Genomic DNA, 60948 nt, shown 5'->3' on the forward strand with positions numbered 1-60948 from the left:
ATACACTCACTGGCCACTTTATTAGGTACATCTGTCCAACTGCTCGTTAACACTTAATTTCTAAGCAGCCAATCACATGGCGGCAACTCAGTGCATTTAGGCATGTAGACATGGTCAAGACAATCTCCTGCAGTTCAAAGCGAGCATCAGTATGGGGAAGAAAGGTGATTTGAGTGACTTTGAACGTGGCATGATTGTTGGTGCCAGAAGGGCTGGTCTGAGTATTTCAGAAACTGCTGATCTACTGGGATTTTCACGCACAACCATCTCTAGGGTTTACAGAGAATGGTCCGAAAAAGAAAAAACATCCAGTGAGCGGCAGTTCTGTGGGCGGAAATGCCTTGTTGATGCCAGAGGTCAGAGGAGAATGGCCAGACTGGTTGGAGCTGATAGAAGGGCAACAGTGACTCAAATAACCACCCGTTACAACCAAGGTGGGCAGAAGAGCATCTCTGAACGCACAGTACGTCGAACTTTGAGGCAGATGGGCTACAGCAGCAGAAGACCACACCGGGTGCCACTCCTTTCAGCTAAGAACAGGAAACTGAGGCTACAATTTGCACAAGCTCATGGAAATTGGACAATAGAAGATTGGGAAAAACGTTGCCTGGTCTGATGAGTCTCGATTTCTGCTGCGACATTCGGTAGGGTCAGAATTTGGCGTCTACAACATGAAAGCATGGATCCATCCTGCCTTGTATCAACGGTTCAGGCTGGTGGTGGTGGTGTCATGGTGTGCGGAATATTTTCTTGGCACTCTTTGGGCCCCTTGGAACCAATTGAGCATCGTTGCAACGCCACAGCCTACCTGAGTATTGTTGCTGACCATGTCCATCCCTTTATGACCACAATGTACCCAACTTCTGATGGCTACTTTCAGCAGGATAATGCGCCACGTCATAAAGCTGGAATCATCTCAGACTGGTTTCTTGAACATGACAATGAGTTCACTGTACTCAAATGGCCTCCACAGTCACCAGATCTCAATCCAATAGAGCATCTTTGGGATGTGGTGGAACGGGAGATTCGCATCATGGATGTGCAGCCGACAAATCTGCGGCAACTGTGTGATGCCATCATGTCAATATGGACCAAACTCCCTGAGGAATGCTTCCAGCACCTTGTTGAATCTATGCCACCAAGAATTGAGGCAGTTCTGTAGGCAAAAGGGGGTCCAACCCGTTACTAGCATGGGGTACCTAATAAAGTGGCCGGTGAGTGTGTGTGTGTGTATATATAAATATATATATATATATATATATATCTGTAGACTGAGAAAAAAGGTCTGACTAGGGCAAGCACAAACATTTATACCTTACAAATCCCAACACACTCTCTCGCACAGTGGCTCTGGATGTTTCCACTCCAGACTCTGTCCACTGCTTCAGGTCCCCCAAGGTCTGGAATCGGCCCTTCTCCACAATTTTCCTCAGGGTCCAGTCTCGTCTTCTCATTGTGCAGCGTTTTCTGCCAATTTTTCCTTCCCCCTGAGGTGCCTTGATACAGCAGCACTCTGGGAACAGCCTCATGCTTGAGGGGGTCAATGATGGCTTTCTGGACAGCAGGCAGGTCGGCAGTCTGACCCATGATTGGGGTTCTGTGTGATGAACCAGGCTGGGAGTTTTAAAGGCCTCAGGAATCTTTTGCAGGTGTTTAGAGGTAATTTATTGATTCAGATGATTAAGGTCATAGCTCGTTTAGAGACCTTTATCATGATATGCTAATTTTGTGAAATAGGAATTTTGGTTTTCATGAGCATCCGTATTAAGACAATAAAAGACCTGAAATATTTCAGTTAGTGTGCAATGAATCTAAAATATATGAATGTTCAAGTTTGATCAATACATTATGGAAAATAATGAACTTCATCACAATATGCTAATATTTTAAGAACCTGTATACTCTCCCTGTGCAGTTCTTCATGGCTGGTTGCTCATCTTATCCTGGCTCCTCATGCATATTTTCCATGATGTCTTCAATTTAATTCTATTCAGTTTATTTCTATAGCTCCAATTCACATCATGTCATCTCAGGTCACTTTCCAGTTCACCAGATCATCCAGTCAGATTGATTCAAAGTTTTCTATCTAAGGAAAACCAGCTGATTGCATCGACTCATTGACTCTTCAGCAATCCCTCACACTAAGCATGCTTGTAGTGACAGTGGAGAGGAAAAACTCCCTTTGAACAGGAAGAAACCTCCAGCAGAACCAGGCTCAGTGTGAGCGGCCATCTGCTGAGGCCCACTGGGGTTCAAGGAGACAGAAGCAGACATAGAAAAAGAAGCATAGATACAAAAGGCAACTGTCAACCAGCTCCACAGGCGGCCCCGTCCAGGAAACACACAGCCAGGCAGACGAGCTCCGAGCCAGCTCCCATGTCAGAGGATGAAGAGAGCACATCCAGTTAGTCACAGTCAGAGAAACAGGACTACACTGGAAAACAGGCCAAGCTCCAACATCTAGAAACAAAGGTGTTGATGGCAGCAGCACATTGAAAAAACTAGAACCTTCAAGGTTTTAGTTTTTTATGCATTTGACATGTTACAAAACTCACCTCTGCATTTGGGTCCTCAAACCCTCAACCCACCCATGTCAATATTTACATTGTTTTTTTTATTTATTTTATTTTTTGCCCAAGAATTACATTCTCAAGTTAATAGATTAAGTAAAATAGTCTTTATTTTATTTTACAATCAGTTATTGTACGTTTCACTTTTGAAAAAATCATCAATATTTTTGACTAAGTAGGGAACTCATGGTAAGACAAAATGCCCAAAGGGCAACAAAAGTCAAAAAAAGTTGGAGAAAAATGACTTGATTCAAAAAAAGATCTTTGGTGTGACTTGATGATCGCTGTTCACCATCCAACATGAAAAAGCTGGAGCAGTTTAGCCTTCAGGAATTGGCTAAAGTTTCAGCGGCAAGATGTGGCAAGCTCAGAGAAACGTTGATCTGGAATTACCAGAATAGGAGGTTCTGTCTTATAGTAGTTATCTTGTTTGTTTCAAAACAAACTAATTAATACATCTTCAAAGAACCTGCAAACTCTCAAAGAATCCATTTTAATTCCAGGTTTTACATTTTAAAAGGACCAAAAGGGATGAATACGTTTGCATAACACTGTGGCTGATATAAACAGTCAGTTGATCACGTCGACTTAATGAAATAATCTTCTTGCTCTGAATGATGTGATGCAGCATAAAACACATCAAACACAGCTCATCCACAAAGCCCTCCCTTTGTGTGGATGGTGATATTACTCAGCGGTAGACGGCCTCTGATTTGAGGACCTGCAGTTTTGCATTATTCAAATGTTTTCCACCTCTGAACAAAATTGCAATGATTAAATATTCCCTGCTTTACTGAATCAGGAATAAAAGTTCTCTGGTGAGTCTGAGGGTATCGAAACATGAGTTTAGTACTTTGCAAGGCAAATAAAGCCAGGATGGGAAAAGCTGATGGACGTTTTGCTGTTTTTGCAGCCTCCCTGCAGCGATCCATCCTATCAAAATCTAGAAAAGTTATTTTTTCTTAAAATAAGTGCATTTTTTCTCAGATTGAGGAGATAAAAGAGACATTTTGCCAATAGACCAAGACAATTTACACTTAAAATAAGAAAACACAATTGCATTGTCTTATTCTAAGTGCATATTATCTAATTATCTTATTTTAAGAGTAAAACTACTCATTCCATTGGCAAACTATTTCATTTACCCACTCTAATTAAGTGTTTAAACACTTAATTTAGGAAGTTTTTACTTATTTCTAGATCATTTTTCCAGTGGCTGTTGCCATTATTGAGTCAATAAAGTTATATATTCCATAATATGTGCAAGTAAGGAGGTAAATGTGTTTAAAAACAGTTTCTGCTGCATTACGCTCATTAAAAGTCAGGGTTTCGGCATTAATCTATTGTAATTCTAAATGTTTTCCAGCAGCTCTGATGAAATGTACTGGAAAAGAAGCCCACAATGCAAAAAACTGAAGAGATTTTCTCCTTAAAATCAGTGCATTTGTTCTTGGATTCAGGAGGTAAACAATTTACATTTAAAATAAGAAAAAAAAACTATTGCATTGTCTTATTTCAAGTGCATTTTATCTAATTATCTTATTTTAAGAGTAAATATACTCATTCCATTGGCAAATAATTGTATTAATCTACTCAAATTAAGGTAAAATACACCAAATTTAAGAAATTTTTACTTATTTCTATCTCGTTTTTGCAGAGCAGATGTCAAAGTGCTGATATATTCATTAAAAAAATGATTGTATCAGCCTGATTTTCCGCGAAATGGTGACGCCGCATGTGAAATACACGGCTGAGAACCCTTCTAACCCCCTTTCTGTAAAATAAAGGTTATTTCACTGATTCCACTTCTCCTGAGAGTCCTTCCAGTATGAAGATTAGAGAAAACCTCTCTGCTTTCAAAACCTTTCCAAAGTTTTTTTGTATGCTTTGCATTTGTTTCCTTTACATTTCCATTTAATAGACACGCTATTTGTTAGCAACAGTAAAAGAGCAAAATTTACTCCTTCATTGAAGGAAGCCATCTATGTTAAGAAAGCAAAACCAACCTTAATCAGAGGGGGGGGGGGGGGGGGGGGGGACTCAGATTTCAGCTTTCAAAAACCTGCAATGCAGCAGTAGAGTTGATTCCTTCCTGCCAACCCCTTTACAGAAGAACAGATGACCTCGCCTTTTCAGCCCTAGCCTCCGGCTCCAGGCTGCACGTGATCCAAATGAGCCAATGAGCTGTCAGTCTGGGTTGCTGCTGCTGCTACTTTTAGACACAGCAGGCAAACCTGTAGCAAGCCGGGCGATGGGAAAGAAGGAGAAGACCATGAGAAAAAGAGAGCAGAGAAAGTGTGGACTGCTGGAAGAACTGCGGTGAACTGGTGAAAGAAAAGTGAAATGGCGTGCAAAAAAAAAAAAATTCAATGTATAACATTGATGCATAAATAACTGCATTTTATTTCAGTATTGAATTCTTTTTAAAGTAACAGATTATAATTAAAAATGTCTCCTGACCTTTACTGGTTGATCATTTTTTAATCTGGACCCCGCTGATTTTTAATTGGTTACCCCTGGTATAAAACCTGGAACTCAACGCTATTTCTGACATTTTGAATTGAAAAAGCTTCCTGGATGGAAGAGAAACGTCTTCAAATTTGGAAACAAAGTGGATTGTTTTTAACTTTTTTTGGAATGACTCTGACCTGGATGAGAATCCTCATCAGCATATTCACTCCATAATATTTGAACAGATACACATTGTTTTGCTACATAGAAAAACCCAACAAACATCAATACTGCTAACATTTCCTCCATAGAATCAATGGCCATACAGTATCCTGAGGGGAAGGAAGGAATATCCAAATGACATGGAAATCAATCCCACCCGTCTGGTAAAGATACTACAGAACATCTTTATCCTCCTGATCCCGGGATACTATGGAGGGATAACATTAATTCACATCTCCTCAATATGAGCAAGAGGTGGAGTCCAAACGAGCATTTCACAGAATATTCACTCATAATCATATTTTAAATGCTTGCATATGGATGTTTATATGTCTATGCAAATCATCTCTAACTGTAACCTCTGGTACCACGAACCTTTTCACTTATATACCATCGAGATCTTTCTGCCCTGTAAAATATTCAAAATAAAAAACAAGAGGCAAAAATAAAAAATAATCCGATCTCAAGGAGACAGAAAGCGAACAGGTTCCAGCTAAGAGGTGGAAAACAATCCAATTTCAATTCAGTTTATTTCTATAGCTCCAATTCACATCATGTCATCTCAGGTCTCTTTCCAGTTCACCAGATCATCCAGTCAGATTGATTCAAAGTTTTCTATCTAAGGAAAACCAGCTGATTGCATCGACTCGTTGACTCTTCAGCAATCCCTCACTCTAAGCATGCTTGTAGCGACGGTGGAGAGGAAAAACTCCCTTTGAACAGGAAGAAACCTCCAGCAGAACCAGGCTCAGTGTGAGCAAAAATGAGCATCAATGATATTTAGACTCCAGACTTTAAAGGAAAAGTCCGGTCAGCAAGGAATGATCAATAGTGAATTATTTATACCTAAAACTAATTTAATGAATTTAGCGTTAATTGGTAAAAAAATTAAAACAATTTTCATTGCGATCACTGAGTCGAGGGCGGCCATTTTTGGCCAAATATAGTAGCCCCTCCCTCCTGCCATCTTCCAGCAGTGACGTCACGGTGCGGTAAGCCTAGCGCCATTCTCCCCGCTTTACAAGCTAAATCAATGGGAACTACTAGACACATCTGCAATCAACAACAATTATTGAAGATTTCCAGAGGACTTCACCATTGAAATTCACCAGAGCTATAGTGAAACTGACAATGCCCACGTGCATGGCAGCTGGATGCTGGAATACATCGGGTAAAAGTGGAAAAAAAGAGTTATTCCACTTTTCTGATTCCTGATCCTCCACGGACGGGTCGGTCGTTGGATCGCCAACTTGAAGAGGGAGGATTTGCCATCGAACTTCTGGCCAGAGAAAAAACCCGTAATATGTAGCCAACATTTGGAAGAAGAATGTTTTCAAGATGACTTGGATAATAGCGCGTTGTGACAAACACCAGATACAGCACTGGGACTTGATCAACAGCCGATACCGCATCGTGACAATGTCACTAACCAGTAGGTGGCAGTAGTGTTCTTTGACAAACATGGATGCCTCCAGTAAAGCACATTCACATGAAAATTACTCTGAATTAAAAACACTGATCATTTATTGAACAGGATGGACTTTTTACTTTAAAGATTTTGCTATCTGAAGAGGTCTAGCCATGTGTTTTTTCATGCAGACCAGATGTGGTCTCCTGAATCATGATGATCTGACCTCACAGAGGGGGAATCTTGTTCTCCCCAAAAGTTTGTTCGTTCAGGTTTAGCTCAGTCATATTTTGTAAAAGCACAGCTGTCTAAACCAGAGGTAGAGGCAAAGAAGCAGCATTGAGACAGAGGCTGATAACATGAAGTTCCTGCAGAGGCTGATTACAATCTGAGGAAGTGATGATGAAAGAAGAGGACCGGACATTGGGTCACAAAATGAAATAGCAACTTCAAAAAGAAAATAAGACTAGATAGTTTTTTGCTTTGTTTTTTAAACACACTTACCAAACTCAACACCAACAATCAACAAGCCCACACCATAATGTTCCCTCCACCAAACTCTACATCCAACACAGATGAACATTTATGATGAGGGGGGTTGCCTCTCTCTTTATGGACAAGTTGCTGCCGTTACCGATTGCTTCTACAGTTGGTACGTTGCATCTAACCAGTCACTGTAGGATAGTGGGAAAGTTTACGCTACACTCTGAAAACCAATCCGTGCCGAGCTTGGATCATTTAACCGTGCTGAGCTCGGTTCCTTACGACCGTTTACAAACCACTCTAGCGCGGTTCCTCGCCTCCTAGTGGCGATCTACGGTACTACTGCTCCCTAGAGGTAAGCAATTTTTCTTCAATATTCTTTAAAACAAACCATGCTAATGTGTTAAGTGCCGATTGTTTTAGAGCCAGTGGCGGATATAAGAAATTCTGTGAATAAGGCGAGGCCAGCCATGGGGCCTTCGGAAAAAAACAAAACCACTGGTCAATCATAGAAAAGCAGACAATTTAACAGAATACGCGCGTAATATTTGCGTGTCTGGAGGCCCAGACATCCGTCTCTCCAGCGACTTGGGCCAGCTTCTCCAGGGGAATCCCATGGCATTCCCAGGCCAGTCGAGGAAAAAATTTGCACAATTTACACTACCTCTCTGAAAACCGGAAATTCGGAGCCTGGATCAGTTATCCTCGCCTCCTAGTGGCGATCTACGGTATTACCGCTCTGTAGAGGGAAACATGCAAACCAACATGGCGGCGTCCGTTCCATTCAGGAAGTTTTAAGGAGAGTCAGGTGAAGAAGGCAGCCTTTGGTAAATGTACTTGACAGACTCGGCTTTTGGGAAGTGGATACGACAAACGATAATCTAATCAGGGCTTCCAGATGCAGGAAACAATGACAGACATTGAGGTTCATCACGCTGCTAAGCAGAATCATCACTGGAAATGTTTTTATGAATGTCTGAAATGTCCTGATTACAGAGGCCTACTGTAAGGAGTTGACGTAGTCTGCTCATGCGCTCTTTGTTATCTGAGAACTGAGCCAGAAATGAACCAAGCTGAGCCCTACTGATGAACTAGTACCATGTTAGTGCGGTTCGGTTGTGCGTGTCATTTACACTCAACAGTTATCTCGGTTACAGATCTCGGCAAGGTTTCAAAAGGCTAGTGGAAATGGGTTCCGGCGTGTTTCAGTTCAGGCTTGGACAGCGTCGTCTCCTATTTACGGTCAGCTTCCAGTAGTTGGCGGTAATGCACATCAGTAAGTTGCTCGCCAGCTTCCGAAGAATAAGAACAACTGTAAACAACAATTGAAATTATCTCAACACTACTTTTTTTAAAGTGGCTTCCAAAGAGCGTGGTGCGACCTGGGATGATGCAGAGACTGAGGCTATTATTGCAATTTGGGCGGAGGACGATATCAAGGCGACGTTGGACGGAACAATACATAATAAAGTTTTCCTACTACAGGGCTGTAGTACTGTAGATCGTCACTAGGAGGCGAGGAACCGCGTTAGCGTGGTGTGTAAAGGAAACGAGCTCGGCGTGTTTAAGTGATCCAAGCTCAGTCTGAGGGTAGTGAAAATGGGGCTAATGATGATCCTCCAAACAGACTCATCTGCTGTGGTGTTCAAAACCACCTGAACATGAAATTACTTAAAACTGTGGAGATGGGGTGAATTTTGTTCCATCATTGTTGCAATCAAAAAATTTTATAAATAAAAATATATATATAAAAAAAAAAATAATTAAAAAAAGGCTCTAAGAGGATCTTTCCTGTGTTTCAGTCATTCTCTTTATTCTGTTTTCAAATTTGATCAATTCAAACTATATTTTTGTAAAAATAGTTTTTAAAGATTTAAAATTTTAGTTTTTCAAATTTCTCTTTTCAGATTAAATTTTACAAATTGCCTTCTTTTTTAGTTGTATTTTACGGGATCACATGCGCTCTACTTCAAGCACAATAAGAAGGCTAACTGTTGACCAGTAAACATGTTATTGCTAATATCCGGCGAACCAATAGAAATGCGTTTTCACCCCTCAGTCCAGAGTGAACCCCCCCCCCCCCCACAGGTGAAGAGAACGTGATCTTTAAAAAGAGTGAGATTCATAAAACTCAATGTGGAAAAGAGAAATTTGAAGAAAATAATTCAAGTTATGAATCTATGATTTTTTTAATGTAAAATAAAAATGTAAAAAAAAAAATTAAATATATTTTTTTTTTATCCAGAGAAAACAAAATTACTCTCAACATGTTTTGATTTAGAGGTTTTTATCTTTCCCGGATGGCATTTTTTTTTTCCAAATTTCCATCTACAAATGATTCACTCCATACCTGGTAGACTATTCATGTGTTTTCTTCTTTGACACCGTCCCAGTATAGCTTTCCTTGGCAGGTCGTGCACCCTGAAACCTTTTCATGCATTGCATGACAGAGACTTGATGACTCTGACTGAATGGGACTAGTAATCCACCATTTAACCCCTGAGAAGCTTGCACGCATGAATCTGCTGTTACGCAAACATTAACTATGATTGCACAGAGGGAACAAAAGAATACAGCAACTAACACACAAAAATGACACAATGACTACTGTGGAATGGTATTTTTATTTGGCCTGTTTATAAGTGATGTTAAAGTCTGTTTTTTCTCTTTTCCTGAATAAAAGTGATTACTTAGAAGCCTGGCTGAGATGAAAGGAAAAGGAAGGACGTTTGAAAGGAAGTTTCCCCCTAGGTTAGATACAGTGTTGGGCACATTACTTTGAAAAAGTAATTAGTTATAGTTACTAGTTACTTCTCCCAAAAAGTAACTGAGTTACTTCACAATAAAAGTAACTAGTTACTAGTAAAAGTAACTATTGTGTTACTTTTGCGTTTCTCGCCCCCGTAACCCTCCCCACCCAGCCCCCACCTTCTCGCCGTGTGTTTCAAAGCCAGCTGAATAGAGCGGACGACAAAGACAAGAACCTGCAGAGAGTTTAGCATTTATTGCAACTCAACGTAAATGACATCAGGGGGGAACGCCATGGGAAGTTTTTTAACAGGGCATTCAGATCTGGTGAGTTTATGAAATTAATAACTGGGGATGTCTAATTCTGAAAGCCTTTAGCTAGCATGCGTGTTTCCTGTCGCTTGCGCGGTGAATCGTGCCGCCTGCGCGGAGATGCAGGGGAAACCATATCTGATGGGGAAACGCAGCTCGACGTAACACCGGTATTTCCATCTGGAAAGCGCCGTTTTGCTGCGGGAGTCCTCCTCACTCTCCATCTCTCTGTGTGTGCTGTACGTTAACACCCGCCAGCAGAAACACCCACCTACCCAACTGACAGACGGAATCTCACTATACGTCAGCCATTCTCATCCTCCCCTCTCTCATGACAAGACGCGCACGAGTCCTATCATGAAAAAAGGTTCATTGTGCGACCTGAGTAACGCGCAGTAACGGGATGTCTGCAATGGTAACTGCGTTATAGTTACAGTCAAAGTAATTAGTTAGATTACTCGTTACTAAAACAAGGTAACGGAGTTAGTAACGTTGTTCTCCTCTGCAGAGTAAAATAAAACCTTTTCTTCCTTGGATATCAACTCTCAGTGCTCATATTTTTTTTTAACTCCACACTACTATAAAGCTTCAAACAACAACAAAACATCCAAATATTTTAAAGGAAGGTGTCTCTTATGGCTATAAAAAAAAAGGCGTTTAACTTTTTTTTAAATTTAATTCAATTCATTCTATTTCTAGAGCTTCAAGTCACATCATGTCATTTCAAGTCACTTTATAGAGAAAATTCAACCAGATTATCCAGATTAGTTCAAAGGAAAACCAGCTGGTTGCATCAAATCATAATTCACAAACTTTCAAGGATTTCAAGAACTTTTGGGAACCCGTCGACTTTTCTGTGATTGTTCAGCATCAGTTAGAGATTTTAGTGGCAAGTTTAACATTTGGCAGCCAGAAGGTACTTTATTCTTTTAAGGCTACCACAATAGAAGAACAGATTACTCTTTTCCTGCGGAGAACAACCAGGAAACAACCTTCCGGAAAATACTTGAATCTCGTAGTTTCTTGTTTTGTTCGTTTTATTAGTCATGCAGTGTGAGCAGCAGATTGTTTAAAGATAGGCATAGTTTCATGGTAATTCTTCTTCTGAAGAGCTAAATATAACATGCATCTTTTAGTATTTAGGGGCGGAGCTGAATATTTAACTTTTCTGCAGTAATTTTTACCTTTCTTAATCAACTGCAACATAAAAACTATTCATATTTGTTTCTGTTCTCTTTGACTGTAATGTTTCTACGGATGGCATTGCTTTAAATGGGCTTTACTAGTATGCCTGGCTCACATCTAGCATAGTGGGTCATGATGTTTGTGGGCTGATAGGGAGGACGTTTCAGTGAGAATACAGAGCAGTGCTATTGCACGCCATTCACCACCGTCTAAACCACATCCTTCTTTTTTATACTTGCTCAGCTAGAAGAATAAAAAAAACAAGAACAGAAAGCCAGCCAGATGTTTGTCTTGAACTATAAATAATTAATGCAAATAAAGGTTAGAGTTATTAGCCATAGAGCCTCAGAAAGATCTGCTGTCATTTAGCATCTTTGCATCTTGATGGTACAAAACAAAGAGCTACGTCTCCCATTAGAGAAGCGGTTTAGGTTTCAACCCGTCAATAAGAGAGATATATTCTGGTCGGCGTATGTTTGATGGAAACGTTAGAGAGGAAACCACTAAGGCTGCCGGAGCCTCGAACATTTTCTATGGTTTAGTATGTCACCTGAATTATTAAAAAATGCAGCAATAACCAGAGATGGGAAGTAACGAAGTACAAATACTTCGTTACTGTACTCAAGTAGATTTTTCTGATATTTTTACTTTATTTTACTACTTATTTTCATGGCGACTTTTTACTTCTACTCCTTACATTTTTACACAAATATCTGTACTTTCTACTCCTTACATTTTTAAAAATTGGCTCGTTACTTTAGTTTTGAATCATTTCAATGGAGTTATTGTTATTATTTTTCACGTCATCAATACCAAATTCAATCTAATTGGATGGGAATCTACGTTGCATTTGACGCACCACTACAAGATGAATCGACAGATTCGGCGGTATTCATTGGCGGCAAATCATTGCAGCTTGGTGGCGGTGGCGTTAGCATAGTAGCATGGACGACGAGATGATTGAAAATGAACACAACGGAGATCTAGTCCTATTGGCAGACATCCATTTAAAATGTAGGCAACGGCATGAAAAAAGTGGTTTCTACTTTTACTTTTATACTTTAAGTAAATTTAAAAGCCTGTACTTTGTTACTTTTACTTGAGTAAAGAAGTTTAATCAGTACTTCCACTTTTACCAGAGTATTTTTTAACACAAGTATCTGTACTTTTACTCAAGTACGGAAAGTGAGTACTTTTGCCATCTCTGGCAATCATGATCTGCATTTTTAAGACCTTAGGAACGTATCCAAAGTGGAATCCCATCTGTAACATCCCAACATTAAAGGAATAGTACACCCAAAACATTTCCTAAAAGCGCGTTCACGAGTCTACGGAAACCGCGGCAGACCAAACCAGATGAAAGTGCGCATTCAGCTCGGCAAAGAACTCATGCTCTTCCTCAACACTGAAGTCCTCAGACATTTTTCTTTCGTTGTTTCTTTCTTTGCACAGGTAAACAGCACAATTCTTCTTCTACGCTTGCATTATCGGCAGAGCAGACACTGAATGCGCACTTTCATCTGGTTTGGTCTGCCGCGGTTTCCGTAGACTCGTGAACGCGCTTTTAGGAAATCCTATACACTACTGTTTATGCTCTAAAAACATTCTAAATGACTTTGTTTCGAGTAAATTCTGGACGCTACCCACTCAGGACACTTGGAATACATTGGACGAGCAGTATGGAGGAATATTGACACGTTTTTTGTGGACTTTTATGGACCTTTCTGCCTCGGGCGCCATAGACCTCCATTATTTGAATGTCAGCAGACAGCAAGAAGCCTCCCAGATCTCCAGATGCATTTGAGATATCCAAAAAGTACTCCAGAGTGTTGTTCAGCATGGGGGTGAGTAGAAAATGAAGGCTAATCATGTTTTGGGTGTACTATTCCTTGAAAGTTGTAGGGAAATCATATTTTAATGTAAAATCATTCTGGCCTAAAGATGTACAGTCATGGCCTAAAGTTTTGAGAATGATTCAAATGTTAACATTTACAAAGTCTACTGCTTCATCTTTTATAATGGTAATTTGCATATTCTAAAGAGTTATCAGCATAATGGCAATTAATTGCAAAGTCAATATTTGCTTAGAAAATGAACTTTATCCCCCAAAACACATTTCAGAGTCATTGCAGCCCTGCTTTAAAGGAGCAGCTAACATGGTTTCAGTGATTGGTCCATTATCACAGGTGTGGGTGGTGATGAGGACAGGGATGGAGATCAATCTGTCAGGATTCAGTCAGAATGACACCACTGGACACTTTAAAAAGAGGCTGGTGCTTGGCATCATTGTTTCTCTTCTGTGAACCATGGTTATCTCTAAAGAAACACCTGCAGTCATCATTGCACTGCACAAAAATGGCCGAACAGGAAAGAGAATCGCAGCTAGAGAGATTGCACCTCAGTCAGCAATCTATGGCATCATCAACAACTTCAAGGAGGGAGGTTCCATTGTTGCCAAAAAGGCTCCAGGGCGCCAAGAAAGACCAGCAAGCAGGACCGTCTCTGAAAAGTGTTTCAGCTGCGGGATCAGGCTACCAGCGGTGCAGAGCTTGCTCAGGAATGGCAGCAGGCAGGTGTGAGTGCATCTGCACGAGACTCTTGGAGCAAGGCTTGGTCTCAAGGAGGGCAGCAAAGAAGCCACTTCTCTCCAGGAAAACCATCAGGGACAGACTGATATTCTGCTAAAGGTCCAGGGAGGGGACTGCTGAGGACTGGGGGAAAGTCATTTTCTCTCATCAATCCCCTTTCCCATTGTTTGGGACATCTGGAAAACAGCTTGTTGGGAGAAGACCAGGTGAGCGCTACCAGCAGTCTGGTCTCATGCCGACTGTAAAGCATCCTGAAACCATTCATGTGTGGTGTTGCTTCTCAGCCAATGGAGTCGGCTCTCTCACAGTCTGACCTAAAAACAGCCATGAATAAAGAATGGAACCAGAATGTCCTCCGAGGGCAACTTCTCCCAACCGTCCAAGAGCAGTTTGGTGATGAACAAGGCCTTCTCCAGCATGATGGAGCACCTTCCATAAAGCAAAGGTGATATCTAACTGGCTCAGGGAACAAAACAGAGAGATGATGGCTCCATGGCCTGGAAACTCCCCTGATCTTAATCCCGTTGAAAACTTGTGGTCAATCATTAAGAGACGGCGGACAAACGAAAACCTAGGAATTCTGACCAAATGCAAGCATTGATTGTGCAAGAATGGACGCTATCAGTCAGGATTTGGTCCAGAAGTTGATTGAGAGCAGCCAGGGAGAATTGTCCTGAAGAAGAGGGATCAACACTGCAAATATTGACTTGCTGCATTAACTCATAACTCTCATTAAAAGCTTCTGTTACTCAGAATATGATTGCAATTGTATTTCTGTATGTGATGACAACATCTGACATGAAAACCAGAGGGCAGCAGATCATGTGAAAATATAATATTTGTGTCATTCTCAACACTTTTGCCAATGACTGTTTATAAATGTACTCTTTATCAGATGATATTGTCCGAAAATTTAGAAAATTTCTATTTAAAAATATAATCCTGTCTTAAAATATGTGGCGTTTTTGTTATCTTCTGCAGGCCAGTTAGTTCTACGTCGGCCAATCATACATCACGGTCATCTGTCAATCAAATGTTTTCAGTCATAGCATCTTGATTCATATGTAGCAGCTAATATACGCAACGGTTGAAATCAGAATCCTTTCCTTTCCCATTGAGTTGCGTCCCAGTGTTCACGGGGATGGACGTCTGTGTCTTCGGCAGGCGTAGAGCTAACAGAACTGGCAGCGTTGCGAGGCAAGGGCTCAAACATGTACGGCTGGAAGCCTTCTACACCAAACCAAGGTTCTGCCGCCCTGGCGTCCTCTTCCACAACATCTTCGTCCCCCCTTTCCTCCTCTAAATAAAAAATGGATGACGGAGGAGACTCATCCACGACCTCCGACACTAAACTCTCCTCCTCTTGCATGTTTCTGCCGTCCATAGCGTTTCTAAGTCAATTCGGAAATGCAACGGTTGGAACAGCCGCTTCAACTTTAGAGAAAAATGACTTTAAAGAAAAACAGACTCATTACTTTACTGATCTCCTCACTGAAGCATTAAAACAGTCCAACTGAAAAATGCTCTACAAAGGATTCGAACATCAAAAGGCCACTCCGATCATATACTTCTTCCCTGATATGAAAATAAAGTTTTGTTCGTCCACATTAAGGTCAGACGTCCAGTTAAGTGAGTCCAGATGCTTCAGCTGCTCCTGTGTTCAATGCCAGAGAGCAGCTTTGCTATATTAGCTGTGATCAGCGGGTAGAAAGTAGTTAGAATCTATGTTGAAGTGAGAAAGTCCTCCTGAAAACATGGTCTGTGCAGTCAGTTCATCCAGATTACCATCCTGCCTTCAAAGATTATTTCTCTGTGGGAGCCGCTCAGTCCATTTTCCAGGACAGGTGTGCTGTATCCTCCGTAGTCTTGGGTATCCCAGGATTCATTGCAAATCCAAGCAAGCCGGCTGCTAGGTGCTCAGACAAAGAAGGGAAATGGCGTTGTAGCAGCCTGGCTGGCCGGGCTAATCAGTTACATTTATCATTTGTTTATTGCTTTTAACTTTACCTGAATTTCCACATCTGTTACATTTTGGTCTGTCATATTATATTGTTTTAAATAGTAAATCGGATGTCATGATAATTCAGGAGCTTTTTTACCAAATGTTTGTTTATTCTTATTTTCTGTGATGGTGACTTTGAAACTTTTAACCACTAGGGGCACTAGACCTTACACAGACTTACAACCCCTCAACTTAATCCACTACTTATACCTTGACGTCAAAATATATTGTTTATATATATATATATATATATATATATATATATATATATATATATATATATATATATATACATATATATATATATACATACACACACACTAGGGATGCACGATATTGGGATTTTGGCCGATATCCGATATGCCGATATTTTAAAACTCATGTAGCCGATAACCGATATCGATACCGATGTTAAAGCTGGAGAAAAATAAGTAGTCATTGAAAATAGCAGTTTTGTTATCCATTTCTGACACTTTGAAAAATAATATACTCAAATATATTTTCATATGCTGATATCAAATAGATTTTTAAAAACGCGGTATCGATCTATTTTACATTCAAAATCTGGGGAAATTTCATCGTTCTGTTACAAACTCTCGTGATATTTTGCAAATTCTTGTGAGATTTTGTTAGTAAAATAGATCGATACCGCGTCAATATATCAACATATAAAAATATGGCAACATTTCGTGAATTTTGGGGGGATTTCGTAGCATAACGATGACATATAGCAATATTTCATTAGTAAAAGAGATTGATATGGTGTTTTTAAATGGCAATATATCAGCATATGAAGATATTGGGATATTTTAATGTATCAATATTTTTCCCTCGTCTTTAGAAGTTTTTAAGTCTGTAAAAAAAGAAGTTTTTGAGGAAGAAGAAGTATTTTTATTTTTATTTTTTTTAGACTTTAGAAACTCAGAAGCTGATCAAATATCGGGTTAAATATCGGTGGGGTGGCCGATGTCCGATATTCAGTTTTAAGGCCGATACCGATAGGGGGCCGATTATATCGTGCATCCCTAATATATATATATATATATATATATATATATATATATATATATATATATATATATATATATATATATATATATATATATATATATATATATATATATAGACATCAATTTGCAACAATGGTGAATACGGAGATCAATTAAGCAAAAAGCCCAGTTAAGATATTAGCAATCCTCTACTCTATAACCGCAGCTCCTCCATATTTACATTCACAGGAGCCGTTCAGATTCAATATGCATCTAATTGCCAGATAAAATAGAGCATAAAGCATGAAAACAAAATATATCACACTTACCAGAGATGCTAAGTTGTGAATGTAGGTTAGCGTTTTGAAGGCCCTCACAGCCCACCGCTGAATCTAATTTAATTTATCCATCAGCAGAGGCTGTGTGCCAAACATTCCTGCCTGTGGCTCTGATGACGCTCCTCCAGATTCCCACTCAGAGAGCATGGGAAGCTCCCAGGGATTTTTATAGAAACAGATCATCCAGGCTGATTTAGTGGAAGAACTCTTTAATTTAGAAAATCCAACAAGAAAACAGTCATTAATATCAGTGGAGGAAACATCGAAATAAAACAGGGAAATGCTACATTCTGCTCAACTACAGTTTATCTTTTACAGACGGCAGAAAAAGGGGTTTAAAATTGTAGCTTCCATTACTGCCAATGGATACTTCATGGAAAAATACTCCTAAATACAGGAATAAATAACACATATACATAAACTGAGTAGAAACTTGGCACGGCTCCCATGGAAACGGCTCCCTGAAAAAAAGACAAAGAAAGAGAAGATTCAACTTTAGACCCTAAAATACATTCTATAAAGTGAAGGAATTTATCTTTAGGTAAATTTTTTTTTTTTTGGTTGGTTCTTTATGGATCGCATCTTTCAAAGTTAAAGGAAAAAAACGGTCAGCAAGGAATAAACAATGGATCATTATTTATACCTAAAACTAATAACATTGCAGTGATTTAATGAATTTAGCTTTAATCAGTTATTAAAATAATAAAGAGTCTGGGAGCGGCCATTTTAGCCCAAATATAGTAACCCCTCCCTCCCGCCATCTTCCAGTAGTGACGTCACGGTGCGGTAAGCCTAGCGCCATTCTCCCCGCTTTACAAGCTAAATCAATGGGAACTACCGTATTTTCACGACTATAAGGCGCACTTAAACGTCTTTTTTTCCCTCAAAATGTGCGGTGCGCCCTATGTGTGTTGTAACTGCGACTTTTGAGACCACCTCATTGAGGAGATGATGAAAGAGTGGCTGAATGTAAGGAGACCAGGTGTTTTTTTCCACTCATCACCATCGCTGTTAATCTGTAACTCCATGCGTGCCCATCTCACAGCTGATGTGAAAAACATGGGGAAACAAATTAACGCTGTGCTCGCTGTTCAACCGCTCGACATCGGTGTGAACCGGACGCAGCAGGTGCAGCAGAAGCAGCGAGTTTACATGCAAAGTCAATGGTTGACGCGCGTATAGGTGCAGTAAAAGGTCCCGCAGCGCGTTTTGAGCAGCAGGCGCAGCGCGTCGGGAGCGTTTAAGCATCTGATGCTCTTGATGCGCCGCCAACGCGCTCCTGCTGCTCAAGATGGAAAAATTGAAGTTTTGTATGGGAGAATTATCCTGCCATAATGCAACAGCACATAATTTCAATTTGAGAAAAGAATTTCATCTTCTTGCACTCAAAACTTATAATGCTCACACTCCAAACATGCGCTCTCTCTCAAATATTTTCTCTTCTCTCTCAAATCTTTGTTTCTTCTCTCAGATTTAATGCTTCTTGCACAGATATATTCTCCTCTCGCTTGCCTCCTTCTCTTCGCGCACAAACCGCGCTCCGCTAGAGTCTCAGATACGCTCGCAAACCCGTAGGCTCTGCTTGCGGATTTTTGTTGCTCTCTCTCGGATTGCACTTGGGTCGTCGCCTAGCAACCATTCCAGCCAATAGAACGACAGCCTGGGAAAGGGTGCGCTTGTTTAACCCTACTGAGTGTGCCTGTGCTACTACGCCACTTATAAGAGCGTCAGCTGAAAGTGCTATTTACAGGAGTTTTGTGGCTCGATTCAGCAAAGTTCAGTACTTATGGATAACCCCAAAAAATTCTGAATTAAGTAATTTTAAACAATTAGTGGTTTGTTATGTACAAAAGCAAAGAACCAACATATTAAATTATCTTGAAATAGAGCTATAGTGAAACTGACAATGCCCACGTGCATGGCAGCTGGATGCTGGAATACCTCGGGTAAAAGTGGAAAAAAAAGTTATTCCACCTTTCTGATTCCTGATCCTCCACGGACGGGTTGGTCGTTGGATCGCCAACTTAAAGAGGGAGGATTCGCCTCATATTTAGTTATGCTATTTATCCAGTGAAAATGTTTTTTGTTTCACCTGCAAGGCTGAGAAAGTGGTGGTTTTAGACAAAACTTACTTATTCGCACGACACGCGAAATTGTTTCTCAAGGTTTGGTAAAATGTGTGTACCGTATTTTCCCGACCATAAGGCGCACCGTACTAAAAGGCGCAGTCTCAGTTATGTGTGCCATTACTGTATTTAACACACACATAAGGCGCACCGGATTATAGGGCGTGGGTTTTATATACACCGGTACATATCCTCTACTACGTTTAAATACCTCTACTGCGTATTTAAAAATAGAGCGGGAATGATTGTGCTTTATTTATGTATTTATTACAATACAGGAAAAGGCCACATTTTCTAAACAGAAATAAAAACAAAACATTAGGGTTAGTCCAGATGTGAAACTAAAATCTTTTTCACATTGTATTTGTTCTAGGGCTGCAACTAACGATTATTTTAAAAATCGATGAATCGGCCGATTATTTTTTCGATTAATCGATGAATCGGACAAAAAATATTTTTTATATTAACCTCTTTATTCCAAAATAAACATTTTAGACAGAACAAACAAGCACACAAGTACAGGTTGCTCATTAACTGTACTGGTGCAATATGAAAAATAAATGTTTGTGTTAAAACTACGCAAACTTACATGAGAAATGTAGCTGTACATCCACAAAATATAGGCTACTTTGTTTCATAAAGCGCAAAAAAAGACATTTTTGTTTTTAAAGCCCCTAAGGGGTTCAAACAATAGCCCCCCCCATTTCAACAAATGAGTTTTTTTAGACTAGAAGAGTTCTGCCTTTTAAGACAGGAAAGTATAGCAGTTAAAGTTGCTACTTGAGAAAATACTGAACCATAGAGATAAAAATAGCCCTGTGATTCAAATTATAAATTGTATTTGGAATAAAAATGAGAGAACTAGGGGTGCTAAAAAACACATCCTCCAAAGACATATTTACATGGGAATGTGGCAGATAATTAATTGACATATTACTGATCTTGCTGGATTTTATTCTGCTTTACTTCCATAAATTGCAGGATCTTCTTTACTTTATCTTTGCCAGAAAATTTAAACTTTAAAAGCCTTGCCCTCATAATTTGCAAGTTAATTTATTTATAAAGAAAATATAAACGCTGCTTAAGCTAATTCAAATGATATAAAAGTAAAATAAGTAGCCAACCTTATCACTGTCTGTAACCTACTAACACGGTAAGGAAAGCATCAGATGAGCTACCTGAGAAACTAACGTTACGTTTCCCCACTTTAAAACCAAACAAACATGGCCGCTCACCCTGCTGATCAGCTCTCTTCACTGCCATCGAAGGCTCCAACCTGTTTCCTTTTCAGGTGCTGCGTCATAACAGTGGTGCTTCCGCGCCATGTTCATTTGTTTTTACAAAAGTTGCATGTTAAGACTTTTTTCGCTTTACAAAGCGCAGGCTGTCTGCAAATTGAGACGCAGCTTGCGTTTGCGGTATCGGTCATTAGAACAGTTGATGTTTATGCCTTTTGAAAACAGCCTTTGCTCACCTGCGGCGCTGGCTCGCTCCGCCGTATTTTTTTTTTCTTCCCGCGTTTCAATCAAGCGGTGGATGACGCATTAATCGCGCGACACAACTAATCGATGATGACACTCGTTGCCAACGCATTTAAAAGTCGATTTTTATCGATTTTATTGGTTGTTGCAGTCCTAATTTGTTCAAATATAGTGTCTCCAAAGTTTCTTTTATGCAGCTTTTTTCTAACTTTCTTTTAAATTCCTATTTTTCAGTCTGAGTTTTACTAATTTATTTATTAAAGGTGACATCTGGCCTGATCCTGAAGCTTTTAAAGGATGAAATGTTTGTTTCAGTCTGCAGCTGATCAGACATTCTCTTCAAGCTGCACGCCACAGATCATCATCATCCTCACTTTCAGCCCAGTAACGCTCGTCTCCACCAATCAAAATCCCGCCGCTAACGTCCAGCAGACCAAAACTTTTGCTGTTTTGGAATTGTATTTCTTTCAAATATTTTAAAAACAGGATTTGACCGGCTCCTTTGCTGTCACTATTTTGCATTTCATGCTTTAATGAAGGATTTATTAATGTTTTGACTGAGGATGTTTTTACCTGCAGTGCAGCTGATGTCAGCTCTGCGTCTTTGTTCCAGAGCTCCACACAGAAGGATCCTCCTGCAGGGCTAACGTCTGATGAACAAACTTCAGCATTCCTGTCAGCGAGCCCATATCCTCCTCCTCCTCCTGTCCCACCAAAGTGCTCTCAGACTCCCTCCTGGACTCGCTCTGCTGCACGTCGTCTCGGTCCACCATGTAGGTGAGCGGGTTGAAGGAGCTGTCAGAGGACGCCGAGGCCTCGGCAGCGCTGAGCCCCTGCCAGCTGAGGTCGGCGGTCTCTGGGAAGGAAGCAGACGGTGAGGAAGACTCCCACGGCGGCTTGATCAGGGTGGCCTTCAGGCTGGGAGGAAGGTCCACAGAGGAGCCGGTGCTGCTGGTCTGAAGCAGGTCACTGGATGGGAGGTATGAGGGAGCGTTAGTCAGGGACGGCGCCGGACGGTCCGTCAACGTCTGCAGGGCAGGAAGGGAGGCGGCGTGACCGAACAGAATCTGCCGCTCCGCAGATCTTCCCATACTGGAGATCCGGGCCTGGAGGCGAGTCACCTCAGACTCCTGCAGGAGGTAAGGAGACAAATGAAAGGGAAGGACTTTAAAAAGAAAAGAGGTGAAGCTGGGATCCTGGAGCAAAGCGTACCTTTAAGAGCAGCGAATCGGTCGACCTCTCCAGAGACTCTTGGGAGGTACGGAGCCGAGTTTGGAGCTGAGAAACCTGCTTCCTGCTCTGCTGCAGCTGCGCAGAGAGCAGCTCCAGCTGTGCAGTCAGACGGCCGTTCTCCACCCTGGTTTGTTCCCCCAGCGTCCTGCTCTCCTCCAGCTCCGCTTCTCTCTGCAACAGCTGCACCTGAAGGTGGCTGGCTCGGCCGTGGCTGTGATCCAGCTCGGTCTGGGCCCGGTCCAGCTGGCTTTCCACCCGGCCGCAGCGCTCCTTTGCTTCCTCCAGCTGCTTCTGGCTCTGCTGGAGCTTCAGGGTGAGCTGCTCCTGGGAGGAGCGCATGCTGGTGGAGATCTGCTCTGAGACTTTGAGGAGCTGGCCTCGAGTGTGCTGCAGAGACTCCAGCTGCCAGAGGACGGAGAGCGACAGAGTTCAGAACACAGAGCTTCACAACAAGATTCAACCAGGCCTCAACTGCTGCAATGCATTTTAAAGAGGTAGAACAGGAAGGCAGCGTTCATCACCTGCAGAAGGCAGGAGGATGAAACAACCTCACATCTGCTAAGATGCAGCCAAAAACCAAGCCTGTTATGAAGCAGGGTGGAGGTAGCATAATGCTGAGGGAACAGTTGCATGGTCAGAGCTGAAGGGAGGACTGATGGAGGTTAACAGAATGGCCTAGTTAAAGCCCAGACCTAACGATCCAGCTGAAAAACACAGAGGAAAAGTGGAAGAGTTAGAGGCGGATCTACCTGATGACTTTTCTCATTACACTGTCAGAAGTAGAGAGCAACGAATTTCACTCTCTGCATTTAACCTGCGGGAGCAGTGGGCTGCCATTGTGCGCCGCCCACGGAGCCGTGTGGGGAATTAAGGGTCTTGCTCAGGGACCCAGAGCTACAGCTTTATGATGTAAAACAGAGGTCACTGTTTAGCGGAGCGCGGTCCGGATCCAGATCCACCTGCTGGCTAATCCGGACCCAACCTGATTTAAAAAATTTATAAATTACCGCATGTTTTCTGACAGCAGAGTCTAATTTAACTTGCGCCTCTTCTCCTGTTAACACGGTAAAGCTCTGGGGAGCGTCCGGCTCCAGGCTGCACGTGATCCAAATGAGCCAATGAGCTGTCAGTCTGGGTTGCTGCTGCTGCTACTTTTAGACACAGCAGGCAAACCTGTTAGCCTCGTGAGACCATCCTGATCTTGCGAGCTTTCAAGGTTTCACTCGCAGATCAGTCTGGAGACTCTCCGTTAAAGAAAATTTGGAGCCGTTCACCAAACGAACGTCCAATCAGCGTTGGCTTTGAGGCGGGTTGAGGTGTGACGCAACGAGAAGCGCGACAGTTCAGTCTAAAGAACATGGCGGCTTCAGCCGATGAAACTAGCGTTAGCGTGGCTATCGAGCAAGTTTTATGGGAATTACAGAGTATTTCTTCACTGAAAGAAGAGCAAAACACTGCTCTGGAGGCTTTTCTCAGAGGAAAAGATGTTTTTGCTCTTCTCCCGACTGGTTTCGGCAAGAGTTTGATCTATCAATTGGCTCCTCTTCGTCGTCGCTCTGTTAGTACGTCATATGCTTCGTTGATCTGATTGGTTTATTTGGCCCGTCTATCACCAACATAGGCCAATCAGCTAACCAGTATTTTCGCCCCTTCCCAAAATTACTTCAACGGAAGGTTTCCAGATGGATATGCGCAGCAAATCCATCTGGCGGAGTCAGGTTACAAACCTGTGGCAAGCCGGGCGATGGGAAAGAAGGAGAAGACCATGAGAAAAAGAGAGCAGAGAAAGTGTGGACTGCTGGAAGAACTGCGGTGAACTGGTGAAAGAAAAGTGAAATGGCGTGCTCAAAGATGACCCTGCACATTTAGAGGATGTTTGGCTCAACCTGCTGCTGTGAAGCAGGATTCTCCACCATGAACAGAATCAACAATAAATCTGGATCCAGGCTCAAAATGAGCTCCTTGATATGTGCTTGAGAATGGCTTAGTCTCCGGTTAAACCCAGGTTTAAAGCCTTGCAGGGCAGCCTAAAGCCCACTGCCAACATTAAGACAGGAAAAAGGTGTTTTATAAAATGTGAATCAGGTAATTGTCTATATACCAAACTGAAAGATTGTTCTGTACTTAAAAAAAAACACTTTAGATGGTTTTAAAATGGAAACATTTTCAATTTTTTTATTTAAAAATTCAATGTATAACATGGAAGCATAAAAACCTCCTTTAATTTCTGTGTTAAATTCTGTTTAATGTAACAGATAATAATTAAAAATGTCTCCGGACCTTTACTGGTTGATGATTTTTAACCCCTGATCTAAATGATGCAGAGTGGAAAACTTTATTGATAAATAAAAACTACTTCATGACACTCAGATCCACAGCTCTGGTACTGCTGGATTAATAACAATTACATATTTACACGGATAAAAAAAAGATTAAACTATAATTCATACATATAGACATAAGAATGTAGACATTAGGGCTGAAACTAACAATTCTTTGCAAAGCAAAATGATCCTTAAAGGAGATTTTTTGCAGGTGAGTTCTGCTCAGAGCATGTTAACGGACACATTTCAAAATATTATTTAATATCTACTTTTTATTAAAATTGTAGTAGTGTTTATATTCCCATTTTTAGTGTATTTCTAATTTTGATTCGTTGCAGTGATGGTTTAAATTTTTCTTCTTCGGGTAAAAATTATATTCTGTCATTTATTGACTCAGAAAAGGAGAATCTAAACAAATAACCTGAATTATTTTCCTTTTTATTTCACCATTGAGAAAACCTGAGCATTGGCCAAACAAATAAAATACAGTATATATATATTTTTATAATGGTTAAAAAGTTTAAAAATAAGGTTTCTCTGGGGAAATAAGATCAAAAATGGGAAAAGAACAAAAACAGAAGACAGAACGAGGAACAGCAGTGACCTCTGCAGTGTGTCACAGTGTGACATGTGTGAGGAGGAGGATGGATCCCTGAGCTGCAGCTTCAGGAGGAACCGTACCCAGGGTTCCTACAGAATAAGGCAAGTTAAATTCAAGAAGTAAGATGATTTTGTAAGACCAAAATCACAAGAAACAAAAGAAAAACCTGCTTGCTCCAACTTAACCCAAAGGTTTATTTTAACATAAACCACTGCACTAATGTTTCAAATGTTGAAAAGCTTCCCATACAGGAAGAAAGCTAAAAACACACAAATGACAGATATATTTGAACAATTATTTAACTGAATTCACAAACTTTGTTTTAGCAGGGAACAAAACAAATCAGTTTTAAAGCCCCAACATAACCAGCGCTAAGTCTTTTTAGCAGCTATTTTTCTTTGTATGGTTTTCTTAGTATGTTTGATTTGGTGATAAGTGGAGGCGTTGCAGAGACAAGGGTGGAACTAAACTGAGAAATACCGGCTGTTTCTCTGTAACTCCATTTTGACGCTTTGTGTTTCGCGCTTTGCATGTGCGACTCCACTGCCTTAATTCCCATCGTTCTGAGCTTGAATGACTTCTAGCATAAATCCACTGAGCCTCATGTATGTTCCCTGGTTTTAGCCATGGAGGAAACTCTTGGCTGGAGACTATTTTGGTTACATTTACACTTGCTCAGATTTTCCAGACAAAAAGTTAATGGAGCATCTCCCAAATGTCCCCCCAGCAACAATGCTTTATTGGTTCCGCTATCGGGACGGAACCAATAATGGAGAACCATTATTTATTTATTTTTTTATAAAAAGAAAAACAAAAAAATCGTCAATTTTAAATTTTTATTTAGATTACAAAATAAATCGTAATAAAAATAATCCTATTTATGATGGTTTAAAAATTAAGACCAATGAAAGACTGATTTAAGACATTTTAATACCAATTAAGGCCTTAGTTTTATTTTGAAGAATTCAATGCCTTTTAAGACTTTTTAAGGACCCGCGGGAACCCTGGTACCTCTTTGCTGTGCTGCTCCTTTTCCAGCTCCAGCTCCTCCTCCAAAGCGCTGACCGTGCTCTGCAGACGGGCCTCCTCCTGCAGCCAGCGGGCCTCCTTCAGCGTGAGCTCCTCCTCTACGCCACACAGCCGGGCCTCCTGCACAAACGTGCGGTTAGATCACATGCATCACACGGCTGCAGCTATGGAGTGAATGTTGTTCCGTTATTTCTGCAAAGACACACGTCTGGTAAATGGAAAAAAAAAAAAAAAAGGCTATCAAGAAATGAAACTTTAAACTTTAAAAGAACTTTTCAATCAAGAAGAGTTCTTTTAAATCAAGAAAAATCAAGATTCCTATAGCAATATTGCAATTTTTTCTGATTTCCTTTAATTTTTAAAAAAAATATTTTGCAGATTTTATATTTTTTTATTTGTTCAAATAAATAAAACACAATTTGAAAAAATCATCTAAAACAATTTGTATAAATAAAGCTTTAAAAACGTAAAAAAAAAAAAAAAAAAATTATCCTCAAACCCTTTTATTAATATACAAAATTTGCAGAAATAAAGCATAAAAATTCCCTCCATATCAAACTATTAAAGCTTTGACGTCACCGTCTCCCTGATCTGCAGCTTGGCGGCGTCCAGCTCTCGGCTCAGAGCATCACGGTGGCGCCGACAGGCTTCAAGTTCTTCCAGCACTTTCTGAAGCCTTTGCTGATTCTCTAGACGCTGTCGGTTGGACTCCTCTGACTCCTAAAAGCACAAAAACATGGACCTTCAGGAAGCTCCATCAGTTCAGTGACTGGATAAATTACCTAGGGATGCACAATATAATCGGCCCCCTATCGGTATCGGCCTTAAAACTGAATATCGGACATCGGCCACCCCACCGATATTTAACCCGATATTTGATCAGCTTCTGAGTTTCTAAAGTCTAAAAAGAAATAAAAAATACTAATTCTTCTTCTTCCTCAAAAACTTCTTTTTTTACAGACTTAAAAACTTCTAAAAACGAGGGAAAAAATATTGATGCATTAAAATATCCCAATATCTTCATATGCTGATATATTGCCATTTAAAAACACCATATCAATCTCTTTTACTAATGAAATATTGCTATATGTCATCGTTATGCTACGAAATCCCCCGAAAATTCACCAAATGTTGCCATATTTTTATATGTTGATATATTGACGCGGTATCGATCTATTTTACTAACAAAATCTCACAAGAATTTGCAAAATATCACGAGAGTTTGTAACAGAACGATGAAATTTCACGAGATTTTGAAAGTAAAATAGATCGATACCGCGTTTTTAAAAATCTATTTGATATCAGCATATGAAAATATATTTGAGTTTATTATTTTTCAAAGTGTCAGAAATGGATAACAAAACTGCTATTTTCAATGACTTCTTGTTTTTGTCCAGCTTTAACATCGGTATCGATATCGGTTATCGGCTACATGAGTTTTAAAATATCGGCATATCGGATATCGGCCAAAATCCAAATATCGTGCATCCTTAAAATGACCTTCATGAATTCAACGCTTCAAAAAGCAAACCTGCGTTTATCAAACATCATGTTTCTAACAGATTTGCACATCTGACAGAAATGTTTGCCGTTTTTTTTTTTTTTTGGTAAAATAGCTCAGATTCAAAAAATTGCAACTAAAAAAAAAGTCATTTACCAGATTTTGACTGGGCCATCCTGAGTAGGCAACAGACATGTTCACAAGTCATTTTTTGCAAGTCCAAGTCAAGTCTCAAGTCTAGAGTAGGCCTGTTGCAATATTAAATTAATCGCACAATAAATTCTAATCACATGATTAATAAAAATAAGTTCAATAATTTGCGTGCTTGCTTGTTTCTCCTTGTGTTTTCATCTCCTTCACTGAGACGGTATAACTTAAAGGTCGCTATTATATCTATGGAATGATCATTATCTTTAACTGGTAAGTGAAAAACACATGCCTATATGTCACGTAGCGTTGCATCAGTGCTACATGACTGTTTGACAGCCCCTCTGCCGTTTTTTTTATTCAGTCAAGTTAGTAAAACAAAAAACACTTAAAAAAAACAAAATACTGTTCACAAGTAAGAAATCGCGAGTCTCGGTCGAGACTAAAGTCCTTCAAATGCAAGTCTAAGTCGAGTCTGAAGTCATTAAATATGCGACTTAAGTGCGACTCGAGTACGAGTCACAAACTCGAGTCCCCACCTCTGGTAGGCAATAAAAAGTTCTACTGGATTCTCTTTGTTTTAGTCTTTTTCCTGCTTCACAAAGGAAGGCAGCAGCTTGACATGAAGCCATGATGGTGATTATTTTACATCCAGGTAGTATGAAGTTCTTCAGATACACACACATCAATTTCAAACAGATGGTATCGGTACCAGCTGATACTGCACAACCAGGTATCGGGGCCAAAAAATTGGTATCGGCGCAACAATAGTTTTAATACCAAATCAGGATTTTGGAGCTTTTAATTGTGATATAGTCTTATTACTTCATAAAATTCCTATTCCAAGTGGTATTCTGCCTAATTTATGCTCAGTAAACAACACACTCACTTTATTATCTGATCAGAAAGCAGTGATACGAGGCAGCGTGCCATCAGATTTAGTGTTCTCAGCAGATGAGCCTGGTTCTGCTGGAGGTTTCTTCCTGTTCAAAGGGAGTTTTTCCCCTCCACTGTCGCTACAAGCATGCTTAGTGTGAGGGATTGCTGAAGAGTCAATGAGTCGATGCAATCAGCTGGTTTTCCTTAGATCAGTGGTCCCCAAACTACGGCCCGCGGGCCGGATCAGGCCCACCTCCACATTTGGTCCGGCCCCCTGAACAATACCAGAAAGTATTTTTTTTTTTTGTATTTGATAATAAAGTTGGACATTTGCAATAAAATGTTCATTAATTATGAAGTTTTTTAATTATTAACTATTAGTAACTATTTCATACACCCATATAACGCAACAATGTTCCACCCTTTTGGGGTCTGTGCCCCTATCTGAAAACCACCAGCAAAAAATCTTACACCCGCCCCTCTCAAAGAGATACGGAAGAGGATTAGGGCCATTCAAAAAAATAATAGTCTATTCAATTCTGACTTTTTTCTCAGAATTCTGACAAATAAAAAGTCCGAATTAAATAGTCTTTTTCTTTATTCTTTTGAATGGCCCTAAACACAAAAGGCTCTTCTGTAAAGAGAGAACGGAATAATGGCGAAAAGATTAGGTAAGAGAAAAATTGATTCAGACTGCAGGGCATTTAACCTGAATTGGACAAACGATTTATTTATTTTTTTGTTCAAAGCAAAGAAAAGGCTATCTGTCTCATCTATCAAGAGACGGTGGCGGTATTCAAAGAATATAACCTGCGGAGACAATATGAATCCCGTCATACAGACATAAATCCCGTCATATATTTAGGCACTCTTGCAATCGTCACAATTTCTCTGTTACAAACTGACCCCGGCTCCTAATCAGAGAAGGGAAAAGTTATGTGGCCCTCACAGGAAAAAGTTTGGGGACCCCTGCCTTAGATAGAAAACTTTGGTGAACTGGAAAGTGCCTTGAGATGACATGATGTGAATTGGAGCTATAGAAATAAACTGAATTGAATTGAAATTTTAGCAGCTAATCTGCACGGTGACAGCAACTGTTTTTTTTAAATAGGGTTGTCAAAAAATATTGACACTCCAATTAAAAAAAAAAAGAATCAACACTAAAACTTTCCTGATAAAACCATAATCTGGAATGTGTTTGAAAAAATTATTTAACATTCTTCTTAAGCCTGATTTATACTCAGAAACCAGGTTGTCTGCATGTATGTCGCAGTGAACACAGATATGTCCCGCCCCCTCCTCAGACACTCTGCTGCACATCTCTGAAATTGCAGGTGACCGCAGACAGGAGGCCTCTGATTGGTCAATCTACCTTCTATATTTCCTGTTTGGTTCCTTACCGGCTTGTTTTGTTTGTCTGACCGCCATTGAGAAAACAACTGGTGAAGATGGAGCAGCTAGCAGAGCGAGGTGCGCCAGAACACTGGGACCCTTTTCCCACCTGGATCCCCGCTCTTTTTGGCCCTCATTTCCCTCTGTTGTCACACAAACTTGACCCCACTTCCTCACCGCCTCGGCTGTATCTAGACCCACAGCTAGTTCCTAATTGGCCCTCTGGCGTTGTGGTGTTGAATAACATAGCATCGTGCTTCGGGGACGGATCGGATCGGGTAGTGACAGGTCTTTCATCGTGTGCAAAGGGCACAGAATCACATGATATTGATATTGATGTGGTATTGGTCATAACAGACTGTGACTAACTGGATGTGCTCTCTTCAGCCTCTGACATGGGAGCTGGCTCGGAGCTCGTCTGCCTGGCTGTGTGTTTCCTGGACGGGGCCGCCTGTGGAGCTGGTTGACAGTTGCCTTTTGTATCTATGCTTCTTTTTCTATGTCTGCTTCTGTCTCCTTGAACCCCAGTGGGCCTCAGCAGATGGCTGCTCACACTGAGCCTGGTTCTGCTGGAGGTTTCCTCCTGTTCAAAGGGAGTTTTTCCTCTCCACTGTCGCTACAAGCATGCTTAGTGTGAGGGAATTGCTGAAGAGTCAATGAGTCGATGATTTTTGAGTAGATGCGATCAACTGGTTTTCCTTAGACAGAAAACTTTGAATAAATTAGACTGGATGATCTGCCCAGGTTTTCATATCGCTGCCTCGCCTCTAGTTGTGGACGGAGGGTGGCCCCTGGGGGCCTGCAGGTATGATCTACTGATCACCAACTAACTGGTTAACTCTACCCACCCAGAATCAACCTGAGTTGTGATTACACATAGGATTCTTTCTTTATTAACCATCTTTTTTTTCTTATTACCTACATGTTTTTCTCCCTGCTAAAATCTTTGTCAAACTTCCGGCTCTCAGACCTTTGCATGTCTCTCTGTGAGCTCCTTCTCCTGGGCTTCCAGGCTCTGCTGCAGCAGCTCCACCTTCCTCTCCATCTCCAGCTTGTGATCTCTGATGGCGGTGTCCAGCTGGCCGAGCTGGGGGGGAGAGCGCAGAGAAGGTTAGAGGCTTTCCGTGGCAGCAGAGCGGCTAAAACATAAAAAGAGGAGCTTTTACCAGCTTGGCTCTCTGCTGCAGCTCCCCCTGTCGCTCCTTCAGTGCATTGTCCATGTCCAGGACCTCAAGAGTTCGCTCCTCCAGCTCCCTCTGAGTGTCTCTGTGGATTCACACATCAGCACCTGTTGGTGTTAATCCTAGGAAGCCTAAACCTTCACCCAGAGTACGGAGGGAGTTTTTTTATATCATTGATAAATGGAAATTATTAAAAAAACATCAAACAAACGAAACAAAAAGAAACATACTTTGCAAATTGATGTAGGAAAAGAAATTAAATCCATAAAAGAAAGAAATTATTTCTATGATTTAATTTTTTTAACCTAATGAATTGGTTAGGAAACACTGATTCGCTCCATTTGATATCAGAGATCTGATTGTTCCTTATGTTCCTAACAGAGCACTTCGCTCTCAATCTGCAGGTTTACTAGTGGTTCCTAGAATTTCTAAAAGTAGAATGGGAGGCAGATCTTTTAGTTATCAGGCTCCTCTCCTGTGGAACCAACTATCAGTTTTAGTCCGTGAGGCAGACACCCTGTCTACTTTTAAGGCTAGGCTTAAAGGAATAGTACACCCAAAACATGATTAGCCTTCATTGTCTACTCACCCACATGCTGAACAACACTCTGGAGTACTTTTTTGATATCTCAAATGCATCTGGAGATCTGGGAGGCTTCTTGCTGTCTGCTGACATTCAAATAATGGAGGTCTATGGCGCCCGAGGCAGAAAGGTCCATAAAAGTCCACAAAAAACGTGTCAATATTCCTCCATACTGCTCGTCCAATGTATTCCAAGTGTCCTGAGTGGGTAGCGTCCATAATTTACTCGAAACGAAGTCATTTAGAATGTTTTTAGAGCATAAACAGTAGTGTATAGGATTTCCTGAAAGCGCGTTCATGAGTCTACGGAAACCGCGGCAGACCAAACCAGATGAAAGTGCGCATTCAGCTCGGCAAAGAACTCATCCTCTTCCTCAACACTGAAGTCCTCAGACATTTTTCTTTCGTTGTTTCTTTCTTTGCACAGGTAAACAGCACATTTCTTCTGCTACGCTTGCATTATCGGCAGAGCAGACGCTGAATGCGCACTTTCATCTGGTTTGGTCTGCCGCGGTTTCCGTAGACTCGTGAACGCGCTTTCAGGAAATCCTATACACTACTGTTTATGCTCTAAAAACATTCTAAATGACTTTGTTTCGAGTAAATTATGGACGCTACCCACTCAGGACACTTGGAATACATTGGACGAGCAGTATGGAGGAATATTGACACGTTTTTTGTGGACTTTTATGGACCTTTCTGCCTCGGGCGCCATAGACCTCCATTATTTGAATGTCAGCAGACAGCAAGAAGCCTCCCAGATCTCCAGATGCATTTGAGATATCAAAAAAGTACTCCAGAGTGTTGTTCAGCATGGGGGTGAGTAGAAAATGAAGGCTAATCATGTTTTGGGTGTACTATTCCTTTAAAACTTTCCTTTTTGATAAAGCTTCTAGTTAGAGTGGCTCAGGTTATCCTGATCTATCTCTATAGTTCTGCTGCTATAGGCTTAGACTGCTGGAGGACATAGGGACCCCTTTTTCATCATTCTGCTTCATTCTATCTCTATTCTCCCACTCTGCAGAATCTGTTAGTTCAATCTCTAACCTTCTGCTCTCTCTGCTTTTTCTCATAGTAGCTTCATCTGGTCTGTTCCTGTTTGGCTGTGACTCCATCCTGGAGAGAAATATCAGCTGTGCTGCTGCCATCAACACCTTTGTTTCTAGATGTTGGAGCTTGGCCTGTTTTCCAGTGTAGTCCTGTTTCTCTGACTGTGACTAACTGGATGTGCTCTCTTTCAGAATCAGACATACTTTAATAATCCCAGAGGGAAATTACATCCTCTGACATGTGAATAATCTACCATTCTGGATCAGTCGCCCCTACTCTCATTGACCGATCTAAATATGTATGTGAATGGAGGGCAGAGATGGGAAGTAACGAAGTACAAATACTTCGTTACTGTACTCAAGTAGATTTTTCTGATATTTTTACTTTACTACTTATTTTTATGGCGACTTTTTACTTCTACTCCTTACATTTTTACACAAATATCTGTACTTTCTACTCCTTACATTTTAAAAAATTGGCTCGTTACTTTAGTTTTGAATCATTTCAATGGAGTTACCGTTATTATTTTTCACGTCATCAATACCAAATTCAATCTAATTGGATGGGAATCTACGTTGCATTTGACGCACCACTACAAGATGGATCGACAGATTCGGCGGTATTCATTGGCGGCAAATCATTGCAGCTTGGTGGCGGTGGCGTTAGCATAGTAGCATGGACGACGAGATGATTGAAAATGAACACAACGGAGATCTAGTCCTATTGGCAGACATCCATTTAAAATGTAGGCAACGGCATGAAAAAAGTGGTTTCTACTTTTACTTTTATTCTTTAAGTAAATTTACAAGCCTGTACTTTGTTACTTTTACTTGAGTAAAGAAGTTTAATCAGTACTTCCACTTTTACCAGAGTATTTTTTAACACAAGTATTTGTACTTTTACTCAAGTACGGAAAGTGAGTACTTTTGCCATCTGTGATGGCTGCAACTACAGCCACCCAAATGTGGTAACATTCAATCACAACACACACTAAGTCAGCAAGTCTCATTTCATTTATATTGGGATTTCTTTACATTTAGGATTTAATTTACAGAATTTTTGTAAGTCATAACACTGTATTCTAGAATAAGTGCGCACATTTTAGTTTACACTGTTATGTTCTGCTTGATTTAATCTTTGTTTTTGTTTTTTTGAGTCACCTCGGTGCTGGCTGCTCCAGTCCTTCAGGAGAACAGAGGTGGAGAAGGGGTGGAGCCAGCCCATTGAAGCTGCAAATTGGTTTACACCACTTCTCATCAGCAAGAGGGGGGGAATGGGATTTTCCTCTGTTAATTTCAGTTAGGTTTTTGTGTGTTTCCCCCTTTGTATCTTCTATGTGGCCGGATCAGCCAGTATTTAAGTTTTCCCTTTGTCTCATGTAGCAGGTCTGTTTGCTTCAGTAGGTCTTTTGTTAGCCTGAGTTAATTTCTGTTACTTTGACCTCTTTTATGGGCCCAACTTTGTGATTTGTTTTTTGTTGACCCAAGTTCTTTGTTTTGGGTTCAATAAAAAGAAGACTTTTTGGATCTAAACCTGTGCCTGATCTTCCTTTGACTGCTCAGACCATCACACCATCTCTGATGGAGGGATATTTCCCGCTTGTCCTCACCTCAGCCGAGCATTCAGTTCGTCCACCTGGGCTTTCTGTTCGTCACACGCTGCCTGGGTTCTCTGCAGCTCCTCCCTGAGCTCCTGCTGTCGTCCCAAGCTGTCGGTCAGCTCCCCCTGCACGGAGCGCAGCCGTCCCTCGAGGTCCTGGACTCGCTGAGCGCTGCTCTGCTGCTCTGCCTCACAGCGACGGAGCTTCTCTTCAAGATCTTCAACTGGAGGAAGACAAGGGGAGGAGCAAGATGGGGACAGCCTGCAGCCAAGCTGCTATAAAACCTAAAATGTTGAGCGGAGCTCATCCTGAAGGTCTCACTCATGGAGGTCTTGGACGTGATCTGCTCTGCCTTTGTGGCAGCTTGGCTCCTCAGATGCTCCAGCTGCGCTTCTTTGGAAAGCATTTCAGAACGACATTTTTCCATCTCTGATGCGATACGGCTGCCCAGAAAAAAAAAGTAGAAAAAAAAGCAGAAATTAGATTTTTTGGTGGTAAAATATATCAATCTCCTATTAATTCCCTTTGACATTTATTTATGTAAGTATGTATATATATAAAGATTTATGAGTTCTGAGTTTTATTCATTAAGTCTCTGAGCTCCAAGGCCACAAGTTTGGTTGTGGCCGGTTTGTAGGAAGCATCTTGCTAACCAGTTAGCAACTTAGTGCTAGCAGGTTCCCAATGGGAAATTCCATTGGGACCAAGTAGCACTAAATTGGTGACTTAGAAACGACGCTGTCAAGGAACGCTATGGACAGCGGAAACATGCAAGAGGAGGAGAGTTTAGTGTCGGAGGTCGTGGATGAGTCTCCTCCGTCATCCATTTTTTATTTAGAGGAGGAAAGCGGGGACGAAGATGTTGTGGAAGAGGACGCCAGGGCGGCAGAAGCTTGGTTTGGTGTAGAAGGCTTCCAGCCGTACATGTTTGAGTCTTTGCCTCGCAACGCTGCCAGTTCTGTTAGCTCTACGCCTGCCGAAGACACAGACGTCCATCCCCGTGAACACTGGGACGCAACTCAATGGGAAAGGAAAGGATTCTGGTTTCTGATTTTCTAAATTTTCTCATTTTTGATAGAGTACATTTATAAACACGTTTAAGCCAGAGTGATTTGACATTTAAATATGACTTCCCGACGACTTTAATTTTACAGATGCCTCTTTTAAGAGAAATGTAAGTTTTTGCCATTATTGAATCTTTAAATCAGATATAAATCCCTAATGAGCCATCATGGCGATTCGATTCAGTATCGATTTCCTGACCCAACGATTCGATTATTTTCGATACTCAAGAATACGCCACGATACGATTCGATTCATCGGTTATTTTATTTATTTATTTTTTTTACACCTTACAGGCTAAACAAAGTTTCAAGTTTGAAATAAATCAATGAAAGCTGTAACATCGTTATGTATTTTTTAAAGAAACAACAGCAAATAACAGAAGTAGAAAAGTTGCATCAAAAAATACTGCAGATAATCAGTGCAATTCAATACCTCGGCTCCAGACGTCCCGCCCCCTCCACAGACGCTCCGCTGCTCCTCTCCCTAATTGTAGCTGATCGCAGACAGTGCCGCAGACAGGAGGCCGGCTTGTTTTGTTTTTATGACCGAAATTGCGGAAAACAACTCGTGAAGTTTGACCCGCTAGCAGAGCGAGGTGCGCGAGAACGCTGGGACCCTTTTTCCACCTGGATCTCTGCTCTTTTTGGCCCTCATGTCCCTCCGTCGTCGGAATAAACTCGCCCCCACTTCCTCGCCGCCTCGGCCGTATCTAGACCCACAGCGTGTAGCACAGACCACGCGAAATATTGAGCATAATTTAAAAATGTCTGCATCAAGCTCACTGCAACACACTGCTGTAAGAGTATAACCAGGAAGCGAGGTAGGAGGGCAAAATAGGTTTAGCGCCACCGCAGCACGGGAGGGAGAATTACGCCCAGGAGCAAATGGATAAAAATAGACCGGAGGAAAAAAAGAACATGAATCGATTCTCTTGCGGACGTGTCGATGCATCGGATCGTCGGCTGTTGGATCGATGCATCGATACAAAACGATTATTATTTACACACCTAATATTACCTAATGTAGACATCAGGATGTGATTTTTTAATACGATGGCGAGTTGTGGGGACAGATTTCATCATTAAAAACAGGCTGTTTTACTGAGTTTTCTTTAATCCTGTTTTCAAAGCGGTTCTGCACAGAGTTTTGTACCTGATGGATCTGGACAGTTGCTCGTTCTGTCGGCTCGTCTCCTGTAGGTTCTCTTCAGCAGCCTGCGCCTTCAGCTCTCTACTTCTGATGTCATCCTGCAGAGAAGCCCGAGTCCGTTCCAGCTGGAGCTCCAAACTGGAAACCTGTGACGGACGGTAGAGAATCGGCTGATGTTGGAAAAGGACCAGGAAACTACAAACCAGAGAAGGCCACAGTTTGGCCTCTGGAAAATTCTGCTACGCCGAAGTAATCCTGAAGGACTCATTGGCGGAGAGGGGGCCCAGTTCTTTAGCTCCTAAACAAGCCCGTATCGTTACCCCTCTGCCACCATCTCAGCCTTGGCCGTTGTTTCAAAAGTCCTGCCCTTGATTCAGATGATTTTTTTCCAGTGTGAAAAGCAGCTTTAGAAATACTCCCAACACTAAAGTGATTCCGAATCGATTGACGATCTTCCCTCTGTGCGTCTAACTCACCTGTCTTTGCAGTCGGCTCTGGCTCTCCTCCAGCTCAGAAACCCGAGCCGTGCTCTCGGTCAGCATGGTCTGCTGCTGCTGCAGAGACAGCTGCAGCTGCAGGTTCTGCTCCGTGGAGCTCTGACAAACCAGGCTGGCGCTCTGAAGCTTCTGCTGCAGAGACGACAACTGAAACACAAGCAAGGAGAGAAGACTGTTAGCTTTGACAGAACCTCGACGAGCAAACCGAGATTTATTTACAGTCATGCACCTTTTCGTTCTTCCTCTGCAGCTCGGCCTCATAGTTCTTCTTCACCTCCTCCATCTGCTGCAGGTAGATGTTCAGCTCTTCTCTGCACGCCGACAGGCATGACTGCAGCTCTGATATCTGATGGAGACACGCAGCATCTTTGTAGCCATAAAATGTTCTCTTTGTAAATAAAAAATGAAAAACGAGAAACGCGTTGAATTAATTCACAGGATTCTCAGGACTTTTCGACTCTTATCTGTCTTGGAATCAAACATTTTTTCATCAAACTGGATCATGGACTTTTTAGCTGGAAGGTGCTAACCTGCCTAGCCTACTGATCTCTATTTATTCACTGGATTGCTGAAAAAAGCGAAGCCACCATCCGCCATATTGGTACTCCCCACTCCCACAGAGACGCGCAGTAAAAATGCCTCCCTGTGCAGCATCTGGCTGCAGAAACCAGCAGTTTTCTGTCTGCAGGAAGACCTTCCACAGGTCATTTCCCAGTCAGTGGATGAACTAACCAATAAATCCATCTATAGCCGATGGATCCTATAGTTTAGTCTGTAGACTAACATTAGTCTGGCTATCTCAGACTGACTGGAAGACATTGACTGAGTTAGCCCCTGATATTGGGTCTAACGTTAGAAAATAGAAAGCAGATTAAATAGAAATTAATAACTGTGAAATGTTAATGTAGTCATTCTTAAAGCTACAGTGTGTAACTTTTAGCGACATCTAGCGGTCAGACTGCAGCAACATGAACATCTCCCCCCCCACCGCTTCTCCCCCCCAACAGTACGGCGAGCGTTACGGGACAAAATGTCTTCCACGACGTCCGCATCACCTACCTTCTCAAGTGATGAGGTTTGTTTACATAGATAATTTTACAGATAGTATTTCATTAGTCGGTGTAGGGTATAGATTTCATGTAGACTTAAGATAATAAATATACCCGTTATTTTTTCTACATCGTTGTGACATTTTGGCGATCTCGCAATCGCTAGTTTGTTGGCTCTGCGCTGCCGTAGCGCAAAGATGTCAGCCTCCATGGCTGCGAGACCCGCTCCTATGTAATTATAAATAACGAATTCTAAGGCAACGCAAATATTAAGGTTAAGAGGCTGAGCTCGTAGATGATGATAAATAACATAGTTATGTATAATATATTACATTTCTGACTGTATATCCCTGAAATTATTACACACTGTAGCTTTAATTAACTGGATGATGATGTCGTTTTTGTTGTATTTCTTATTTGAAAAAGTTATGTGCTGAAATATATGGCATGATTAAAAAAAAAAAAAAACATCAAACATTTTTAAAGGCTAATGCACAGATACAGCATAAAGTATATGCCATCATGCATGCACAATTTCCAAATAGACCTGTACTTGTTATTTAGTCTTGATGTAAAATTTTGAAATTCTATGTAATGTGTTAAAACAACAATAATATCATCAATACATGTACCGTAAATCCTCTAATATTGGCCTGTATTCCATTAGTGGCCGGGTCTCTAATAATGGCCAGACTCTTCTACAGGCTGTAATTAGAACCAACGATGTTTCTGGGCAGTCCTCAACAACTTTTGATAGTAACATACAAGTACCACAGGGGGGCAGTGTTTGCTAACGAATCCAAGCCATTAGAATGGGAAGTCCCATCCTTACACAATCGTTCTGATCTGAAAGACATGTGATTACGGTAGGTCTGGTGGTAAAACGTAGGGGTGTGGGAAATAATCGTTTTGGCGATATATCGTGATATTCGGCTGCCCAATATAATATCGATCTTTCACTTCTTAGTATCGATTTTCCCAAAAAAAAAAAAAAATTGTTACATAAAACATTGATGGGAAAATGGGCTACCTCTGCACCCCCACTCTAGCAGAAAGCGCTGTGGAGCCCTTTAACTGTGCGTGCAGCACCAAATCTGTATTTGAGGCAGTCACAGTGGAAGAAAACCCCAAACAACATGGATAATAATACCTAATCAATATTTTCTGATGAAAATATCCAGCACTTGCTGTTTTATCTCATCATTTGATTTTGATAGCTGAGGAAAATATGGCAATATATAGTGATACTGCAATATCGTGATAATATCGTATCGTGACCCAAGTATCGCCACATGTATCGAATCGCAACACTCATGCCAATACTCACCTCTAGTAAAATGACAGAATGTCGTTTGCTTCGTTGTTCTGAATTTCCCTTGAAACATACAATACTGCTAGCCTACTTCCACTTAGCCTGCCTCAAATAAAATTTGGCTGTGATGAACCGTTTCCATCACCTTTTTTTTTTTTCCATTCTGGGTCTTTTTTTGTTTTTTCATTTTGCCGTGCAGAAAAATTGCAGCTACTGGAAGATGTCTGAATAATGTTCCGTATATCGTTACGGTAACTGTACTTTTTCAATAAATTATCCTAGTATTTTATAGCTTCAAAGAGACACAAAATCTGTTTTTTATTCATTCCACTGGTAATCTGTTTTGATCAAATAGAAATAAAAGCCTGCATCTAATTCTGGCCTCCTTCCAATAAAGGCCAGGACCAAGATGTACCAGAGTGAAATAAAGGCCCCGCCCTATATTAGAGGATTTACGGTATATTATATGTACATCATCATATTTATGGAGCTATTGGTCTCAATTTTCTCGATTCATACATGCACAGTACAAGCTCAACACACTCACAGCACGATTTACTCGATCATACAAGATCCACACATGCACAGCACCTGATTCGCCAAGTATTTATGGTCTATAAACAATCAGAAATTAAATGACAAAGTATTAGTGCTCTTTTAAACTTCAGTGCATTTGTGTGTGGATTTTTGAGACTTCCAATTTGCCTCGATACACAAATGCATTTTTTTTTAAACGGGATGGTTTGCAAACAATCACAGAGCTCCCTTGTATAAGCCAATCACAAGAAAGTAATCCACGTGGGATGACTATTTCCTCCGCTGTGGTCTGGTTTTCCTGTCAGTACAGCATACCCCATCAGGCCAGCATACCTTTAGTAATAGGCATTACATAGTTTCCTCTGTCTCCGCTCTCCTTACAGCCAAGAATGCCGTTTTATTTCGAGATTTAGTCAGGTTTTTGTCGTAGTTTGTGCATAAAATAACAAAAATCATTCGCTAGGTCCGTTACACACATTAGGTTTAAAAACATACATTGCATGTCCGTTAGATGCGGATAAAGAATGATCGGCATTATTTCACAGAGAATTCAATATTTAAAGGGAGAATGTGCAGAATCGTACCTTAGAAAAGTTTTATCTACTAATTTAGCAAAAACGAAACCTAAAAATAAATAAAAGTAAGCTAATCCGACATTCCGCTCCCAATAGAAACGTTAACGTGAAATAATACGATGCAGATTCAATGCCCTGGATCTAAAAAATAAAAATATATACAAAATTAAAAAAAAAAAAATTTAAAAATAGGAAAAAAAATCTGAGAAAACAACAAAGTTACTCTCAGGTTTTTCAAACTATATATATTTTTTTCAAAATGTCCATGTTTTTTGGAAGGTCTAAATAAATAAATGTTTAAAGAGGGTTTACGGACGTCTCCCAAACCTTGGTGGAAGACTGGGAGGCCTGGTCCTGGAAGCTCTCCAACATCTCCTGGTTGCGTCTGACCTCAGCTTGCTTCTCCTGAAATGATGTGAAATAATAATTCATCAGTTGATTATTGCCTCTGTCCTGTCAGCCCCCCCCCCCCCCCCCCCCCCCCCCACCTGTGTGAGCTGATCTACAGAGGTCTGCAGCAGGCGAGCTGCTTTCTGCGCCTCCTCTCGCTCCTTTTCAACAGAACCCAGCTGCTTCTCCACCTCCAGCATCTGAATGCGGGTCTCCTCCAGAGTCCGCTGGAGCTGCAGGGGAGCCAGAAAAAACGGTCAGTCCAGCTGGCCTTGCTGCTAAATAAGCTGCGCTGGGAGTTTAGAGCACCATGTCTGTCCTCTGCTGTTGCTCAGCCAGCTGGTTATGGTGGGACTGTTTCCACTGCTCCAGAGACTGCTGGTACTCTCTCTGCTTCTTGGACATCAGGGCTTGGTACTGCTGGACGCTGCTGCTCTTCTCCTGTAATCACAGACAAGAGTTGGTCTCAGCAGGTGGTCTGACAAAGTTCCCAAAAATTAAATAAAAAAATATGCAAAAGCTCTAAAAGAATTTAAAAAAAAGTAAATTTGAAAAATTATTAGCGTAATTTTCGGACTATAAGCCGCAACTTTTTCCCCATTTTTCAACCTTGCGGCTTATATAACAACGCGGCTTATCTATGGACTTTTACACAGGGTTCCCACGGGTCCTTAAAAAGTCTTAAAGGAATAGTACACCCAAAACATGATTAGCCTTCATTTTCTACTCACCCCCATGCTGAACAACACTCTGGAGTACTTTTTTGATATCTCAAATGCATCTGGAGATCTGGGAGGCTTCTTGCTGTCTGCTGACATTCAAATAATGGAGGTCTATGGCTCCCGAGGCAGAAAGGTCCATAAAAGTCCACAAAAAACGTGTCAATATTCCTCCATACTGCTCGTCCAATGTATTCCAAGTGTCCTGAGTGGGTAGCGTCCAGAATTTACTCGAAACAAAGTCATTTAGAATGTTTTTAGAGCATAAACAGTAGTGTATAGGATTTCCTGAAAGCGCGTTCACGAGTCTACGGAAACCGCGGCAGACCAAAACAGATGAAAGTGCGCATTCAGCTCGGCAAAGAACTCATGCTCTTCCTCAACACTGAAGTCCTCAGACATTTTTCTTTCGTTGTTTCTTTCTTTGCACAGGTAAACAGCACATTTCTTCTTCTACGCTTGCATTATCGGCAGAGCAGACGCTGAATGCGCACTTTCATCTGGTTTGGTCTGCCGGCTTCCGTAGCGTCCTGAACGCGCTGGCGCGCGCTTTCAGGAAGTCCTATACACTACTGTTTATGCTCTAAAAACATTCTAAATGACTTCGTTTCGAGTAAATTCTGGACGCTACCCACTCAGGACACTTGGAATACATTGGACGAGCAGTATGGAGGAATATTGACACGTTTTTGTGGACTTTTATGGACCTTTCTGCCTCGGGCGCCATAGACCTCCATTATTTGAATGTCAGCAGACAGCAAGAAGCCTCCCAGATCTCCAGATGCATTTGAGATATCAAAAAAGTACTCCAGAGTGTTGTTCAGCATGGGGGTGAGTAGAAAATGAAGGCTAATCATGTTTTGGGTGTACTATTCCTTTAAAAGGCATTGAATTCTTCATAATAAAACTAAGGCCTTAATTGGTATTAAAATGTCTTAAATCTTTCGTAGGTCTTATTTTTTAAAACATCATAAATAGAATTATTTTTATTATGATTTATTTTGTAATCTAATTAAAACGTTAAGATTGACTTTTTTTTTTTTATTTAAAAAAATATCGTCTCGCCATTATTGGTTCCGTCTCGATAGCGGAACCAGAGATGGCAAAAGTACTCACTTTCCGTACTTGAGTAAAAGTACAGATACTTGTGTTAAAAAATACTCTGGTAAAAGTGGAAGTACTGATTGAACTTCTTTACTCAAGTAAAAGTAACAAAGTACAGGCTTGTAAATTTACTTAAAGTATAAAAGTAGAAACCACTTTTTTCATGCCGTTGCCTACATTTTAAATGGATGTCTGCCAATAGGACTAGATCTCCGTTGTGTTCATTTTCAATCATCTCGTCGTCCATGCTACTATGCTAACGCCACCGCCACCAAGCTGCAATGATTTGCCACCAATGAATACCGCCGAATCTGTCGATTCATCTTGTAGTGGTGCGTCAAATGCAACGTAGATTCCCATCCAATTAGATTGAATTTGGTATTGATGACGTGAAAAATAATAACGGTAACTCCATTGAAATGATTCAAAACTAAAGTTATGAGCCAATTTTTAAACATGTAAGGAGTAGAAGTAAAAAGTCGCCATAAAAATAAGTAGTAAAGTAAAGTAAAAATATCAGAAAAATCTACTTGAGTACAGTAACGAAGTATTTGTACTTCGTTACTTCCCATCTCTGAGCGGAACCAATAAAGCGTTGTTGCTGGGGGGACATTTGGGAGATGCTCCATTAACTTTTTGTCTGGAAAATCTGAGCAAGTGTAAATGTAACCAAAATAGTCTCCAGCCAAGAGTTTCCTCCATGGCTAAAACCAGGGAACATACATGAGGCTCAGTGGATTTAGTGCAAGAAGTCATTCAAGCTCAGAACGATGGGAATTAAGGCAGTGGAGTCGCACATGCGAAGCACGAAACACAAAGCGTCAAAATGGAGTTACGGAGAAACAGCCGGTATTTCTCAGTTTAGTTCCACCCTTGTCTCTGCAACGCCTCCACTTATCACCAAATCAAACATACTAAGAAAACCATACAAAGAAAAATAGCTGCTAAAAAGACTTAGCACTGGTTATGTTGGGGCTTTAAAACTCATTTGTTTTGTTCCCTGCTAAAACAACGTTTGTGAATTCAGGTAAATAATTGTTCAAATATATCTGTCATTTGTGTGTTTTTAGCTTTCTTCCTGTATGGGAAGCTTTTCAACATTTGAAACATTAGTGCAGTGGTTTATGTTAAAATAAACCTTTGGGTTAAGTTGGAGCAAGCAGGTTTTTCTTGTGTTTCTTGTGAATTTGGTCTTAGATTTTTATTTCAAGTGGCATTAAGAAGTCTTTAAAAGTCTTGAATTTAACTTGCCTTATGCTGTAGGAACCCTGTTTACAGCTAACGGCCACTAGGGTAATACCTAAATCTATGGATTTTACCGTCCACCATGTTGACGTCACATTTGCTTCAACACACAAGTACGTTAGCCGCGCGCGCAGGAATGCGGAGGTCCTCCGGAAGCAGACTCTACCGCGAGTGGAACGACAGCGAGAAAGACGGACTTTGCGAGCTCAAGACAGTTTGTGTTAAAGGAATAGTACACCCAAAACATGATTAGCCTTCATTTTCTACTCCCCCCCATGCTGAATAACACTCTGGAGTACTTTTTTGATATCTCAAATGCATCTGGAGATCTGGGAGGCTTCTTGCTGTCTGCTGACATTCAAATAATGGAGGTCTATGGCGCCCGAGGCAGAAAGGTCCATAAAAGTCCACAAAAAACGTGTCAATATTCCTCCATACTGCTCGTCCAATGCATTCCAAGTGTCCTGAGTGGGTAGCATCCAGAATTTACTCGAAACAAAGTCATTTAGAATGTTTTTAGAGCATAAACAGTAGTGTATAGGATTTCCTAAAAGCGCGCTCACGAGTCTACGGAAACCGCGGCAGACCAAACCAGATGAAAGTGCGCATTCAGCTCGGCAAAGAACTCATGCTCTTCCTCAACACTGAAGTCCTCAGACATTTTTCTTTTGTTGTTTCTTTCTTTGCACAGGTAAACAGCACATTTCTTCTTCTACGCTTGCATTATCGGCAGAGCAGACGCTGAATGCGCACTTTCATCTGGTTTGGTCTGCCGCGGTTTCCATAGACTCGTGAACTCGCAGGCTCCAGAGTGTTGTTCAGCATGGGGGTGAGTAGAAAATGAAGGCTAATCATGTTTTGGGTGTACTATTCCTTTAAACATAAAAAACCTGCAGCTTATAGTCCGGTGTGGCTAATAGTCCGAAAATTACTCTCTTTGTTTGCAACAATAATGGACTAAAATGGACTCCGTATATGGAGGTACCTGCAGCTCTTTTTCCAGCTCGGTGTTCCTCAGGGCAGCCAGGCTGTAGGCTGAGCTTTTCTCCTGCAGCTGTTTCTCTAGTGCTGCAGCTCGAGCACTTTTCCTTTTTAACTGACATAAAACAAGAAAAGCAAATAAAAGAACAATTAAGGTTCCCATCCCTGCACTTGTTTCAGTGAAACAGAGCAGACAGCAGGAACAGGAGGCAGACAGGCACCTCTTTGTTAGCGTCTGTGGCTTGGTTGACTCGGTCCAGCAGCTCTGTGTGGAGGTTCTGGTAGTGCGACGCTCTCTGAGCCATCAGGGAGGAGATCTCCTCCTGGGCTCGGCTCAGGCGCTCCTGAAGCCGCTCGTTCAGGCTCTTGTGTTTCAGCCGCTCCGCCTCCTTCACCTGCAGAACCCGCAGCAGCTGCTGGTAGCCTTCGCCTGGCGAGAGAAGTGGAAACACCTTCAGCTTTTCCTTCCAGATCTCTCAATTAGAGCTTTTTTAGCTTTTATCTTCTTCTTTTATTAACTGATTCCTAATATTTAATGTTAACAGTTCACTTGTTCATGTGGATGATGTGATTCATCCATCCAATAAAGAACTTATACAACTTGTACAGAATGAGTCTGTTTCCTTTTAAACAAAAAATTAAAGCCTGGGTGAAAAGTTATGACCAGTTTCACTGCTATTGCTTTTTTTTTGTGTGTTTTTACAGCATTTTACCTTTAAAAGTGAATAAAAGAAATAAATCTTTTACTGCAGTAAAATAATCTCAGTAACCTTTTTATAAATCCAGCCTTATGCTTCCTTAAAGTCGTAGGGAAGCGGCTGTTCCAAATTCTTCCCAGTGGTGCCCGACTTCACACTAGTTATAAAGTGAATGTGATTGGTTGATTATCAAGGGGGCGGGATTGTTGTAGCGGAAGGTTCGCAAGCAAGTTTGGTTGTGGCCGGTTTGTGGGAAGCATCTTGCTAACCAGTTAGCAACTTAGTGCTAGCAGGTTCCCAATGGGAAATTCCATTGGGACCAAGTAGCACTAAATTGGTGACTTAGAAACGACGCTGTCAAGGAACGCTATGGACAGCGGAAACATGCAAGAGGAGGAGAGTTTAGTGTCGGAGGAGGTGGATGAGTCTCCTCTGTCATCCATTTTTTATTTAGAGGAGGAAAGCGGGGACGAAGATGTTGTGGAAGAGGACGCCAGGGCGGCAGAAGCTTGGTTTGGTGTAGAAGGCTTCCAGCCGTACATGTTTGAGCCCTTGCCTCGCAACGCTGCCAGTTCTGTTAGCTCTACGCCTGCCGAAGACACAGACGTCCATCCCAGTGAACACTGGGACGCAACTCAATGGGAAAGGAAAGGTTTCTGATTTCAACTGTTGCGTATATTAGCTGCAACGTATGAATCAAGATAGCCTCGTGAGACCATCCTGATCTCGCGAGCTTTCAAGGTTTCACTCGCAGATCAGTCTGGAGACTCTCCGTTGAAGAAAATTTGGAGCCGTTCACCAAACGAACGTCCAATCAGCGTTGGCTTTGAGGCGGGTTGAGGTGTGACGCAACGAGAAGCGCCACAGTTCGGTCTAAAGAACATGGCGGCTTCAGCCGATGAAACTAGCGTTAGCGTGGCTATCGAGCAAGTTTTATGGGAATTACAGAGTATTTCTTCACTGAAAGAAGAGCAAAACACTGCTCTGGAGGCTTTTCTCAGAGGAAAAGATGTTTTTCTCTTCTCCTGACTGGTTTCAGCAAGAGTTTGATCTATCAATTGGCTCCTCTTCGTCGTCGCTCTGTTAGTACGTCATATGCTTCGTTGATCTGATTGGTTTATTTGGCCCGTCTATCACCAACATAGGCCAATCAGCTAACCAGTATTTTCGCCCCTTCCCAAAATTACTTCAACGGAAGGTTTCCAGATGGATATGTGGAGCAAATCCATCTGGCGGAGTCAGGTTAGAATCAAGATTCTATGACTGAAAACATTTGATTGACAGATGACCGTTGATATATGATTGGCCGAATTTAGGTGTTCAGGCTGACGTAGAACTAACTGGCCTGCAGAAGATAACGAAAAAACCCACAGATTCTAAGACATGATTTTTTTTAAATAGAAATTTTCAAACATTTGGGACAATATGGTCTGATAAAGAAAACATTTATATACATGTTTAAGCCGGAATGATTTGAAATTTAAATAGAATTTCCCTACGACTTCAAGTCCGGACCAAAGCATAAGGTTTCGAGATAGGAAGAGAACTCCGCTACCATAAATAGTCAGTTTTCATGAGGTTCGGCTGCATTAATAAATGGAATCAATGTAAATGGAAGGAGAGATTAAACAGCAACACAAACACGAGTAGGAATTGCTGAAGAGGCGAGCTGACCCACGACGGTTTAGCATCTATGAGGACTTACCTGGCTTCAGCTTCATCAGATGTGCAGCTCCTGAATAGTCCACTGGGGGCAGCATGCATGGACTGGAGCAGAGCGGCCCTGCAGGAGCCTTGATGAACACACAGACATGTCCGTTACCCTCACCTGTTGATTCTAACAGAAACGAATCCTTGAGGATGTTGGTGAGAGGGTTTGAAAGCCTGGCAGACCTCCTGGAGATGCAGCAGAGCCAGCACCTCCTCCAGGCTGGCCAGCTCGGCCTGGCACCGCTGAGCCTCCCTCTGGCTCTGGGCCACCTGCTGCTCCTGGTCACGGGTCAGAACCCGCAGCTCCTCAGCCTCCCTGTGCAGGGACGCCACCTCCCTGGCCTCTACACCTCGTTCTGAGAGCTGCTGCTCCAGCTGGGAGGCTCTGTGCCCCGTCTGATCCACCTGGGCTTGGAGATGAGCAGCAGCAGCCTGGGTCTGTCTCAGCTCCTCCTGCAACCGACTGGATGGAGCAGAAAAACAAAACATGCTGCAGATTCATGGAGCGAATGTGGTTCTAACATCAGTTTCTCTCAAAACCTTTTTCTGATCAGAACAGCGGAGGAGGGAGAGATAACGTGAACCATAAACTGAACACGGGTACAATATGTTGTGAAAAGAAATTAAAACCGTTTTTTTTATTTCTCTATGGCAGACAGTTAGTACCCGACAGTGTGGTTCTGCTCAGCTTTCTCTCGTTCCAACACAGAAAACTTCCTCTCCAGTTCCTCCTTCTCCCTGTCAGACTCAGTCAGACTCTCCTTCAGTTTGGTCTCGCTCTCCATCGCCTTAAAGACACAAAAATAAAAACATTTTACGACCTGAACGGTTAACTTTGGCTTTTAATTAAATAAGATGGTTCTGATGATTCTACCTTTTGCAGTTTAACAGAAACCGTGTTTCTGTAATCTTTGAAAGCTTCTTTGAGTTTCTCTGCATTTTGAAGCGCTTGGTTCCTCTGCTGCTCAGCCCTGCGATGGGAAGATGAAACACGGCGTCAGAGCTCCGCGTCGGGATGGAAACCTGTGGCTGCGTGTGAAATCCTCGCCTCTTTCCCATCGTCGTTCTGCTGTCCAGTTCCTCCCTCAGCATCCTCAGCTCCTCGGTCAGAGTGGCGAGCGCGGCTTCGCTGCAAGCTGCAGCTTCCTGACAACATTCGGCCCTCAGCTCCGCTGCCCTACGAATCACACAGCACGCCACATAAATACAGTAAATACTGAGGAGTCCTTTTGGTAGCTCGCCTATAGAGAGTTAGGAAAACTTTTATTTATCAGGCAGACACCCTGTCTACTTTTAGGCTAGGCTTAAAACTTTCCTTTTTGATAAAGCTTCTAGTTAGAGTGGCTCAGGTTATCCTGAGCTATCTCTATAGTTCTGCTGCTATAGGCTTAGACTGCTGGAGGACATAGGTACCCCTTCTCCTTTCTCTGTTTTCTTCTGTGTTGTGTAATACCACTATATAAATAAAGTAAACTTACACAGACTTGAGGGAGTTTTTTTCAGTAGACGCCTTTATTCAGCTGAGACTACGAAGCGGCGGAGTCAAACAAAACAAATCGGGAGTTATTCATCGTTTTACTGAGGTAATTAACATCCCACGACATGAAACATCACCTACAAAGAGAAATCTAAAGCTACATTTTTGTTTGTTTCAACCAAACAAAGAAAATATTCCAGTCTTGGCTCAAAGGCTACTGTTGCCTTAAAGGAATAGTACACCCAAAACATGATTAGCCTTCATTTTCTACTCACCCCCATGCTGAACAACACTCTGGAGTACTTTTTTGATATCTCAAATGCATCTGGAGATCTGGGAGGCTTCTTGCTGTCTGCTGACATTCAAATAATGGAGGTCTATGGCGCCCGAGGCAGAAAGGTCCATAAAAGTCCACAAAAAACGTGTCAATATTCCTCCATACTGCTCGTCCAATGTATTCCAAGTGTCCTGAGTGGGTAGCGTCCATAATTTACTCGAAACGAAGTCATTTAGAATGTTCTTAGAGCATAAACAGTAGTGTATAGGATTTCCTGAAAGCGCGTTCATGACGCTACGGAAACCGCGGCAGACCAAGCCAGATGAAAGTGCGCATTCAGCTCGCCAAAGAACTCATGCTCTTCCTCAACACTGAAGTCCTCAGACATTTTTCTTTCGTTGTTTCTTTCTTTGCACAGGTAAACAGCACATTTCTTCTTCTACGCTTGCATTATCAGCAGAGCAGACGCTGAATGCGCACTTTCATCTGGTTTGGTCTGCCGGCTTCTGTAGCGTCATGAACGCGCATGTGCGCGCTTTCAGGAAATCCTATACACTACTGTTTATGCTCTAAAAACATTCTAAATGACTTTGTTTAGAGTAAATTCTGGACGCTACCCACTCAGGACACTTGGAATACATTGGACGAGCAGTATGGAGGAATATTGACACGTTTTTTGTGGACTTTTACGGACCTTTCTGTCTCGGTCACCATAGAGTGAGTAGAAAATGAAGGCTAATCATGTTTTGGGTGTACTATTCCTTTAAGAGTTTAAAAGGAATAACTACCGTCTCAAAGATAAGAAGACAGCTTAGGTCTAAAAACGAGCTTCTCATATGTGAACCTCAGTAGAACAGTGAGGGTAAATGCAGTGCGATTTTAAAATGGAAATTTTATAAATATATATATATATATATATATATATATATTTATTTATTTATTTTTTTTTTTATTCAATGTATAACATAGATGCATAAAAACCAGTGTTAAATTCTGTGTAAAGTAATTGATTATAATTAAAAATGTCTTCAGATCTTTTCTGGTTGATGATTTTTAATTTGTTACCCTGACCTAGTGGTTAGAGCAGTGCGTTTGTGCTCTGAGAAGGTTGCAAGTACCCGGTTCAAACTTCACAAACTCTTGCACTCTGGGTCCTTGAGCAAGACCCATAACCCCACACTGCTCCCCGGGCGCCGCACAATGGCAGCCCACTGCTCCCCGAGGGGAGGGGTTACATGCAGAGAGGGAATTTCTCCAACATGAGATCAATAAAGTTCAAATTCTTTCCTTTTTCCTTTCTTTTTTCTAGTCCTTATCTTTATTGTAATGATGTGTTTTGGTTTTTGTGCTCTTTCACACTTGATCTTGTGCTTTTCTTTGCAGTTTCACACGGAGTTTCACACTCGCTCACCTCCATTGCTTTGGTTTTGCTTGCAAATAATGTGCATGTGGAGAACAGTACCCCGTTCATATGGTTTTGTTACAGTACAAATACAAAGAAGGGCTTTATGTACTAATAAATAAATAAAAAGAATAGAGTAGGATGTGCTAGTGTTCTGGAAAAAGAGAAAGCGCCGAGTGATTACAATTTACAAAGACATATGAGACCTTATCCCTTTAAGAAATATCCCTAAGTCATCCAAAAGTAAAGTTTAAAAAACTTTTTAAAAGACCAGATAAAATTATAATTCAAAATGTTATAAAAGAGAAGAAAAAAAAATGAAAATATTTGGAAAAAGATAAAAAAAATTTGAAAAAAAAAAAAAAATTTAATAATTGAAAAGAAATCCTGCCAAAGTACGGAAGCCCAGAGCGGCCGTGTCCCTCTCATACTTTCCATGGTGTTTTTCTTGAGAAAATTTATTTTGTGTTTATTTTCTCATTATCTAAAGAAAGCAGTTTTTTCGTCATAACGAGATGATTGATGTTTGTTAAAACTGATTACATCATTCAATACCACAACAGCAGGAGAGCATTTATAAGTATACGTCATGGCAGCCTAAGTGTGATTCTGTAAATAATCCTGTGTTTAACTTTTTAGTATCAAGACGACGTTGTTGGTTTGATGATTTGCTTCCACTTCTGATTCATCACTAATTAGATCTATGCCTAATTGGCAAGATAATTGTCTCGTTATCTATCTCGAGAAAGCAAAGGAAAAAAAAAAATGAGGACGACCGCTCTCGGCTTCCGTACCAAAACAATAATGATCATTTCAAAATTCTAAATAATCACTGCCAAACCAAAAAGATGAAACTTTAAATCGTATCAAAAACGACCTGCATTATTGCATCAGAGCTTACTTTAGTTCCTCCGTCTGAGTCTCCAGTTCAGCTTCCAGCAGACTGATGTGTTCGCTCATGGCCGCCACGCTGCTGCTAACCCTGACCCTAGACAGGCTGGGACGGACCTGCAGGAATAAAACATCCAACCTCATCAAAGGAACTACTGCTGATATTAACAGTTTGCTTATGTAGCATAGAAATTACTCCTAGATCAGTGCTGCAAAGTCAACGACACATTTCAAGTGATTTTCTACTGAAGGAGCAAATCCTGCAAAGTCAAAGACTGGATGCCATCAGCTGGATTCCTTAGAAACTCTTAAACCAACCTAGATTAACTAAACTTGACTGCATTCTTTGATCATTAGGACCAATCAGTAATGTAGGATCTTTGCTTTGACTCTGCATCAAATTAACTGATTTATTTTCGCTGTAAAGCGCTTTGAGGTGAGATGTGCTCACACCTGCAGGATGGAGACTCCTGCTTCGCACTGCAGAGCGTCCAGGTCACTGATGAGCTGCTCCTCCTCCGTGATCAAGGAGGCGTTCTGCTGGCGCCTGCAGCCCGCTCTCTTCCTGCCAGGAGCAGAGTCCATCCTCACTGCCTGGAGGGAGGGAAGGAGGCAAACAGAGCGGGAAAAAATGATTTCCTTAACCATTACACAATAAAGCTAATAAAGGACGGCCTAACCTTCACCTGAGCTGCATCACAGTAATGAACACATGCAGTGTTCTTCCAGATAGGAAAGGTTGGATGGTTAATTCCCTCTGAAAGTCTAAAGCGCTTTCTGGACAAAGAGATGCTAACTTGGACTCATTTTTTAATTCTGCTGAATCCATCATGAGAGCGTGGAGAGGACGCATTTCTATCGCTATGTACGGACGCCAGCGACGCCATTTTAACTTGTCAACACTGAGATTGGCTGCAGGTAAAGAGAAGGTGACATATGGAAGGTTGTTTGGAAAAAATGCACATTTTAAAACGCAATCTGAAAATGGATATTTGAAAAAAAAAAAATTTAAAATGTAAAAGGTGTAAAAAAAAAAAAAAAAAATCTGTAGAAAAAAAAATGCAAGCATATAAAATTGGTAAATTATCAAACTTTAAAAATAAAGTTGAAAAAAAATAAAACAAAAAAATAGATAAAACACCTTAATACTCTATAACTATCCTTTTTTTCATGCTTTGGATCAATTTATGGTGTTTTCATCATGTTGTCTTGACTGTGTACGTGTTCTATGATGTGCTGTTTTGTGCGGGTATATGTTTATTAACATATTTTTATTTTTTTATATCCATTTGGAAAATTTTATTTAAAAAAAATAGATAAAACACAATAAAACAGCAAAGTTACTCAAAAATTTTTTTGAACATTAACCTTTTCAAAATTGCTTTTTTTTTTTTATTAAAATTTACAAAATGTGTTGTTGTTTTTTTCTTACTTTTATTTACAAAACATTATTTTCTTGCAACAGTATTGGAACAAAATTCACTCTACACCTAGTGCTTAAAAATTGACCTCAGAAATTAAACTCAATTAAAACTTTAAATTTGACATCAAGACAACATGATGAAAACACCATAAATTGATCCAAAGCATGAAAAAAAAGGATAGTTTTACAGAGTATTAAGCTGTTTTATCTTTTTTTTTTTTTTTTTTTTTCCAACTTTATTTTAAAAGTTTGATAATTTACCGATTTTATACACTTGCATTTTTTTTTCTACTGTTTTTATTTTATTTTTTTTTTTTACAGCTTTTGCAATTTCAAATTTCAATTTTCAGATTGCGTTTTAAAATTTGCCTTCCATATATCACCTTGTCTTTACCTGCAGCCAATCTCAGTGTTGACCAGTGAAAATGGCGTCGCTGGCGTCCGTACAGAGCCATAGAAATGCGTCCTCTCCACTCTCTCATGATGGATTCAGCAGAACTAAAAGTCCAAGATTATTTGCCAACCATAAGAAAAATACCTCTAAGAACCTTAAAATGTTATTATTATTATTTTACATGCAAGTTCAAATTATAACCCAAATTTGACCCAATCTGTGAATATTTTAAGGTTCTTAGAGGTATTTTTCTTATGGTTGGCAAATAATCCTAAAATATTCCAGTGTGACTCTCAGCAACAGATCTGGTGCTGCGCTGCACAGCTAAAGGGCTCCACAGCGCCACCTGCCAGGGAGGCGGTGCAGACGTAGCCCATTTCCCCTCATTGTTTTAGGTCAAATGTTTTTTTTTTTTTTTTAAAGCGATACTAGATACTGAAAAATCGATATTATATCGGACAGCTGAATCGATTTTTTCCCCACACACCTAGTCATGGAGACACCTCTACGGAAGAGGATTAGGGCCAGTGGAAAAAAAAAAGTTAACTGATTTTTAAATTTTATTTCAGTTTAGTATGGGAAAAAAGTCAGAATTCTGACTTTAATCTCAGAATTCTGAGAAAAAAGTCAGAATTCTGAAAAAAAAGTCAGAATTCTGAAAAAAAAGTCAGAATTCTGAGAAAAAAGTCAGAATTCTGAAAAAAAGTCAGAATTCTGAGAAAAAAGTCAGAATTCTGAAAAAAAGTCAGAATTCTCAAAAAAAAAAGTCAGAATTCTCAAAGAAAAAAAGTCAGAATTCTCAAAAAAAAAAAGTCAGAATTCTCCAAAAAAAAAAGTCAGAATTCTCAAAAAAAAGAGTCAGAATTCTGAGAAAAAAAGAGTCAGAATTCTGAGAAAAAAAGTCAGAATTCTGAGAAAAAAGTCAGAATTCTCAAAAAAAAAAAGTCAGAATTCTCAAAGAAAAAAAGTCAGAATTCTCAAAAAAAAAAAGTCAGAATTCTCCAAAAAAAAAAGTCAGAATTCTCAAAAAAAAGAGTCAGAATTCTGAGAAAAAAAGAGTCTGAATTCTGAGAAAAAAGTCAGAATTCTGAAAAAAAGTCAGAATTCTGAAAAAAAAGTCAGAATTCTCCAAAAAAAAAAAGTCAGAATTCTCAAAAAAAAGAGTCAGAATTCTCAAAAAAAAGAGTCAGAATTCTGAGAAAAAAAGAGTCTGAATTCTGAGAAAAAAAGAGTCTGAATTCTGAGAAAAAAGTCAGAATTCTGAAAAAAAGTCAGAATTCTCAAAAAAAAAAGTCAGAATTCTCAAAGAAAAAAAGTCAGAATTCTCAAAAAAAAAAAGTCAGAATTCTCCAAAAAAAAAAGTCAGAATTCTCAAAAAAAAGAGTCAGAATTCTGAGAAAAAAAGAGTCTGAATTCTGAGAAAAAAGTCAGAATTCTGAAAAAAAGTCAGAATTCTGAAAAAAAAAGTCAGAATTCTGAGAAAAAAAGTCAGAATTCTGAAAAAAAAGTCAGAATTCTCCAAAAAAAAAAAAGTCAGAATTCTCAAAAAAAAAGTCAGAATTCTAAAAAAAAAAAAAAGTCAGAATTCTCAAAAAAAAAAGTCAGAATTCTCAAAAAAAAAGTCAGAATTCTGAGAAAAAAGTCAGAATTCTGAGAAAAAAAGTCAGAATTCTGAGAAAAAAGTCAGAATTCTGAGAAAAAAAGTCAGAATTCTGAGAAAAAAAGTCAGAATTCTGAGAAAAAAAGTCAGAATTCTGACTTTTTCCTCAGAATTCTGACTTTTTTCCCATGTTATACTGAAATAAAATTTAAAAATCTGTTAACTTTTCTTTTTTTTTTCAGTGGCCCTAATCCTCTTCCGTACACCTCAACACAAACTAGACCATAAAAAATTGGATGTTAAAAATTCAAAGTCAACCTATTTAACTCTAAATAGAGTATTTACATCTATACTGAAAGTCAATCTGCGTTGGAATTAATAATCAGTGAAAAATTAACAGACCAGCAGTGTAACCTTAACTCTATATGGTGTCGATGATCCACCCGTCTCTGAGAGATTTTTGGGATTTTGACATTAAAATGACTTAAATTAACTCTGAAAAGTTTAAAGTGGCTTTAGAGAAAGTTTTCCACTCATTTTGAGTGGGACCAAAGGTTATCTGAAACAGAGTTATATGCAACTCTGTAGGTCTTAGAGAAAAAGTCGCTCATATTCAGAATTCAAACGTCTGAAAGTTCTTTAAATGTGAAATGATTCCATCCTGTTCAATAAATGATCAGTGTTTTTAATTCAGAGTAATTTTCATGTGAATGTGCTTTACTGGAGGCATCCATGTTTGTCAAAGAACACTACTGCCACCTACTGGTTTGTGACGTCACGGTGCGGTATCGGCTGTTGATCAAGTCCCAGTGCTGTATCTGGTGTTTGTCACAACGCGCTATTATCCAAGTCATCTTGAAAACATTCTTCTTCCAAATGTTGGCTACATATTAGGGGTTTTTTCTCTGGCCAGAAGTTCGATGGCAAATCCTCCCTCTTCAAGTTGGCGATCCAACGACCAACCCGTCCGTGGAGGATCAGGAATCAGAAAGGTGGAATAACTCTTTTTTTTCCCACTTTTACCCGATGTATTCCAGCATCCAGCTGCCATGCACGTGGGCATTGTCAGTTTCACTCTTTCTATCCTTCTAAGGCTAGGCTTAAAACTTTCCTTTTTGATAAAGCTTCTAGTTAGAGTGGCTCAGGTTATCCTAATCTATCTCTATAGTTACGCTGCTATAGGCTTAAACTGCTGGAGGACATAGGGAACTTTTTTTCATCATTCATTAGATGTTGGTGATCGGCCTGTTTTTCAGTGTAAAATATCTGGTGAACTGTAAAGTGCCTTGTGATGACATGTGTTGTGAATTGGTGTTATAGAAATAAACTGAAAAAAATTGAAACGTCTGGTTTTTTTTTTTTTATCTACGAGGTAGAAATGTCTCCAGGTTTCATTTCATAAATCTGGTCACCTTACCTTAACCCCCCCCCCCCATTTTTCTAGTTATTTTTTTTTTTTTTTTTTTTATTTATCCATCTTCTTTTATTTATTTATCTTACTCTATTTTTACTTTGGGTTATATCCATTTTATTTTCATATCAACTTATTCCAGATTTTTTATTGCACATTTGGATACTGAAAATAAAATCAACCTTGTTTAAAAAAAGGTTTATTTTCAAAGCAATTAAAGCTACAGGTCTTTGGGTTTTATCTCTCAGCTTTTTAATGATCCTGATTTTTTTAAAATGCTCAGAAAGGCATCAGTTTTTTTAAGCGTTGCAGCAGATTCTCAAATATATTTACTTTCTGGACTTTAACTGAGTCTTTCTACCATCTCAATATAACAAATATAACAATATAAACAAACCTCAAAAGCTTTAAATCAGTTTTAAAAGTTTACTCACCTTAGTTTTTGTCCCGCAGTCTAACTGTAGTTCATATCAGATTAACTCTTTCATATTTGGTCCTAATTAAAAGATTTAAAGTTGTCCTAACCTTCTGACTACCAGGAAAAAAAAATGTTGTCCAATCACCATTTTTTTTAAATTCCACAATCTTTGTAAGGTAATTAGAATAAGGAAAAATTTTTTTTGTGAAAATAAGTTTTTATTTTTGAAATATTATGCGTCCTCTACAGTGGACATCAGAACGCCATACATTCGAAATTGAACCTTGATGGCAACCAGTTAGTCCCAAAGAAAATAACCAAAAATCAATATAAGAATGAATTTTTCATTGACAACACTGTCCATCATCACAGTTGTTTTTCTTTTATGTGCTTAACTGCTATGATACTTTAAAAAGCAATTCCCCTTCTTGGAAACGCAAAGGAACACATTGCACTTTGTGCACATCACATATGTTTTGCTGGTGCAGCCAGATCTTCGACACCTTGACGCATGTGTTTCGTTCACCATCTCTGGAAGATGGATGTCACCGTAGTGTCTCAGAGCTGCATTTGGCTGTGGTTTCCACTTTTGACGTGGAGGAGTGAAGTCATCTTCACTGTCACTTCCAATACCTGCTTGGGCCTGAGAAATCAACTCCTCACCAAGGAGCAGTTTGAAGTTGAGAAACTTCAGTGGTTTCTTCCCCAAAAACTGGCAGTCACTCTTATACTGAAGCCATGAGTTGGTGATTGCCAGGTAAAACAAGTGGATGCACTGTCCATTTCCAAGTGCGAGAAGCCATTCTGTAGAAACTCAACATTCGGTCAACCAAATCCACGCCACCCATGTTGGTGTTTTACTCAGCAATTGCCAGTGGCCTTGACACCTGGACAAATCTTGTCTTTCTTGGACCATCTTCTGCGTCACCTTCAATCCAGTTGGATATGGTTTGCCGGGTATGTACTGGCGCACTGGGCATCAACCAGTAAATGGAACCATTTTTTCATCAATGCACAATTTCGCTGTTTTGGAGCTCTCTGAATTAACTTCCTCTTCTTCTGCCTGAAACAGTGCATCTTCACTTTCTTTATCAGACAACTCTATATTTGAGTCTCCATCAATAATCCACAGTAAAATTCTCTCTGGATCTGAGAACGACTCCCGTTCTTGTCATTTAAAAAATCAACAGAAAAAACAGAGCAAAACTGAGGAAGTAAATACAAATGTCCACTGTAGAGGACAATTTTTCAACTTTTTAATTCTGCTATAAAATACAGTGAAAATACTTTATAAAATGTTTCAATGTGTTGGTAAGAGACTTATTTAGAATATGCCAACAAAATTTTAAACCAAAATTTGCACAATAAAAAGTATTAGGCACTTACTTTTTCTCTTCCCATTAAACCTGCTTGTACTGATGGCTGCCATTTTCTGAATGAGGTAAAGAAAGGTATAAAAGCCCCACCCCCTCACATTTGGTATCATTGAAAAGCCCTAAATGTCCTCTGTAGATACCAAAAGTAATTAATTCAGTAGTATGCAGTGGATGGGAGATATTCAAGTTTACAAATGTCCTCTGCAGAGGACAAATTTGAAGTACTGGTAGTCAGGAGGTTAAAGTAAACTAGGCTAACAGAAACAGAGGAGCTCTAAACAACAGGTGGTTAGCTAGTAAACATTAGCCTTGTTTTTATGATAAAATGATTAAATTCAACATCAAGCAGAATTTCTATTCAATTAAACTTTTACCTTCAATGTCCGGACAATAAGAATCTCTAAACATCGAGCTCTGATCAATATTTCAACAAATCTTCGAGGTGTCTGGAAACTGAGGAGAACGGTTTATAATTTTAGATCCGCCCACATGCCAACAACCTCCCTTCTGATTGGATAAACGAGGCCAAGGCGAGAGGTGATTGGCCGAAATGTTTTGTGTCCGGGAACAGCGGCGCGTGTTGGTTCGAAGGGTCGAGTCGTTTTCCCTTCGCCGTCAGTTAAGTGGAATTAAGGAGGAGTAAAAACCTACGAAGCGGATTATTGCCACTGAAAAAATAGTTTTCAGGTTCGGGTCTGAACTATGGAGGACCAACTCTGCCATATTTAAAAATAAATACAGAAATAAATGCTCAAAAAATAAATAAGCGTACAATTAATTGCTCCCAAAAATACAATATACAAATAAATGTAGGTAGAAATTAAATTATAGAATGAGACATGAATGTATACAACTCTTAATTAGCTTCATTTATTCACCTTTGTAATAATTACCTTATTTATTGTCCCTTATAATTGTAAACTTTACTTATTTTATTAAATATTTATGTGCATGAGATATTTTTGTTTTATTCTTCCTTTGTATTTTTTCACCCAATTTCTTCCATGCTATTTATTTCTGTCTGTGGTTTTTTACATTTCTGCCTTATTATGCAGATGAGGAGGGGTGTGTCTTAGTATTGTATCTGTTATCTTATATCCGTTGGTTGCAGGTGATGAAGCAGACTGAAGATGTTTTATTGTTGCCTCCCTTTTATCTCCTCTTTCTTTCATCTTTTCTCCTTTTTTCTGTTTTTCCTTTCCTGTTCTACTTACATTGGAGTGTCCATATAATCTGTAATACTCCCTGCATAATTATAATAAAGCAATTTATAAGCATAAATCAAGCAGAACACTATGATGACAGCCATACTGCTTCACTTGTCAAAGTAAAATCTGTTGGGCTCTTTTTGGCATCAAGACAATTATTCTTATTGTCACATCGCCAGACAGGACACTGTTAAACAAAAAAAACAAAAAAAAAAATGCTTTCTATGATCTAAAATATCTTTAACAAGTGTTAATGGTTAAAAAATAAAATAAATTGTATTAATTTTTATAAAAATAAAAATTAGAAATCTGGAATTAAATATTAATATAAATGATGCAATTTCTGTATCTGAAACTCAATCTGCAGAATTACGGACAATTTTCCATCCATCCATCCATCTTCTTCCTCTTATCCGGGGTCGGGTCGCGGGGGTAGCAGCTTCAGTAGGGAGGCCCAGACCTCCCTCTCCCCAGCCACTTGGTCCAGCTCCTTCGGGGGAATCCAAGGCGTTCCCAGGCCAGCAGAGAAACATAGTCCCTCCAGCGTGTCCTAGGTCTCCCCCCGGTGGGACGTGCCTGGAACACCTCACCAGGGAGACATCCTAACCAGATGCCTGAGCCACCTCAACTGGCTCCTCTCGATGTGGAGGAGCAGAGGCTGTACTCTGAGTCCTCCCCAGATGACTGAGCTCCTCCCCCTATCTCTAAGGGAGAGCTCAGACACACTACGGAGAAAACTAATTTCAGCCGCTTATATCCAGGATCTCGTTCTTTCGGTCATGACCATAGATGAGGGTAGGAACGTAGATCGACCGGTAAATCCAGAGCTTTGCTTTTTGGCTCAGCTCTCTCTTCACCACAACAGATATGCTGCTATAGGCTTAGACTGCTGGAGGACATAGGGAACTTTTTTTCATCATTCATTAGATGTTGGAGATCGGCCTGTTTTTCAGTGTAAAATATCTGGTGAACTGTAAAGTGCCTTGTGATGATGACATGAGTTGTGAATTGGTGTTATGGAAATAAACTGAAAAAAATTGAAACGTCTGTTTTTTGTTTTGTTTTTTATCTACGAGGTAGAAATGTCTCCAGATTTCATTTCATAAATCTGGTCACGTACAGCGCACGCTTCACAGCAGACGCCGCACCAATCCACCTGTCGATTTCCCGCTCCATCTTCCCCTCATTCATCAACAAGACCCCAAGATACTTAAACTCCTCCAATAGGGGCAGCACATCCTCCCCAACCCGGAGAAGGCACTCTACCCTTTTGCGGCTTAAGACCATGGTCTCGGATTTGGAGCCACTGATCCTCATCCTGGCCGCTTCACACTGAAAATCAATCTGTAAAGGACAGTTTCACCCCTGTAATTCATCATCTAACAATCCCAAGTTCTACATATGACCTATTTAATGATTCAAGGAGACGGAAGCAGAGATACTGGGTCAGAATTCTTATTTGCAGCTTTACCGTACAAATAAACAGTTTAACAATATATATTGCGTATATATTTAAATATTTTAAAAATTAGTTAAGAGTTGATACATACAAGTTTTGAAATTAAAAGTTCCATCATAAATAAATAACTTTCAGTAAATGTATGTCGTTTGTGTACGT

At 40.4% G+C, this 60948-nt stretch overlaps 1 protein-coding gene across 1 annotated transcript; it reads right to left on the reverse strand.

The window, feature by feature from the left end:
• Positions 1–17488: 17488 nt before the first annotated feature.
• On the reverse strand, positions 17489–58601 carry ccdc18 (coiled-coil domain containing 18). The gene is made up of 25 exons (XM_038302461.1): positions 58497–58601; positions 51954–52094; positions 51511–51617; positions 48502–48630; positions 48328–48424; positions 48120–48241; positions 47637–47916; positions 47449–47536; positions 45267–45475; positions 45050–45160; positions 41306–41437; positions 41095–41229; positions 40934–41011; positions 37363–37479; positions 37113–37280; positions 36640–36782; positions 34744–34865; positions 34432–34645; positions 31176–31275; positions 30980–31096; positions 26670–26810; positions 26073–26210; positions 22116–22538; positions 21477–22033; positions 17489–17757 (listed from the first exon to the last, which is right to left on the reverse strand). The coding sequence occupies exons 2-24, from the start codon at positions 52083–52085 to the stop codon at positions 21494–21496; spliced, it is 3843 nt and encodes a 1280-aa protein (XP_038158389.1). The 5' UTR covers positions 52086–52094; positions 58497–58601; the 3' UTR covers positions 17489–17757; positions 21477–21493.
• Between the last annotated feature and the right edge of the window lie 2347 nt (positions 58602–60948).

Source organism: Cyprinodon tularosa, unplaced genomic scaffold (genome assembly GCF_016077235.1).
Source record: "Cyprinodon tularosa strain WSP-4 unplaced genomic scaffold, ASM1607723v1 ctg490, whole genome shotgun sequence".
In the NCBI taxonomy this organism is placed as follows: domain Eukaryota; kingdom Metazoa; phylum Chordata; class Actinopteri; order Cyprinodontiformes; family Cyprinodontidae; genus Cyprinodon; species Cyprinodon tularosa.

Bases quoted from the DNA above. Each gene is read 5' to 3' on its own strand.
- ccdc18 (XM_038302461.1), bottom strand. From the start codon at position 52,085: ATGGACTCTGCTCCTGGCAGGAAGAGAGCGGGCTGCAGGCGCCAGCAG. The intron at 48,425-48,501 runs GCGAGGATTTCA...TTCCCATCGCAG, and splicing joins AGAACGACGATGGGAAAGAG to GGCTGAGCAGCAGAGGAACC. The intron at 37,480-40,933 runs GTTTGGGAGACG...TGTCTCCATCAG, and splicing joins CCTCCCAGTCTTCCACCAAG to ATATCAGAGCTGCAGTCATG.